The 68,698-nt window shown below is 33.3% G+C and overlaps 2 protein-coding genes and 3 long non-coding RNA genes across 9 annotated transcripts; 2 read left to right on the top strand and 3 right to left on the bottom strand.

Moving 5' to 3' along the window:
* Positions 1-4,949: 4,949 nt before the first annotated feature.
* Positions 4,950-6,129, bottom strand: LOC134244840 (uncharacterized). Its single transcript, XR_009987298.1, has 2 exons — positions 5,870-6,129; positions 4,950-5,607 (listed from the first exon to the last, which is right to left on the bottom strand). It is a non-coding gene; the product is annotated as an uncharacterized LOC134244840 (long non-coding RNA).
* A 20,749-nt stretch (positions 6,130-26,878) lies between these two features.
* LOC134244839 (uncharacterized) lies at positions 26,879-46,373 on the bottom strand. Of its 2 annotated transcripts, XR_009987297.1 has the most exons (6): positions 46,171-46,373; positions 45,282-45,536; positions 44,714-44,774; positions 44,486-44,537; positions 44,094-44,154; positions 26,879-27,510 (listed from the first exon to the last, which is right to left on the bottom strand). It is a non-coding gene; the product is annotated as an uncharacterized LOC134244839 (long non-coding RNA). The 2 variants fall into 2 exon arrangements; XR_009987296.1 differs by lacking the exon at positions 45,282-45,536.
* Positions 46,374-50,725: 4,352 nt separating this feature from the next.
* Positions 50,726-53,227, top strand: LOC134244842 (uncharacterized). Its single transcript, XM_062727092.1, has 2 exons — positions 50,726-50,963; positions 52,154-53,227. Exon 2 carries the CDS (start codon positions 52,256-52,258, stop codon positions 52,874-52,876), a length of 621 nt encoding a protein of 206 aa, XP_062583076.1. The 5' UTR covers positions 50,726-50,963; positions 52,154-52,255; the 3' UTR covers positions 52,877-53,227.
* Positions 53,228-53,331: 104 nt separating this feature from the next.
* LOC134244841 (putative nuclease HARBI1) lies at positions 53,332-57,369 on the bottom strand. Of its 3 annotated transcripts, none has more exons than XM_062727091.1 (2): positions 57,106-57,369; positions 53,332-54,678 (listed from the first exon to the last, which is right to left on the bottom strand). In XM_062727091.1, the coding sequence occupies exon 2, from the start codon at positions 54,329-54,331 to the stop codon at positions 53,666-53,668; it is 666 nt and encodes a 221-aa protein (XP_062583075.1). In that variant the 5' UTR covers positions 54,332-54,678; positions 57,106-57,369; the 3' UTR covers positions 53,332-53,665. The 3 variants fall into 3 exon arrangements, with proteins under 3 accessions (XP_062583075.1, XP_062583074.1, XP_062583073.1); XM_062727090.1 differs by having other exon boundaries at positions 57,114-57,369; XM_062727089.1 differs by having other exon boundaries at positions 57,162-57,369.
* Positions 57,370-59,205: 1,836 nt separating this feature from the next.
* On the top strand, positions 59,206-61,925 carry LOC134244838 (uncharacterized). Of its 2 annotated transcripts, XR_009987295.1 has the most exons (6): positions 59,206-59,276; positions 59,460-59,565; positions 59,794-59,921; positions 60,603-60,708; positions 60,938-60,957; positions 61,788-61,925. It is a non-coding gene; the product is annotated as an uncharacterized LOC134244838 (long non-coding RNA). The 2 variants fall into 2 exon arrangements; XR_009987294.1 differs by lacking the exon at positions 59,206-59,276 and having other exon boundaries at positions 59,318-59,565.
* The last annotated feature ends 6,773 nt before the right edge of the window (positions 61,926-68,698 follow it).

Genomic DNA, 68,698 nt, shown 5'->3' with positions numbered 1-68,698 from the left:
TATTGATGTGAAAAATTCAGGAGTTATTATGTCGCCCCGAACGAAGTCGGGGACGACATATTGATATTGTACGCATGTTTTTTTTTTATCCAGGCTGTTTCTCGGAGATGGCTGGGGCAATCTTCCTGAAGAAATGCTCGAACTGAAGGTGGCATGTCAGATTCGTTTTCCGGCAGAACCTCTAAAAAAGAAATTGAAATTTCAGAGTTCTCACTGGCGTTATAATACACATAATAATTCGGCTGATCTTCTTTAAAAAATACATTTGCCAAGCTTTATTGGTAGGAAAGATACTGCCAATTAACAGGTAAGAGGCTCAGTTCAGTACCTCTGCCCAATTTCTTTTATGCAAGTCTGCAAATTTAGGAACTTGTAATTTTTTCATGCACTACTTTCTTCTCCTACCGATTCTAAAAATAAAATGGGATGTACCCAATTGAGGTCTTCCGTTTCCAACGGAAAGGACTGATACAACTCGATGGTTGTCCAAGCTTAGTTAATGGACCATTGTTTTAGTGATGATAAAAATGAAAGTCTTGTCCAGTATGGGGCGACATATGCTATTGCTTGCAATAGCAGACTTTCTAGTTCTTATTATTTTTCTTCTTCCTGGGAAAATTTTATCCACGAGTGATGTTGTAAACTACACATCCGACTTAGGTGAAACTTTTTTAGGGTAAGTAGGCATGTTATGTAGAGTTGCCAAACAAAGGTCATTTTGCGCGCACGTGCTTGCAAGAGCGCGCACGTGCAATAGGTGAAATTAACAATATAATGGATATTGCCGTAACTTTTCTATTTTTTGATGAAATTTTTTGAAACTCATAATGTAAGGATACATTAGTAGTATAGACAAGATAGCATGGTCAAAATAGCAAAATCTCACGTGCATGCACGTGCGCTTCGCTCTGATTGGCTGATACTAAAGTCTCAATATCTTTCTTGTTTCTTGTCATAATCCTTTGAAATTTTGAACATAGTCCTACATTATGAAGATCTACCGCATGATATATAAGAATTTTCATTAAAGCATGCGCATGTGCGCGTGCTGCAAGCTGATTGGCTGAAACTTTAAATGGCTATTTCTCCTTCAGTTTTTGACGAAATTGTTTGAAATTTAAAATATAGTAATGCATTAGGATATCCTACAAAATGATATAGAAAAAAAATCATGAAATCACGCGCATGCACGTGCGCTGCAATCTGATTGGCTGAAACTTTTAATGGCTATTTCTCCTTTGTTTTTTGACGAAATTCTTTGATATTTAAAATACAGTCATGCATTAGGATATCCTACGAAATGATATAGAAAAAAAATCATGAAATCACGCACATGCACGTGTGCTGCAATCTGATTGGCTGAAACTTTAAATGGCTATAACTCCCTTGTTTTTCAACCAAACAGGATGGGATTTAGAACGTAGATAGATGTAAGGGACTCCTACAAGAAGGTATGATCATCATGCACGTGCACGCACGTGCGTGCATTTGAAACTAGTATATTTAAAAATACTCTTGAATGAGTGATTTTTATTACTTTTGGACTGAATGCTTTAATATATAGTATATTAAAATATATAAATAGTGTAGACAAGATGATATGGTCATAACGCACATGCATTTACATGCGCTTGGGTGCAATGCTAAAAATTGAATATAATTGATATCCTTTTGGGAAAACGTTGTTAAAGTCAAAAATGGACAGAGTTTGTCTTATCTAAGGAGGCTTCCAGGGAACATTGCACCGAAAGGGAGTTGGAGAGCGTTTGGGGAACATCTGTAACGGTTCCCGTTACAATTAGCACTAGTTGTAATAATGTTATGATATGAGCTAACATGAAAAAAGAAGCAGCCAGGTAATTGGACATGAACAACATAATAATACAGTTTGTCTTAAACCTTTGTGATACAAAACGGAGTGACCTAGCTTGGTGCAACACAGAATTTTCTTTAAGCAATACGAAGTCATTAACATGCAATAAATGTTTGTGCCAGAACACAATTTTTTGAATGGAATAAAATATACTTTCTTACTTAAAGTGAACAGAACAATAAAGTTCATAATACTTGCTATTTCACAAGTTTAAATTGTTTTTAGAGAACTGGGGTATTGCTTACAATAACAAAGATATATCTTAACAAATTTGACAACCAATATTTCTGGAATTATTAAATGTAGTATTTTATCATATGACAAATTTAACCCTAAAATGTCTTTATTTACTCTTATACCAGTGGAAATGGTTGTCTTTTTCAGTTTATCTGTTTAAAACAATCATTAACAATGAGACCTGATTACAAAGTACGTAGAAAAAGTAATAAATATATAACTATGGTTTCTGCTTTTCAGTAACTCTGTTCAAACAATCAGTTCTCCAATGATGTAGGTTAAAAAAAGTTGACATGAATACCAATGAAATACATGTAATCTTGTATATAAAAAATAATTAAAGTTTAAGATGTGAAAGAGGTTAAACACAAGTATCATTGCAAATAAGGATCAACGATATGACAATAAGACAACTGATTTCAGAAGATATAATTTTCAATTATTAATTAGGATAAATCATATAATGTGATATATCATGTAAATCCTATGAACCAAGATTTGGGTTGTACCCAAGGGTCAAAAGTTACAAATGCATTTTGATCTCAATATCAGAGTTGCCGTTTATTTCTCTCTTATCTAATTGAGGGTACCCATAAACACTCAAGCCGCTTGTAGAAAGTGTAAATCTATTTTCATGTGTTTCCTAAAATTATACATAATTACAAATAAAGAATTCAAACCTAGACTTTTAATATTCCCAGAGCTAAAAATACAATACATTTGTTTATTCATCGATCCTTGTCAGATTAAAAAAAACTCCATGAAACCTATTGAGTGAAAATGAGAATACAAACAGCAATCAAGCACAAAAAATTCCATTAAAACTGAAATGTCTGATCTATTATTAAAACATATTTATATCTGCGACATAAAACATTTGCATGCGGCATTGCAGGATTTTCTTCAATACATAATACAGGTACATCTGTGTCTCCACACTTAGTTTGATACAGCCGAATTCTGGTGGAAGTTTTTACAATTAAATATAAAACTAAAGTTTAAACTTATCTAAATCTAGAGATAGTTTTTACTTTAATAAAAGAAGCAAGTGATAAGTGGGGTTCCTCGATCACTTTCTGCGGATGTTCCCCCGCAAACTCCCTAGATCCGCCACTTCATTTCTTCTCGTTCTTGTTTTAGTGTGAGAGTCGGTCGAAAAAGGCTCGGCATATTGGAAAACGCGCTTTATCATCGACTGTTGGAACAAAATCTTCTTATATTCTGTCTGATAAAAAAGTTACAGTAAATCACATTTTTTTTTACGTAGGAAATGTATTTATATACACGTCATTTTAAAAATATTAGACAAATCCCGTTTATTTAGAAAAAGTAGAACTGTTTGTTTATACTTGTATGTGACGCGATCTTTGTTTTAGACTATGCCTATCCTTGCAGTCGGTCGGTGTTACTCAGAGTCGCTCTAAAAATAGAATTCTCAAGGTAATGAAAACAATTCCACCGATAGATGGTGGTTGAAAAAACTTTCCTGTTTACATTCCATGGGCAAGACAATCCCAATAACCGGAGGCTGTCATACAGCCTCCGTTTAAAAAGGGCTGCACAGGAATCACAGAGGGTCAGAAACACAGGTGGGATCGCCTGCTGGTTGTTTGCATCGTGTTCAAAATATAAGTACTTATTTAATCATCTACATGCCTAATGCGTTAATAATCGATGGTATACTCCAGAGGGAATATTCTAACTATATAGGTCAACACGCTGAATCAAAAATCGCTAATGATCTGCCGAGGCGTGGATTCAATAATTCACAGAAAAACAACATCCAAGTTAATACATTTACATTAAGTATAAGTTATGTCTTTTTATGGTAGCTTTATATAGTCATTCTATAATTTTATACATTTACATTAAGTTCTATAAAATGTTATGTCTTTTTTATGGTAGTCATTCTATAATTTATTGCCATTATTCCACAAAAAATAATTCATTTTTGTATTAGAATAAGTGGAGACTAGAAAATATTTGAAGAACTTCGAACATTGGAAGAAAGCTCAAAAAGATTATGATCGATCATTTTCTTGAATGTCTACAGTTTTCTTTTAAATGATATTATAAAGAACTTGCAATCATTTTAACTATGCAATTTTCAATTGTATTAATGGCAAAAAAGTAATCAAATCACTTTTTCTATGTTATTTAGATGAAGCCAAAATTAAAATATATTCCTAAAATAATCGTAATTGGGATTTTTAAAATGGGATTTTTTTCTGATAATTCGTGACTGCTTAATTTTAGCGGATATCATTTAAATTTTACTATCGTATTAACACTTTTTAAAAGCGCTAAGTAGAACTTGGTCAGCTCTTCCCAGATAGCATGACTATGTTGGGCCAACGTTGGCGCACAGTTGTTGACTGCGTTGGTCCAACGTTGGCTACCTAACGTTGGCCCAATGCAAGTTTGCTCATCGGCCCTACGTTGGCCCAAAATGTTGGCCCAATGTTGGCACAACGTTAGCTTATTTTTATCTCAGCATTTGGTCAACGTTGGCCCAACATAGGCCCAGCGTCAATTACCAGCAGTGATTGTATCAACAAAGGCCCAACATTGGCCCAACGTACTTTTTGTGTTGGCCCAACAATGGCCCAACGTCCGTTCACCAACATACCATCGGTGGCTCAATGGGGGTCCAGTGTCCGGTACCTGTGTTGGTCAAACAATGGTCCATTATTATGTTACGGATCGTTATTTTTCCAACGTAGGGACAACAGAGGCCCAAACTATCCTATATAAATAATGATTTCCATTCAAAATTATGCCATCTTGACAAAAATTATTAACTAGCTAATATTGACAATGAGGCAAAAGAAAAAAGTGATAAACTGTACAATTTATTTGTTAGTTTCTAACAAATTTGTTAAGCTTGCTTCAATATTATAACAATAATTAAACAAAAACATTTGCCAAAGCTTACAGAGTTTAAGAATAAATAATAATACGTCTTGCTTTCACGTTTCTGCCTTAAAATGTATTCAAGATGTCGATTTAAACTCCACACTTCCTCTGCATCACTTGCTTCTACGATTGACTGGATTCGGCACACAGTCAAATCTAAAACGTTTAATATAATGAGGGAGTTGAAATTTCAATTTCAAACACAATCTTCTTTCAAACATCATCTAACATCAATTCCAGAACCATCCCTTTGTTCACAAAAACTTGTAAAATCCCATAACTATAGAATATAAAGGAGCTTAAAGTTCACAACACAACTTGGCAATATTTGAATTTCAATTTTTATCAATCCTACTTTTCAGTAAAATGTTGTTTAAAGACCCAAATGTTATAATCCAAGAGCATTTGAAACATCCTTCTTTAGTCTTGTTCGGATTGCAATTGTGTTTCACATATTCACCTTTTTTCCCATTTTCTTCCTCCTTCTTCATTGTCATCAATGAACCAGTATGAAGTTCTATATCTGCTGAAATTAATGCACACTGACACAGAACATTTCCTCGTCTAAGAACAATATAAAGCTGTTAAGAAAAAAGAATATATTAATATCTTTGAAAATTGATGAAATATTTATGAGTTTTGATTAACTCATGATGCATTTAACCCTGTTTAAATATAAAAGAATTTACCATTAAACACACCTTACCATATATACTGAAATTTTCTTATCTATTTCATTTCTCGTCATGATACAGAATGTATGATATTATGTCTTTCATATAAACTGAATCATTTTATAAAAGAAGTAGCTATAGTTTTCAAATATAATCATACTTAACTTACATTTCTTTTAGGACTTCGCCGTTAGCCGTTGTGTGCACCATTTTTTTAAAATCCCAACCTTACTGTAACTTCCTCTGCATTTTGAGTTTATCAGCCAGTTGTGAGTAATTAAACTTGACAGCTCTCCACATATTTTTGTGTTTCAGTTTTAGCGACTCGCCTAACTTTTGTTTGAATGCAATTATAAAGCTGGCTGGGTTATCTTGATTTATGCGTCATTCACATCCTGTCCCTGGGAACTTTTAGTTTCCATATTATGCTAACTTTTATTCGGTCGTTTATATATTACCGGGTAAACTAACATAAGAAAAACTTTTATTTAATCTCCTTTTATAAAGACTTTTCGTTAATTGTATACGAGAGAAACAAATCTTAAAATTACACTCAAAGTTTAAGGGTAATTAAGATTTCAAAATTTATAAACAGACACTATATAGAGAAGATTTTTTGAGAAGTGGATACTAATAACAGGGAAGTATAATTGTCATCTATAAACCATAGTGAGTTTAGTCTCATTGCTATGGAAGAAATTACTGTAAACCAACTTTTATTCGCGACGACTTTATTTCGCGATTTGCCTTGGGTAAACCAGATCGCGACGATAAATTTTCGCGATAAAGCCTATTTAGGTTTCTTTTTTTATAGACAAATAGACTTTAAGAGCCGGTTCGCGGCGAGAAATATTCGCGATGACGAGGCTCTCGCGAACTTCGCGAAAATTTCTCGCACGCGAATAAAAGTTGGTTTACAGTAATGATCTTTTCATAAAAGCCTAGTGTATAACAAACACTGGGCCAACAAAAAAAACACTTAAAACAAACACTCAAGCTTACATTGGGCCAACGTTGGGCCAACATACTGCTACCAGATTAAGTTGACAGTTTGGTTAAGGTTGCATTATAAACGTTGGGCCAACAGTGGGCCAACATTGAACCCCAACTTCATTAGAAAATATAACGAAACGAAATTAGTTGATGTTGGACCAACGTTGGGCCAACGTAAGAAACCCAACATGGTTGGGTACTAAAGAGGTTATTCACATGGTAACGAAGATATGAAATGAATTCATTCATTTATGTTTAGCATATTTAAAATTGATATTCAAATTTACTTGTAAAAATGTAATTATTCGATACATGCATATATGAAGAAGATTATAACCCGTTCACATACTTAAGTATGAGAATACGTGTCAATCAAACGTGTCCCAAAATTAGTATAGTTTTAGAATTTTCCAGTTAAAAGAGGTTTCTAAACACGATTCATATATAGTTCAGAGTGACATGTTCAAGCATAAATCGTGATATTATTAAAAAAAATTCAGAAAAATATATTTTCTTCAAATCTGAGTCCCAGCCCGGCCCTTTAAACTTTTACTGTTGTAAATGCATGTTGACTGCAAGTCCTCTCCCTTATTCATACTTTATTCTTTTAGAATAGTCATGTCTTCTCCAAATAAATGGGTTTTCAGTCATAATCAAAAAGTCTAAACATTTCCTTCCCATTTACAACATAAGATTTTGGAGTTTGAAAACCACCCTTTTTCCTGTTCAATATCTAATTACCATTCTCCTAAAAATAAAAAAAAAAATATTCTGTCTTTTATAGAAAAATGTTACATTCCACTGTTTATTCTTTGACACAAATGGAGCCAAAGAGATGACATTTCAGGCTTTCTGGAAAGCCAAACTTGTCATTTTTTAAGATTGGAAATCTTGCAAAATTGTTAAGTCGTACGAAAAATAGATCATCATAAAGTTATCTCTCTTGCCTTGAACAGAATTTCAACGAATGAAATAATTGAAAATTTTCTCATCATGCAATTTCTATCAATCACAAAAGAGAGGGAGTGCATAGTCCAAAGACTGTAAAAATCTTCAACTATACAATATATACCGTCTTCCAAGGTAACAAGTTTATCTTTTAAAAAGATAGGCGAGCTAGCGCCGTAGCATTTTTAAACACAGAAAGAAAGATCCGTGATCGAGTGATTTATTTTGCTGAATTCTTTAATTTTTTTATCGAGGCTGGAGAGTGATCAAGTTATTATTGTTTGTAAAGCATATTTTATAGACACATATTAAGTAAAGAAACAAGGGGGTGACCTATTGGAGTTTTGGCGCAACAGAATATATATGATCTTTACTGGAAAGGGGGGCTCTATATAATATGAAGAAGATGTCGATTAAGACATTGCATGTATGAGCTGATTTAAAGAAGAGAATTTTTTGGCAATTTAGGAAAGAAAATACATGGGAGTTGAAAGGAAAACAGTAAATAACTCAAAGTGTATGTTGTGTAAAGAGTCCAGAGAGTTTGGAACGCATGTGAAGTAACTTGGTCCTCTTATCATCTTTGTCAAGATATGTTAGGTTAAAAGCCATACACATCAGAATTTTTTAAACACAAATAGTGGATTTATTCGTTATTAGGTCTTTCCACCTTTCTGTGGAAAGACCTATTGATTTTCTTCTGTTTCTTATTATTATTCTTCTTCCGCTGATTTTTTATTTCGACATTTATCGAAAAGACTTTTTGTTCATCGTAAAGGTCATTAAAAGTTATGAACAAATTTGACCCAACGCGTATGAACTATGACCGCTTTTGAAGTTATTGCCCCTTTTGCAAGAAATGCTTGTTATCGCTACTCCTTCGAAACTGTTATTCGTAGAAATATGAAACCTTCACTAAAGTCTTCGACTGATTAAGTAGACTCTGGAATCTATTCATTGCGAAAGTATTCGTAGACCCCTTCAATGAGTTATTGCCCCTGAAACTTTTTTAATTTTAGAAATAATTAAAGATTTTCAAAACGAGAAGTGATAAAGACATGGGACCAACTGCATAAGATTCATTGACCTTTGATCATGAAATTAATGTAAAGGTCAAAGGTCAAGGTCATTCCAAATTTGAGAAATTAAGCTCTTTTTACATCTTTTTTGTCTTTTAACATATAGAAACTGTCTTAGCATCATAGATATGTACTCTTTAAACTATTTTAAATATTTAATTTGTATTCCTTAAGATTGACCATATTAAAAGTTATCGCCCTTTGTGCGTAAAAACCTTGTTATCGCTTCTCCTTCGAAACCGTAAACCGCAGAAATATGAAACCTTCACTAAAGCCTTTGACTAATTGAAAGGATTCTGGAATCTATTCATTGTGAAAGTCTTCGGTGACTTCTTCAATGAGTTATTGCCCCTGAAAGTCTTTGAATTTTACAAATAATTAAAAATTTTCAAAACGAGAAAGTGTAGAGACATGAGACCAACTGCATAAGATTCATTGACCTTTGAGCTTAAAATTCATGTAAAGGTTAAAGGTCAAGGTCATTCCAAAACTGAGAAATTTAGTTCTTTTTATATCTCTTTTGTCCTTCAACATATGCTTAATGTCTCTGCATCATTAATATGTACTCTTAAAACTGTGTCAAAGATTTCATTCTTGTCCCTTAAGATTGACCCTATTAAAAGTTATTGCCCCTTGTGCGAAAAACATTTTTATTGCTATTGCTCCAAAACTGTAAACCGCAAAGACATGAAACCTTCTCTAATGTCTTATGGGACTTTAGGCAAAACTTTTATGTTCAAGTGCAAAAGGATCTGGTGATTCCTTCAATGAGTTACTGCCCTTAAATGCTTTTATGCTTACTATTAAACCTTATAACTTTAAAACTATAAGTCATAGAGACATGGGGTTAATTACAATGTGACCCTTGACCTGTGACCTTGAATATGACTTGAAGGTCAAAGGTCAAGGTCACCTAAAAAATTTTCATTTTCATTTTTTTCTTCTTTTAAGCCATTCCTTGTTTCTTTTTTATGAAATTTAATTTTAAATAGATAAATATTAAATGAAATTGAAATTCAAAAGGTGGAAAGACCTCTTATTGTTCTGTGAACAATAAGTCTCCTAGTTCTTAGTGTATATTCTTGCCTCTGTTTCTAGAATTTGTAAAATTGGCTGAATTGACCATTCCAATTAGAAATTTGAATCTATCTTTGGTTGTGCTTAGATGTAAGAAAAAAAACTCCCTTGTAATTGTTTAGAACAATCAGAAAATGACTCGGGCTTTTCAGTCAGCAAAAAACCTTCAGAATTTGAAACATTATAAATATGAAGTTATCTTTAAAGTGTAAGTTACACAATTAATGAACAGATATTTCATGCTACAACATGATACAAAGAAATGTTATCGTACGGTCTATCTGTAGTACCGTATATCAGGTTTTTTCCGCGTCATGTTTTTTCCGCGAATCAGAACCTAAATCAGTATATTATATTTATGCGAATCAAATTTTCACTATTTCAAAGTCCCAGTTATTTTAATATTAACAAATGTTTAAGCCTATGAAGGAATTCGATGTAAAATGTAAAGTCATTAAGCTGGACATACCAGTGAGAAATAGATCTATCGACCTTCCTTCTTCAATTCCAGAAGACCCGCTTGGCTGATTACACACCTGTTTTGCATATTAACTCTCAAATCCGCTGTGCACAGATATTATTTTTTAAGATTTAAACAATTATAGCTCATTTACTGTTCCAAACTGACCAACAACTCAGGTATACTTAGTTTTGAAAGCTTCTCGCAAGAAACGTGACACATATAATTAGCTGGCTTGTCAATTAGTAAACAAACAATACGGGCTTATACCTATTACCGGTATCCTGCGCTCGTCCTCTGACCCCTCTATTTCTACCCTCTACGATAAGCATCAAGAAATAATCCTACTACAAGAAGAAAATTTTGTATTAAATTTACGCTGTTTTATTTTCCGCGATTCAGAACTCGTCGCGAACAAAGCGGAAATTGGATACACGCGGAAAAATCCTGATATACGGTATATAGTTTTCACAGTTTACTCAGATAGTCTCGCTCAACCAAACGCTCGGCTGTCTCCGTGAACTCCGACCAGCTGAGTGGTCGGAGATTAACGGAGACAGCCGAGGGTCTGGTTGAACGAGACTATTTACTTAGAATGCACCGCCACCATGGCGGTCAAGCATGCGCATTCAAGGAATTTGGACTAACGAAGTTGCTAGCGCTTGAGAGCGCTAGCAATAAGCCAATCCTCGGTTAGAGTGCGAAGTTATTAAAGGTACTTGCTTGGACACAGATTTGAAGTTATTATTTTCTCTATAATATTACCACTTATATATGTAATGGTTCGGGCCGTGGACATCGGCCTGGATAGCTCAGTAGGTAGAGTACCTGACTAGAGATACAGGGGTCCCGTGTTTGATTCCCGGTCCAGCCATACATTTTCTCCTTTCCTGTTACAGCTTTGGTGCTGTGCCATGCCCTGGAATTGACAGGTGAAAGACCTGCCAGGGATGAGCCTGGGTTGGGGTCTTTGGAGGGCCAAAGACCTTTAAGGAGGGAGGAATGTAATAGTTCGGGCCATGGATATCGGCCCGGATAGCTCAGTAGGTAGAGCACCTGACTGGAGATACAGGGGTCCCGGGTTCGATTTCCGGTCCTGCCATGCATTTTCTCCTTTCCTGTTACATAATTTTTGGTGGCGTGACCAGGATTTCTGTATAGAAACCATGGCTTCGCTAAATTCAGATTCTGATAGAGTAGGATAGAGTACATCAACCCCTAGAGTTGATAGGTTAAGTTCTAGTCAAGGTGCTAGAAGTAAGCTTATGTCAAGAGTCAAACAGCCCTCTTTGTCCTCTCCTGTGAGTGAGACTAATATGCATGAGAGTGAGCTAGATGCTAGCATGAGTTTACAGGTTTCAGATTTAGAACAACTGTTGCAGGACCTCACCACAGACTTTGAGAAATGTAAGCATGACCTTGAGGAAACTCTTCGACGCAAACGTCGTGTGTCATTTGCTGAGGGTAATGATGGGGACAGACAAGCAAGTCAAATTATGAAGCTGTAAGAGAGACAGTGACACCCTTACATAGAGTGAGAGAAACAGAGAGTTTGAGTACCTCACCTGCACAAATAAACTTTAGACAGAGGGACAGAAGTGAGAATCTCAGTAGGTCACAGACAAATATGTCTACACTGCCCAGTACCCCTGTAAATATTGGTAGACCTAAACGTAGAGAAAAAGAACCAGACAAATTTGATGGTAGAAATGTAGCATGGCAGGATTACTTAGTTCATTTTGAGCAAGTGTCTAATTGGAACAATTGGTCTCATGAAGAAAAGTCCCAGCAATTAGTCATGTCATTAAGGGGGGAGGCACAGAAAATTCTAGGTGACCTATCCCAAGAACAAAGAAAAGATTATGACAATTTAACATCTATCTTATCAAGAAGGTTTTGTCAGAAAGAACTTGTCGTTGCACATAGAGTAGATTTTAGATCGCGTCTTAGAAAACAGAATGAAAGCCCTTCAGATTATGGTTTTGCACTAAGGAGGTTAGGAAACTTAGCTTTTCCAGATATGCATGGCTTATTCTGATAGGGAGATAGTTGTTTTAGAGCAGTTTATGAGTGGAATAGGCAATTCTGAAATTAGATCTCATGTCATATTACATCATCCTAAGACTTTAGAGACTGCTATTTCACTAGAAACAGAATTTGAGGCAGTTAAGGGGCCACAACTCTCCATCACTAAGCCAAGTGTTAATAGTGTTAGGACAGATAATGAAACTACACCTGTTAAAACCCCTGATGAGTTAACAAGTTTAGTTCAAACTTTAGAAAAATGTGTTAATAAAATGGCAAATAGTTATAGGGGTGGTAAAAAACAAACAGGAAAAGTCATAGAGTGTTATAAATGCTATCAGTTAGGACACACAGCCAGATACTGTCATACACAAAACACTAGTGATAGGGTAGAGAAAGATAAGACACCCCCTTCTCACACACCATCAGTTAGGGATAAGGAAAACTTCCCAGGGTTACATTCGAAGCCTACAGTGTGACCCAAGATTCTGTTGATAGTATGGCTACTCAGAAGTTAAGAGTTAGTTTGCTTCAGAAGTCATGTTTAAGTGTAGGTTGTACATTAGAGAACGTGTAAATAAGTTTTTAGTTGACACTGGTTCTCAGGCTTGTTTGATAGACAATGATGTTTTTATGACTTTTGAGAATAGACCATCTTTGAAACCTTGTGTTTTGTCATTAACCACAGCAGATGGTAGTGCTATGAAAGTTTTAGGGAAAGTTGACTTAGAGTTTAGGATAGGAGATAATTTGTTTTGTCATGAGTTTATTGTTACTGAGTTAGGGGACTTGTGTGGAATCCTTGGGATGGATTTCTTGGAGAACAATGATGTGACAATTCATGTTTCTAGGTGTCTCATGTTGATAGGTGGTCAGCATATTCAGTTAGAAAGGGAGACAACTCCTATTTGTGCTAGAGTCAAGGTAGCAAAAAACATAGTTATTCCCCCTGATTGTGAAATTTTTGTACCAGGGTATGCTCTAGGTGATTTGGACGATTCTGTAAATAATTTGTTTGAGCCGTTCAAGTTTTTAAACCAAAAGGGTCTGTTAGCTGCTAGAACTTTAGGGAATCCTTACAAGATTTTATTTTCTGTTGTAAATATTTCAGACAAGGCTGTTAGGATTAATAAACACACAACAGTGGCTTCTGTACAGCAAGTTGACATTGTAGAGTCTGATAAGTCTATGAGTGAACAAGTTTCTGTAGAACTGCCTGAACATTTGCAATCATTGTTCAATAGGTCTTGTGAGAGGTTATCTGAAAAAGTGAAATCTCAGTTATTAGAACTACTGATACAGTATCAGGATATTTTTGTAGGACCTGATGGTAGATTTGGGAGAACAAATCTTGTGAAACATAGTATAGATACTGGTGATTCTAAGCCTATCAAAATCCCACCTCGTAGGCTACCTTATGCTCAGAGAGAAATTGTAGAGAAGGAGATTTCAAAGATGCTTGATAATGATGTTATAGAACCTAGTGATAGTCCTTGGTCAGCTCCCTTGTTGTTAGTTGCTAAGAAAGATGGTTCTTGGAGATTTTGCGTAGACTATAGGCAACTTAACTCAGTTACTTAGAAAGATGCTTATCCATTGCCCCGCATAGATGAGTCACTTGATTCTTTGGCTGGCGCTTCCTGGTTCAGTACATTAAATTTAGTTTCTGGGTATTGGCAGATGGAAATGTCAGATAAGGATAAACCTAAAACAGCTTTCTCAACTCATATGGGCTTATTCCAGTTTAAAGTAATGCCCTTTGGCATGTGCAATGCCCCTAGTTGTTATGAGAGGTTAATTGAGTTAGTTCTTAGAGGTGTCAGATGGGAGAAATGTTTATGTTATTTAGATGACATCATTGTGTTTGGATGTAGTTTTTACCAAGCTTTGAAAAATCTTAAGCTAGTGTTCGATAGACTTAGGTCAGCAAATTTGACCTTGAAACCCTCAAAGTGTGTGTTATTTCAGAGAGAAGTGTCATTTTTAGGTCATGTGGTGTCTGATAAAGGTAAGCAGTGTGATCCTTGTAAAATTGACAAAGTTAAGAAATGGCCTGTACCTAGTAATGTCACAGAGGTTAGAAGCTTCTTAGGGTTAGCAAAATATTATAGGCGGTTTATTCCTGAGTTTTCCACTTTTGCAGCCCCTTTAACATATTTGACAAGAAAAGGGAAGAAATTTTGTTGGACTTCAGATTGTCAGAAATCATATGAGAAACTTAAGGAACTCCTTTGTTCAGCTCCTGTGTTAGCTTACCCTGATAGTACCTCAGAGTTCATCTTAGATACAGATGCTAGTTTGACAGGTTTAGGTGCTGTTCTATCTCAAGTGCAAAATGGCGAGGAGAAGGTCATTGCTTATGCTAGTAGGACTTTCAATAAATCCCAAGTCAGATATTGTACCACATATAAAGAGTTGTTGGCAGTAATTACTTTCATTCGCCTGTATAGACATTTTCTTTGGGGTAGACATTTCACGGTTAGAACAAATCATGCTTCCCTTGTGTGGTTGAAGAACTATAAGAATCTAGAAGGAATTTTGGCTAGATGGCTTTCAGTTTTGGAGACTTATGATTTTTCCATTCAACATAGGCCAGGGAAATTTCATTGCAATGCTGATAGTTTGTCAAGAAGGCCTTCCAGTTATTGTAAGCGTGGGGATTGTCCTGATTGTCATTTGGGGGATTGTGTGGATTCTGGTGGTCGAACAATCAGGTTATTTCTTACTGTAATACTGATGAATCTATCAATCAGATTATTTCAATACCGTAATACATGTACTGATGAATCTAAATGAGATTAGTCCTATATGTGCTACATATACACCTACTAGATAACTCTATGAGTTATGACATTTTTGGGTATTTAACTAAATAAGACAATTTCAGTTGTATATGTATTTGTTATAACTTCTTCATTGAAAATTAAGTTTTTAAGCATCTTAAAATTTGCTTATAAAGTAATTATATAATTACTAGTAACTTAACAATATATATATTTTTTTTTATATTATTTTTTTTTCTTTTATTAAAATTATAACAGTTTACAAATATATCACAATATTAATATTAACACAAAAAATCAGCTAAATCATAATAAATATTACTTCTTAAGATGACCAGTTTTTCTAAGGACATCATTTTGAATATGAAGCATAGATTTCAGTCTACATAAGAGATTTTTCTCTGAGAATATTTCATTTTGAAGTCTACATTTCATTTTATATTTATACATAGTAAAGCTAATAAATGCTATCAAATTATTAAAAAGCAGAGTATTTCCACTAGTTTCACTATAGAATCCAAGTACAATTAATTTCCAAGTAATGTCATATTTTAGAAAAATACCTATTTTTTCCCATATAGGTTTAACAATTTTACAATCAAACAGTAAATGTTTTATATCATCTTCAGTTTCACAATTTTCACATAAAGGAGAAATATCTTTGTTCCATTTACTTACAGAGACATTGTTATTCAAAATACCATGTAATAATTTATAATTAAATTCTGATATTCTCTTCTCATATACATTTAAGATCTTGTTTCTATAAATAAGTTTCCATATACAAACACCCTGAATATTGAATGTGTTTGTCCATTTCTTTTCCAACAAAGGTTTTTGAAATTTCATATCAATAAGAATTGAGTAGTAAAAATTGCTTCTTATCTCTTGTACTGATTTTACAATATTATTTTTAAATAAAAAATGTACAGTTGGTTTCACATTCACATATTTCGCATAAGAACAGTCATACTTTTGTTTATACTCTCTAACAGCTTTTTTAAGCATATAGTATTCACATAATATATTATTCTTTCTTTTCAATTTGTTATAAAAGTATCTAATATCATATATTTCACCTGATTCATCAAATGTATCTTTAATGTACAAAATTTTGCTTTGTATCCACTCTTTAAAACACAGGGGTTTTGAATTATATTGAAAACAAGTATTGTTCCATAAAAATTCACTTAAGAACGCGTCTCTATTCAAATTATTAACATTTCTTTGCATTTTACATTTGTTAAATGCTGTGAATACATTGCCGTAAAATTTCGGCAGATTTAATATTTTGAAAAACTCGGACTCGAGAAAGTTGCACTCGCTAGTTTTGATAATATCGAATACTGTAAGGTTGTGTTGTTGCAAAATACTATTGAGAACTCGATGTCTAACACTTTCAATATTAACTATTCTGCTAATCCACGACGCCTTTGCGGCATAAAATTTGCTTTCAATATCAATTATTCCGATTCCACCGTTCTCAACATTACCAATAAGAGTATTTCTTTTAATCCTATCTCTTTTCTTCCAAATGAAATTATATATGACCTTTGAAACATTTTTAATAAAGTCGACATTTGGATTTTGAAATATGAAGGCATTATATAATATCTTAGAAATAGCTAATGTGTTTATTATGGTACATTTTCCGAAAATTGTTAAATTTCGTCTTCTCCATACACTAAGTATCTTTTCAAGTTTTTCGAGTTTACTTGTCCAATTTTTTTCATAACATTCAACCTTATCATGTCCTAAATAAATACCCAGATATTTCACACACGCTTTTGCGATTTTAACTCCCTGAATATTTGTTTCATCGATGAACTCGTTTATTAGGGAACCAGTTAATAGACATTCCGATTTTTCTAAATTAAGTTTCGGCCCAGCAACTTTCGAAAACTCTGAAATTATTTTCAATACTTTTTTGAAAGACTCTGTATCTTTTAATATATTTGTGCAATCATCGGCATGTTGCACAATTTTCAGATCATCGGTAGTAGTCACATTTTTCTGAAATGAAAGTCCTTTTATATCGCTGTCGTTTCTTATTTGTATAGCTAATATTTCTAAAACAAAAATAAACAATAGAGCAGATACTGGACATCCTTGACGGATTCCTCTTTGCATTGTACATGGTTTTGAAATCCATCCATTATTTTTTATTTTAAATATAGGTTTATTATAAAGCGTTTTTATCATTGCAATGAAATTTGGTCCGAAATTAAACTTTTCTAAGGTTTGGGTCATGAAATTATATTCTATAGAATCAAAAGCCTTTTCAAAATCTAGGAAAAGCAATATTCCATCTAAATTATTTTGTGAATAAAATTCAAAAACATCCAAAATCAGTCGAGCATTTTCGCCAATATATCGTCCTTTAATATATGCACTTTGTTCACGGCTAATAATTTTACTGGCTATCTTTTGTAATCGGTTAGCTAATACATGTGCATATATTTTATAATCAACATTAGTTAGACTTAAAGGTCTGTAGTTCTTTAAGTTGTCGTTCTCGCCTTTTTTATAGATTAATGAGATTACCGCATTTCTTTGTGAAAACGGCAGCATTTCTACTTCAATGCTTTTGAGAAGAGAAGCATAATACATATCTTTTAAATCATCCCAAAAAACTTTATAGAATTCAGCTGATAATCCATCTTGTCCTGGAGATTTATTATTTTTCATACAATTAACAGCCATTTCACATTCATGCATCGAAATCAGTTCATCACACGCTTTCCTTTCATTTTCGGAGATTTTTGAGCATATAATATTTTCAAGATAGGTTTGAATATCTCCATTAGATATATTTTTACTTGTATATAATTTTTCATAGAACTTTATAAGACAATCCATAATTCCTTCATTATCAGTATGTTCAGATTGATTTTCATCTTTTACCTTATTTATCGTATTACTTGATTGTTGCTTCTTTTCAAGATTTAAGAAGTAAGAGGAGCTTTTTTCACCTTTTTTTATCCATATAGATCTAGACCGGATATAAGCCCCGCTACATTTCTCGGCATAGTAGTCATCGATCTCCTTCTCAAGCAATCGTTTATAATGCATATTTATTTCAGAAAAGTGTTTAGATTCTAATTGTTTTATTTGTAGTTCAATAAAATTTATACGCATCTTCTTATATTTCGCATTTTTTTTCGAGTAATTCATACAGAAGTTTTTGATATTTATTTTAAGAAGCTCCCATTTACTTATTGGGTCTTTAATCTCTAACTTTTTAATTTCTTCATTTATGAAGATTTTAAGTTTTTTACAAAATACTTCATTCTCTAAAAGCGAAGTATTAAGTTTCCAGTAACCAGCACCTTTTAAATTTTCACATGTATATAATTCAAGTAATATACCCAAATGGTCTGAAAATCTATTTGCATCGACATTTGGAGCTTTTCTTCAATATAAATCACTTATTGGGAAACATAGGTGTTCCGACATAAATACATAATCTATTCTACTTTGTGGAACATTATCAGCATTACATCAAGTTAGACCTTGCTTATAAGTTTTTCCAATTGACATCCAAGAATCATTTAAATAAAGCGTTTTCAAAGTTTTCTTTAAGATATTAACACTTTTGTCGTTAACAATATTAATTATATATATTTCACTTTTGAACAGATGACCCATTAAGGGACTCTCTAAATATGCATGACTACCACAAGGACTGGACATGTACAGGTGAAGTTCCAAATAATAAGGAAACCCAAACTACAATTTTTTTTCTCAAGATGCATCAACACAGACTGATGGATCGCATTTGAACATTGCAGCCATGACTAACTCTACCTCAGCAGAAACACAGAAAGAGGAAAAAAGGGGCATTGACAAAGGAACACAAGTTTGTAGACCTGTGTTCACATTCGAGGACATAGAACATGATAATTCTAAAATTTTATTCTATACGGGCATTCCTAATAAGGAGACATTTAATGCCGTATTCGATGAGATAAAGGACGATGCATTTAAAAATACAAGACGTACAAGTTCTTCATTATCAAACAAGGGAAGACCAAGGAGACTCAGAATGATCGATGAATTTTTTCTTGTGCTTTTGAGACTAAGACTTGGATTACTTCTTGAGGATTTGGCAAACAGATTTAATGTTAGTGTTTCAACATGCAGCAAGATTTTCAATTTATGGATAGATTTTTTATTTGTTCAATTACAGCCGTTGATAATGTGGCCTTCTAGAGATCCAATAAATGCTACAGTACAATGCCAATTTCATTCAAAAGAAAATTTAGTAACTGTAGGGTTATTGTAGACTGTACTGAAGTTTTTGGACAAACCCCGAGTTCTCTTGCTTATAACTCACTACTGTACAGTGACTATAAATCCCACATGACTTTTAAAGGACTCATTGGCATTAGTCCTGCAGGTGTGACTACATTTGTTTCTGACTTATGGGAGGAAGTGTCAGTGATAAACAATTGACCAAAAAATGTGGAATATTACATTTATATGAAGTAGGTGATGCCATTATGGCCGATAAAGGTTTTGTTATTTCAGACTTGACTACCCCGAAAGGAATTCATCTAATTATTCCCCCTTTCAAGAAAAAAAAAAAACATCAAATGTCTCGAAATGATGTCTTGTTGACTCGTGACATAGCACGTCTCAGAATTCACGTAGAAAGACAAATGGAAAGAATAAAGAACTTTCATATTTTTGAAGGTGTGATGCATATAAGTATGGCTTCTTAATGTTCTAAAATTTGGAAAATCTGTGTGGCTTTAACAAATCTCCTTCCGCCCCTGTGTAATGTTCCAGATTATGATATTGTGTCATAGTTGTTGTGAAGGATATGGCATTCACTTTGTTGATCACCAACCGAACTTTCATAATATGATATATTGGGTAAAAACTAAACAAGTTGTTTGCTGAATATTTTAATGTTTTATATTGGTACTTCAATATTTTCAAGTTGAAAAATTCAAATACACATACAATTTGTAAATGTGTTCTTAAATTATTTTTATCTTTATCAATGTTACTGATAATGCATCATTACACCAAATAATTTGTGACTGACATTTAGATTTACTCACAGCATTCATTTTATATGAAAAGAAAAAAGAATGTAAAAAAGAAAAATGTACTTTCATAATTAACCATGGAAATATATTTACAAATTTATGAATTAATTTTTTTAAAAATATGTCATTCATTAGATTACAAGCAATTCATAAGAATTCTATTCAATTTGTAATTTAAATGAACAGCATGAAAATATTTTAAGACCCAGCTGAGAACAATGTGACTGTTAAATTTTTTGTCCAAAAAAAATACATTTTGTATAAATTTCCTATATACCCTCTTAGCAATGATTTATGCATTTATTTTTATTCATTCATGCATGTCTCTTAACTGAAACTTGAAACATCGATGTCTTACATTTCACCATCTGTCAATCAACATAAATTTGTTTCATGATTTCTATAATTGATGCATACAGTCTTTAATATTGCAATAAATGAATAAAAATGAACTGAATTTCATTCTTTAAAAAAACATTTCAAAAAGATGACTCAGATTGTTTATTTACTTGGGTGATCTTAACAATCTTTGTGTGAAAAGTTCTGGGAGCATATTTTTAATATAAAAATCATTCAATTTACCTAAACATTTCAACCAGAATGATTGGTCAAAATATATTCTTTCAGCAGAGAAAGGTCGTTTCAGAGTCCAAATAACAAAATCGCACCATGGTTTGTTACATATTGCCATTTGGCCTTGTACCTGAAAGTAATAATTATGATTTGTTTTCACTTTTAAATTTTGATTTTCATCAAGTGTACAACAAAACTCATGATCAAATGCACACTCAACAGGAGAATAGGTTCGCCATTTGTCTGATGCTGGACATTTAATTTCTAAGAGTCCACTCTCACCGCTTGGTAAAGTAACAATACCATCAGGACTAGAGCCTAGATGAGGATATTTCGGACTGATAATAAGACCTGACTGAGACACCATATAAGACGGATATCGTCTGCAATAAAATCTCCTTGCAGCAGGCTCATGTTCAATTCCCCACTTAGTAAATTTGTTTGAGGGAAAAGAAACGTCATACAACGAGCATTTTAAAAGATTTTTTGGATCTGTTCCCAGTTTCATCTTACAGATTGTTCCAAAGTTGGAACTTGTCAGCCTCCCTTTCCTGCAATCAAAACAGTTCTGACTTTTATTTTGACCTCTTGTAAGTTCCTATATTTTTACACAATCAGCATATGAGACAGACAGAGATTTGAAATATTGGCGCAATTCATTTTGTACTTTGGTATCATTAACATCAACATTGTCATGGTACATATATAAAATATTGTGTAATGACGGTATATTGTCCTCCTTAGGACTAGTAGCAAAGTATGTAAGCCAACCAGCTTTTGAATTGTTATCAACGAGAGCTTTTCAAAATCTCTGTACGTTGAAAGTTGGCGATGGTACTTGGATTGTTGTCTCAGTACTGGTAGATGTATTAGTTTCAATCCTTGGAGTGCAACCAAATGAACTTTTTTTGAACTTTATTTCACAGCATTTTTTTTTTACTTAATTTTCTTTTTCTTGGATTGTTCCAGAGACATTTATTTGACGTGCATGAGAGAAGACCGCTTTTCTTCTTTTCATCTATGCCTGCAATGGCATAAAGCAGTGCCGAAATGTGATTGCATGCCTCCCCAAAACCATAATTAGAAACATAAAAACAATCAATGGTGTTCATTAATAATCTTGAAAAATTAAACACTAACTTAGTAACTACATAATATTTAAGACCACAGAACATTCACTGGCAAAATAGGAAATATACAGCCTTCGTCATTTCTATAAGTTACAATCAAAACATTCAGTGATGGCTCTAAATTCGCTCTTGTGTACAATTTGACCTATGACATTTACAAGAGAAATATTTCATAAATTATTGAAAAATCTGAAATAAAAATTATTTTATATTGAAAACTATATTGCAAATATATAGAAAAGATAATATGAGCAGATTTATTCATCAACTTACTTATTTTTCTTGAAATGAATTTGAAAATTCCACTAGAATCACACATGTGCAGGGGGACATTTTCAACCATGTCAAAATAAAAGACCAATCTACGGCAATGATACCTTGTACACAGAATATTTTTATTTACTGCTGTTTAGGAAGGATAGAATTTACATACAAAAGTATTTTAATGCACATTATGACTCAAATAAAAGAAAAAAATGAATTTTATTTCTCCTCATATTTTGAACGTAACGTCTGTCCATCTCAATACACATGGTAAATTATTATCAAATGAGACATTGCTTATGCAAACACTCTTAGTTTTCTTGTCTACTGTTAGAAAGTTTACTTTTTTATCAATTAAGTGGTCACAGATTCAACAGAAAAGCGAGTGTGCTGAGAAATTAACAAATCTGTGAGATGCTTCCTGTGTCTGTCATGACAAGTGGGCGTTATGTGCAAAGAACTATATGCGGTATATTGCATATGTTTGCCCCCATAAAAGTTAAATTTTTAAAACTTCCTGAAATATGCTGAATTCAGTAAGTTGTACGGGAAATATAAGTTAACAGAAAATATTATAGTTCCAGGGCGGTGTATTCACAATTTCTGTCTTTATGACGTCACAAACTAGTCCAATTTTATATCCTTTTTCCATCAACAATTCATCAACTTACTTATTTTTCTTGAAATGAATTTGAAAATTCCACTAGAATCACACATGTGCAGGGGGACATTTTCAACCATGTCAAAATAAAAGAAAAATATACGGCGATGATACCTTGTACACAGAATATCTTCATTCACCACTGATTAGGAAGGATAAAATTAACATACAAAAGTATTTTAATGCACATTATGTCTCAAATAAAAGAACAAATGCAATTTATTTTTCCTCATATTTTGAACTTAACGTCTGTCCGTCTCAGTACACTGGATACATTGCTCTAAAATGGGCCATTGCTTATGCAAACTCTCTTATTTTTCTTGTCTACTGAAAGAAAATTTACGTTTTCTTACTATCAATTAAGTGATCACAGATTCAACAAAAAAGCGCATGTTCTGAGAAATTAACAAATCTGTGAGATGCTTCCTGTGTCTGTCATGACAAGTGGGCGTTATGTGCAAAGAACTATATGCGGTATATTGCATATGTTTGCCCCCATAAAAGTTAAATTTTTAAAACTTCCTGAAATATGCTGAATTCAGTAAGTTGTACGGGAAATATAAGTTAACAGAAAATATTATAGTTCCAGGGCGGTGTATTCACAATTTCTGTCTTTATGACGTCACAAACTAGTCCAATTTTATATCCTTTTTCAGAAAGAGGACAAAATGGACAAAATTTCAACAATTCAAGCTTTAAAATTTATAGAGCGCATGTTTGTTCAGGAACAATATTGACATATTTCATTGATATTATCATTCTACACATTATTTCAAAATATTTATCCTGAACACACATGCGCTTGGTGAATTTTATTTAAAATATCGACGAAATATGTATATTTTTCTGCAAAATCCATAAAAAACTGAAATTTACGTCATATTTGTGACGTCATTTCGTACATATGACGACATTACTTATGAAATTATTCAGTGCTTTGAAGTCAGCATATACTCCCCTGTTTGAGGACGGGGCAAATGTTGGTTAATACCGCATATAGTTTTTTTTAAGAATTGAGCTCGGAGACGCTTCTTCTCATGCATTTGACTTAAGGTCATGAATATTTAAAATTTCTCCAGTATTCTATGCAAATGTGTTTACATTTCTATCGGAAGAGCTACCGAGAGATTCCGAGAAGCCACGAAAGTTTGTCTGTCCAAGTGTTACGTTACAAAAAGTATGTTACATTCACAAAACTATAAGTCGTCTTTATCTTAGATTTTATAGACATATCACCAAATATTGTCAACTAGTAGGTGTATTTTGTACGTTTTGTTTAAATTATGAACTTGCACGCTCTTTATGTAATAGATAAACACTTCAAATTTGGAATTTCTTACATAACTTACCGAATGACAGACATTGTCCGAATTTGATCGTAACGATGACGGACAAACCGAATGTCTGTCCATGTTACGTTAATCAAACAGATGCATTCAGATTTAAACATTCAGTGAATTAAACCAAAAAGATATTTTATTCAAACATATTATTGTATTATAAGGCAGAATTTGTCTTTTTAACTCAAACATTACAATTTTGTAGTCATTTTCTTGCAGTTTTTAAAAAGTGTCTGTCAGGGTTACGTGTGTCTGTCCATGTTTTGTTTTAGGTTTTATCAATATAAAATAATATTTTCAAAAATTCATAAGAATTTTCATAAATAATATTATTTCATGTATTCTTATTCCTAAGAATTAAAGATTAGCTTTGAATAATAAATTTTATTGGCTCATTTCAAACGGGTATTGCTCAAGAAATAACGTAACATGACAGACATGGTTGAAATTTTGTATGTTACAAAGCGTATGGCAGAGATTTATCTTAGAAAAATTCAAATTTAAAATTGATAAGGAATCAAAATTTGAATAATGTCATTTTCATAAGATAACATTACCTTTTTGCTAAAATAATGAAGTTTAAAGGTGACCTGGCTGGCTTAAGTAAAGAAGTCTGTCAGTGTTACGTTCGTCAGTTTTTGCATCAAAAGTAGCCTAAAAATCGTTTTTTTTTTCAATCTTTGTCAGAATGATTTTTTAAAACATTTTTTAAAGAATTGTTTGAATTTATTTTTTATTAATTATTTGTATTGTTAAACATCAAAAATGTTACTTAATCATGTCATAATATGTTACACATCTGTCATGTTACGTTATTTAAGGAATGAAGCTTATTTCAACTTATGTTATCCGATATAACATAACTTGGGGCAGTTTACGCTTTATAAACCGCGAAGCGGTTTATAAGAAAGCGTAAACTGTCCCAAGTTTTGTTATATCGGATAACATAAGTTGAAATAAGCTTCATTTCTTATAATTTAATTTCAGTGTAGACAATGAGACAATATTTCCTCAGGAAAAAGGCTTCAAATTGAGCATTATTTTAAAATTAACGTCAAGCGCAGTAATACGTTTTTGACGTAACTCATTGTGACGTAGGCAAGTTATGTTATCCAAAATATTATATGTTCCTCAGAATGATTCAGCCTATGAAATTGCTTGATACAGGTAAAATTAAATTATATGTCTGTCATATGTTACGTTACACACATTTCAAACATTAATAGAATATTAATTTTTAATTTGATTATCTATTCAAACATTATTTCACCCTTATTTAAGTGTAAACTTCAAATATACATAAAGAAATTGAAGAAAAAAGAGTGTCTACAAATTTCTCTATTTGTCCCCCCATATGTACGCAAGAGCGAATTTATATAATTAGAGCCTGATAGACAAGAAATGGGCGGGTACAATTTGACGCGGACGTGGGGAAAACATCGGATTAAAGTTGCAGATTGAAATTCATTTTCAATCCACCCGAGCTGTTTTCAAAGCAAAGAGTGAATGTATGATCTAAAATCAACTAAATTCAACTCCCAAATACATATTGTTTGAAGTTCACATTTTTTTATTACTTATTGTTAACCCCCCCCCCCCCCCCCCCCCCCCCCCCCCCCCCCCCCCCCCCCCCCCCCCCCCATCGCACACTTACATAAATAATACCAAACATTAATCAAATATTAGTCCCTTTATATATTTCTTTGAAACACTGGACAGAAAATTCTGATTTATATAACATGTATAAAATTATCTTCAAACTATACCAAAATTGAAATTATATGTCTTTAGGATCAATCATAAATAATATGCCTTCTAAGGTAGCTGAGGTGGATTGAAAATGAATTTCAGCAATTTCAATCCCATGTTTTCCCCACGTCCGCATCGATATTGTACCCGTCCATTTCATTGTGTCTATTGATGATTTTTTTTATTTATAATAATATTCAGATTAGTCAAAATAAAAAAAAGAACTGACCAAGTCCTTCTGGGGACCGGCATACTAGAAACTTCCCCAGGGCGCTTGTTTGCGTCAGCTGATGGAAATGATGGGATCACTTTACATCGAATGCAGCAATGGCTACAATCATCAGTGACCGGACTGTATTCCACCGAATGGACATGTTTGTCCTCAAGGAATACACTGGATTTCAGATGTCTATTAGTGTTTAGTTTGATAACTAAATAGTTATAAATGTCCTTTTCTGAAAAATCGGGAATGCATGATAAATTTGAGGTCCAGTTAGACAGATTGTTTAAATTTAGTACAGATTGTCCATCGGGAAAATTTGAAATTGCCGGTCGAACAACATCGTTTTGCCTATCAACATCTGTTAATTTCAGAACAAGGACACCTCTCGCTCTTTCTACAAGTTCTTTTTTACAACCTGATACAATTTGGTTATTATCTTTCAAAAATTCTCTTAATTTTGTAATATTCCAATCGTTGAATATCGTTAGGCCTACGTCTTCCATAATGTAACAGCAATGTAGTCCAAGGAAGTTGTGTTAGTTTAGAAGAGTTCCGATTTCTAGGGGAGATAACTCACTTTTGAAAATGGGGAATACTAACCGTAGATGATCTTTAAATTATCTCCCTTGTACTGTGCTGAAATCAACACTTAAGTTTTTCTTATAGTTTATCTATGGGACTGGTGATGCATGGTCATCCCTTGTTAGGTTATGTTATAAGTATGTGCACTACTTGATAACATTTTGGTTTAAATTCAGTGGATTCTGAATTTGGTAGATAACTATATTGATTAACTTTCCATATATTCAGAAAATATTTAAAGTCTTAGAATTTGAGATTTTAATCTTAAAAGTTATTTTCATGGAGATAAATTGACATCAAAACTTGATTTGATGGTAATTAATTTGCTTTAATACTGTTCTAATCCTTGTTTTACAATGTTTTCATGTTTCTCAGATGTCAGAAGTTCTTGATTTAAGTGTTCCAGACGAGGAGATGGAGGCCCTCTGTGGGGAGGATATGATTCAGAAGGAGTGGCCGTCCGAGGGAGACACGTGCCATATACAGAACTGTCCCTTGACGAATCATACCTTCCAAAAGATTGGATCGTACAGGGCACATTTCATCAAATATCATAAGGCTCGAGTTCCTGTGTACTATTGTTACTCTTCATCATGTTCCTTTTCCTCATTTAAGATGAACATGCTTCGGCGTCACATGCGAGCCAAGCACTCAAATTTACAAGGATGTTGGAATTCGTCCATTATCGACAACCCTAGATTTGTAAACCCCGGCAGAATTGGGATGCCACTACCCACTATCCACCGGGAGGCACGCGACGTAGCGGCAAGGGCTTGGCATTGTATGGTGAAGCCACTCTTTAACCTCCAAGAATGGAATGCTCGGGACCAGAAACCACATTTCTTCTGACATTTCTTTAATTTATTCTGAAACGAAAATTTATTGTGTAAATTTTGTTTTTTTTAAGGGGGAGGAATGTAGTGGTTTAGATTTTTATTTCATAGCCTTCGTTTCGTAATTCTTATTTTATAAGTATTTGCTGGTATTTCAGTCTGATAATTCTATTTACCTTTTGTTTTCAGTTGTTACGTAGTAAAAGTCCTTTATTATTAGTCTTTATAAGTTAGGACATGAGTTGACATTCCACATGTTTTGCTTTTTAAACAGGAAATGTCATCCATGTTGGCAGTCTTTCCGTATACGCAATCGCATCATCTCGGGTCTTTCCGTCAGAGATCGGAAAAACAACCTCGAATGTATTCACATCGCCGGATGTTAAAAATTTATACATTTCCTGTTTAGTCAAATGTAGGAGAGAAGGGGGAGTTAGAAGTCTCTTCTATGGTATATTTTAGGTAATATCATTACATCGAATAAAGTTGAACTTCATATTCCACAGATAAAAGGTCTCCATGCATTTATTTCAAAGATCATGAAAAAGGAAGGTTGTCATGGCGTCTACCATATACATTCGAGGTCGTTTTTCCGCTAGTCGGAAAGGCCCGAGAAGTTGCGATTGTCCGTATACGTAGTACTTTTGATAGCTGCGTTCTGATTGGTTAACTTAGCTTTAGGATCTTTGATAGTCATTGGCTTTTATTTTGGGCCTAGCTAGGGTATTTAAACCCATGTTCTAACAGTTTTCTTCACTTGGGTTGGGGAACACAGCCTCATGGTTTGTTCCTCTTTTCTGAGCTAAGAAAACCTTATGGTTTAGGAGCACTGTTTGATTAGATACTTAGTGGGCTAAGAAAACCTTATGGTTTAACAGTTCTCTAGGTTTTGGCTTAGATTTAGTTTCACGTTTTTCACATGTTAGGAAACAGTTAAGATCGATGTAGGGTATTTAAAGTAAATTTAGTTTCCCTTTCCAAGTCCAGCCTGGTCTAGGGATATGTAGATAACAGGTTTATTTTCTAGAACCACTATTTATTATTTATTTTTGGGTGTTGTTTATTTTCTGGGTCAGTTATTTTTTAGAGCCTAGAATTAGTATAATATTTTCAGATTAACTCTAGAGTGTTGATAGTGTCATATTGGGTGATGTAGGTCATTCCCTTTTCATTTTTCCATCTCATTGATTTTTATAGGATTTTTGATCATTTTCATAAGTATGGAAGCCCAGTAGGGACATGGATTATTTTTCATAAGTTTGCCACATTCTTCCCATTTTTCATTACATTTTTCAATTATTTATTCTTTGAGATTATTATCACTGAGATTATAGAGATTAACTTAACAGATTAAATCAATTTTTGATAAATTTTTATTTATCCTGTGCCATTTTCAAAGACTTTTCTGATTGTTAAATTTTAATCATTATTTATTATTTGTTATCATTTACAACGGTTAATTCTCACTTTATTAAACTGATAAAACTTACATCTGTGTTTTCATTTAGCGTTGACCATAGTTCAGAAATCCCCTGGGTTACCTGGGTTGATAATTGATAACTGGAGATAGTTTACTCCTTTAAGCCGAGTTGGCCGAGGGTAAAATATTAATGAAAAAAATTATTTCGTTTAAAAGATACTAAAATTTCAAATTTTTCGGCGGGTTTGATTGACATATCCTTGCACTCTCACAAATTTGATTTTATTCTTAAATCTTAAGAAAAGTGGCAATCTCGTTTTGTTTAAATGAAAAATATTAATACTATAATCCAGAAAATTCAGAGTAGACACGTTCGAAAGCAAAACAAACACACAATATATTGTCAATCCGTGCAGTTGTGGTAAGCAGACTGTGACGATTGAAGCATGTGCCCAGTGAATTCTAAATATAAACAATAACAGAACTCGAGCCGTGTTTACAAAAACTGTGTACATAACAAGAATGTGCTGGATTTGCTAAACTCTAGATCTGTACGCATCTCTTAGTTCGGAATGACGATACTCATATGAAGGTGTTTTGCTTTCTAATATTTCTACTCTGAATAAAATTATTTTTCTTGATAAAAGTTTTTATATTTCTCATTAAAACACATCAAAATTGCCACTTTTCTTAAGGATTATGAATAAAGTTAAAATTTGTGAAAGTGCAAGGATGTGTCAATCAAGCCCGCCAAAAAATTAAAAGTTTTAATAACTTTTAAATGAAATAAGATTTTTAATTATTTTTGTGTGAAATGCTATTAAAATATATAATTCGTGATATTGTACAGAAAAAATGAGAAAATATTAACTTCAAATCTGTGTCCAAGTACATTTAAGCGAACGTCTTTAAAAAGTCGGGATCGTTATTCACAAAATTGCGTACATGTAACTGTCATTCAGCAAAATATTTCGTCACTCACCCACTCACTGTTAGTGTTATGTGTTCATTGTGGATAATATTACGGAAATAACTTGAAATGTAAAGGTATTGTGAAGCTTTTATATAGAGTACACCGGCCAGGTCCCAAGACAGATCAAGTTAAAAAAATATTACATCTCTCATTTCCTACATCAAAATTATCAAATTATTATATTAAGTCCAGCACAATACCCCGGTAAAGGTATATAGCTTGATAAAGCTATATAGCTTTATCAAGGTATTTAAAATACCTTGATCAAGGTATTTTCTGCAATGAAAATCTGTAATTATAATGAATAATATACAAGATATATGTTGTAACTGTTAAAAATTGATCACATTTTATCACCATCATAAGCTCAAGTGAGCTTTTCTGATCACATTTTGTCCGGCGTCCGTCTGTCCGTCTGTCTGTCCGTCTGTCTGTTTGTCTGTCTGTAAACTTTTCACATTTTCGACTTCTTCTCAAGAACCACTGGGCCAATTTCAACCAAACTTGCCACAAAGTATCCTTGAGTGAAGGGGATTCAAGTTTGTTCAAATGAAGGGCCATGCCCTTATTCAAGGGGAGAAAATTGGGAATTAATGAAAATTTAGAGGTATATTTTAAAAATCTTCTTCTCAAGAACTACTGTGCCAGGAAAGATGAAACTTATGGGGAAACATCCTCAGGTAGTGTAGATTCAAGTTTGTTCAAATCATGACCCCCGGGGGTAGGGCGGGGCCAAAATGGCCGACCAAAGTTTTACATAGAAATGTATAGGAAAATTCTTTAAAAATCTTCTTCTCAAGAATGACAAAGCCATTATTCATTATATTTATATGGAAACATGCTCAGGTAGTGTAGATTCAAGTTTGTTCAAGTCATGACCCCCGGGGGTAGGGCGGGGCCAAAATGGCCGACCAAAGTTTAACATAGAAATATATAGGAAAATTCTTTAAAAATCTTCTTCTCAAGAATGACAAAGCCATAAGTCATCATATTTATATGGAAACATGCTCAGGTAGTGTAGATTTAAGTTTGTTCAAATCATGACCCCCGGGGGTAGGGCGGGGCCAAAATGGCCGACCAAAGTTTTACATAGAAATGTATAGGAAAATTCTTTAAAATCTTCTTCTCAAGAATGACAAAGCCATTATTTATCATATTTATAGGGAAACATGCTAAAGTAGTGTAGATTCAATTTTTTTCAAATCATGACCCTCGGGGGTAGGGCGGGGCCAAAATGGCCGACAAAAGTTTTACATAGAAATATATAGGAAAATCATTAAAAATCTTCTTCTCAAGAATGACACTGGGCCATAATTCATCATATTTATATGGGAGCATGGTCATGTAGTGTAGATTCAAGTTTGTTCAAATCATGACCCCCGGGGGTAGGGCAGGGCCAAAATGGCTGACCAACGTTTTGCATAGAAATATATAGGAAAATTCTTTAAAAATCTTCTTCTCAAGAATGACAAGGCCATTATTCATCATATTTATTTGGAAACATGTTCAGGTAGTGTAGATTCAAATTTGTTCAAATCATGACCCCCAGGAGTAGGGCGGGGCCAAAATGGCTGACCAAAGTTTTGCATAGAAATGTATAGGAAAATTCTTTAAAAATCTTCTTCTCAAGAATGACAAAGCCATTATTCATCATATTTATTTGGAAACATGTTCAGGTAGTGTAGATTCAAATTTGTTCAAATCATGACCCCCGGAGGTAGGGCGGGGCCAAAATTGCTGACCAAAGTTTTACATAGAAATATATAGGAAAATTCTTTAAAAATCTTCTTCTCAAGAATGACAAAGCCATAATTCATCATATTTATATGGAAACATGCTCAGGTAGTGTAGATTCAAGTTTGTTCAAATCATGACCCCTGGGGGTAGGGCAGGGCCAAAATGGCCGACCAAAGTTTTACATAGAAATATATAGGAAAATTCTTTAAAAATCTTCCTTCTCAAGAATGACAAAGTCATAAGTCATCATATTTATATGGAAACATGCTCAGGTAGTGTAGATTCAAGTTTGTTCAAATCATGACCCCCGGGGGTAGGGCGGGGCCAAAATGGCCGACCAAATTTTTACATAGAAATGTTTAGGAAAATTCTTTAAAAATCTTCTTCTCAAGAATGACAAAGCCATAATTCATCATATTTATATGGAAACATGCTCAGGTAGTGTAGATTCAATTTTTTTTCAAATCATGACCCCCGGGGGTAGGGCGGGGCCAAAATGGCCGACCAAAGTTTTGCATAGAAATATATAGGAAAATTCTTTAAAAATTTTCTTCTCAAGAATGACAAAGCCATTATTCATAATATTTATATGGGAGCATGCTCATGTAGTGTACATTCAAGTTTGTTCAAATCATGACCCCTGGGGGTAGGGCAGGGCCAAAATGGCCGACCAAAGTTTTACCTAGAAATATATAGGAAAATTCTTTAAAAATCTTCTTCTCAAGAATGACAAAGCCATAATTCATCATATTTATATGGAAACATGCTCAGGTAGTGTAGATTCAAGTTTGTTCAAATCATGACCCCCGGGGGTAGGGCGGGGCCAAAATGGCCGACCAAATTTTTACATAGAAATGTTTAGGAAAATTCTTTAAAAATCTTCTTCTCAAGAATGACAAAGCCATAATTCATCATATTTATATGGAATCATGCTCAGGTAGTGTAGATTCAATTTTTTTTCAAATCATGACCCCCGGGTGTAGGGCGGGGCTAAAATGGCCGACCAAAGTTTTACATAGAAATATATAGAAAAATTCTTTAAAAATCTTCTTCTCAAGAATGACACGGCCATTATTCATCATATTTATATGGAAGCATGCTCAGGTAGTGTAGATTCAATTTTGTTCAAATCATGACCCCCGGGGGTAGGGCAGGGCCAAAATGGCCGACCAAAGTTTTACATAGAAAAATATAGGAAAATTCTTTTAAAAACTTCTTCTCAAGAATGACAAAGCCATAATTCATCATATTTATATGGAAGCATGCTCAGGTAGTGTACATTCAAGTTTGTTCAAATCATGACCCCCGGGGGTAGGGCAGGCCAAAATGACCGACCAAAGTTTAACATAGAAATATATAGGAAAATTCTTTAAAAATCTTCTTCTCAATCATTTTCTAAAAAATAGCAAATCCATGATTGGTCATGGAACTACTTTTGAATTTAAATTTTACAATAAAAAGCCATTTATTCTTGTCCTACCATTGGTGCTCAGGTGAGCGATGTGGCCCATGGGCCTTTTGTTATTTATGTAATAGTTATCACATATGAACATTGTGAACAGATATCATCATGAAAACATTTTTAGAACTTTAATCTATTTGCTAGCTTGTGCATTTGAACAGCCAACTTGTGTCAATCAGGGGTGAATACAGGATTTGCGGTTAGGGGGGGGCATGGATAACTTTGTTGAGGCAAGGGGTAGGGGGGAGGGGGCAGCCTGAAGGCCCTCAGTGGGTCCAGGGCGAAGCCCTGGTGGGGGCCCAGGGGGCAAAGCCCCTGGAAGCTCCTGGGTTTTCGTGTATTTTAGAGTAAAACCAGGCACAATAATAGTGCTTATTTTTCATTTATTTTTGTTGTAAAAGTGGCGTATAGTTTCGGATGTTTGAATTATAATTGTATTTAATGTTTCTCAATTCTCATTGTATTGTAACCATGCCATCATAATAAACGATTTACTTACTTATTACTTACTAATAGTGGTATTGGTTAGCAATGTACCAAAGTACGCCGAGTTTAATACTAGTTATATCATACTTTGTAGGGGGGCCCAGCCCCTGGAAGCTCCTGGGTTTTTGTGTATTTTCAGAGTAAAACCATGCAAATAACATGGGTTTGGTTGGTTTTCTACCAAAATGTGGCATTATAAATATAAGTCACACCATACTTTGAAAATTTTAGGGGGGGGGGGGGGCGTGGCCCCTTATGCCCCCCCTTAAATCCGCCAGTGCCAATATTCACCAATATAAGACAGTTCAATACATTTAACCCTTTATCATATAAATTAACATTGATTAACAAGGTCGCCAAGGCTAGGAGATAAAAATCACACAGCTTGTTGGATAAAAATCAACTGCAAACCACATGTAAGATTTCCCTGTATTTTTACTACACATGGTTTTCTTTCACGTTAAGAAATGTTTTAGACATTATCAACAGCTATTCAAAGATTTTTTTTAAATCTGATCATTTTAAATATGTACTAATAACATAAACAAAATTTTAAATGCATTTCCCTTTACAGAGCCTTAACTTTATTAATGTTACCATGGATCAATGTAAACACAGGCCGAGTCCGATCTACATTTATTTTTTTTTTTCAAACAGCAGAAGATGCGAGGTTCTATCTAACACTAGAAGAAGATTAAATTATTAGACATATAGCAAAGCAAAATTGGCATGGTGCATTACTGAGGAAGTACAGAATATATCTTTCATTGTAGCTTAGAGTATACAATTTAGCCAAAGGAGACGTTTCTGGCTCAGAAAATCGCAATTGTATTGACGCAGTACTATAGCATGTGAACTTCATTTATTTTCAGCGTGTGTATTCATTTATTCAAGATTAATATATTCACAATTTTATATTAGATATAATATAATGTCTTCGAAAGAATTAACGTGTAATTTCTTCAATCAGTAATTCTCAAACGGAAACACGTAGACTTATCGGAGAGTGTGTATTGTCCGAAGCGACTGAATTCGATAAATTGCGCAAGTTGCTTCCCTTTGACGCAAAAAGAGGCTCAACACCGGGAAATCATTTCCTTAAAAAGTCTTCTTTTTTCTCTGTCTATTTTTTTTGTCTCTCTTCCATTACTTACAGTTTATCAGTTTTTTTTTCTTAAATAGTTCACTCCTAATTTGCAAGTTTGTAAAATATTACGACGAGAGATTATATATGATTTTTTTTATTTTCTTTAACTTGGTTGGGGAAACTGTAAAAAGAGGGGCGACCATTTCATACCTACATGTATATATTGTGTGTATCATCTTGACCTTGAGGGAGACAGCTAAAAGAGGCTTTACATGATGCCCGATACTCATTCACTTTGTGTGAATAATATTTTGTATATTAATATAAAAAAAGGATGGGCCCGGTTTGTAAAACTACTTTAAAGTCGAATGTAAAAAACAATAACTTTGTGTAATGTGTTCCTAAATATTCATCATAACGTTAAGTAACTTTTCTGCAAAAAGCATCCTGACATGAGCAGGATTTCACGTGTTAAATTCGTGATCCTTGAATAAACACGGATATGGTTTCGCTTTGTACCACATTTTATTAAAACATCAAAAAGTTCTCTACATAATAAAATTCTTATACAATACTCTTTTTTTAAGAGAGAGAAATACCTACAGTGATAAATGTTACTTCTAAATCTCAAATATTTTTTAGTTGTTTTTTTTATTAAAAAAGATAGAAAACAAATAATTATGAAATATATCTATTTTACATACATTGTGTCGGACTGGGTTAGGAACGGGATAACAGAATGCATATACTGCGTGCTAGGGGTGGGACGATATACCGATACACCGATACATATCGATATTTTCCTCCAAGATACGGTTTACGATACAAGCATTCAAATATCGGTATGAAACGATACACGAACGACCTATCCAAAAATTGAAAATGAAAGTACCTGTCCCTGGAAAATGGCGGCTTGTATTAGTGAAGGGACGATGTTGATATTGAAAACACACTTTAGAACTAATAAGTCGTTGGTTAGGGGTAAAATGTTTTCACTTTTAAGCAGCCTCGGAAGATTGGTTGGAAGATTTGACAAGAAAAGTTCAGTATGTAATGCGTGCTATACACAGGAAATATCGTTTCCAGAACATTTGACGTTATTAATTGTTAGTCCAACTTGTACTTTCTTTTGTAATCTCAACTTGGCTACAGACTTTCAGCAATGAATTAATAATAATGTAAAAAAAATATGATCGATGTTTTTTAAATGAATTTTAGTCAGTGTTCTCTGATAAACTACACAACTATTTGTAAACAACTTTTGAATAGTAATTTGTTAATAATAGTATGTACATGTATTATTATTTTTGTGAAGTTTTAGTAAATGAAATTGATGAACTTCAAGTATAAATTTCAAAGCAAACATGATTTGATATAGAATAATTTGTTGATTTAATGTCAAGACAAAAATAAAGAAATAAAATACTAATTATTTTGAATAGTTTTATAATTTCTCATAATATCGAGATACGTATCGTATCGTACCAATATATCGAGATACGTATCGTATCGCAAGATGTGTGTATCGTCCCACCCCTACTGCGTGCCTTCATAAATATTATTAAATATTATTTTTTCTTTTTTTGGGGGGTGGGGGTGGGGGGGGGGGGGGGGGGGGGATGGGGGGCTTCCAAAGTCAACACATAGATAAGGCAACCTCGCCGGCTAAATATGATACAATTTATTTTAGATTCCAACGCACTCCAGCTGAATTCGACTATCTGATTCATAGCATTAATTATCCTTTTTAATTGGTTTAAATGTATTTCCTTATCAAATAATTAGTAAGAAATTCTCAATACAGTCTGCGTAATCTATTCTTTTTCAATCATTCAGTTCGTTTGCTGTACTTAAATTATAAAAGGAAGAAAATGTGCCATGTGATATTATATTGTAATTCAACATAGCCTGTCTTTTTTGTTTTTTTTCCCAATATATTTCTAATACTCCAGTTAAAAACCAAAAAAAATATATATAATTTTTTGCATTTCTGAGATTCATATCGATCCCTTCCTTTTTGTTTTTTTTTTTTGTTTTTTGTTTTTTTTGGTTGATCTACGATGTTATGTAAACTTAATGTAAATTTTTCTTTTTCAAATGGATTGGAATGTTGCGTTACAAATAAACTACCATCGTCGAAAACCAACAAGCGATCTTGTTTTTACTTATCACCCGGTTATGAGAAAAGATGAGATCATCCTTGGGTATCCGATGATGATAAACTATATGCTAAAAAAATATCATCTGACTTCCGCCTTAAACGTCAGAATGAAATGATTATTTAAAAAATACGCACAAATCGTCCAAAAGTAATGCATGCATATTTATTGAATCGAGAATTTTGGCCAAATTGATGTGTATGTATAAATGTGTTCCTTGACTTTTCACTACATTTAACTATAAATATTAATATTCATTAAAAAATTAGCTGGCTTTTCTGATATACGAAGTAAATAATTGAACGAACGATGCATAATTTTTTTATTTTACAATATTAGTTTTAAGAGAATTTTAGATTATTTACATCAAATTGATTTTTATAAGGTAAAGTTTAGTACATTATTACAATGTAGATAATTTTGCTGATGAACACAGAAAGAAATCTTTTTTAATGGTTTACATATTTTATAATAAGAGTCTGGCAGATGGAACGTTAAATAGTTTCCTATGTTAAGGCTTACAACTACATGTACATGCATTTTACATACAACAGATATAGATTACCCGCCGATTATGGCTTAAATCTTACCGACTCGACAGTAAGCAACAATCAATCAATCAATCAATGATCTGTATATTGTTTAAAAAGATATTCAATTAATTTTACTTATTTATTTTTGTACATTATGGATAGTAGAAATCTGCTGCCCAATCCTATTCACGACAACATCTGTGAATAAAATATTGTTTAAATTAAATTTAAATTAAATTAAAAGGACGATCGGGTTTTTAATTGGGAGGAAGGGGGGGGGGGGGGTAATGCAGGGCACAGTAGAATGTGGCTGCATTAGAAACAGTTTTAGGAAAAAATCCTAATAAAATTAGCCAACTTTGAGACAAAAGACTAGTGTCACATCATGATCGATATATACACCATATGGCGTTCGATTATTTGTTGATTTATTCTTTGATTTAGATTTATTAGTTGCTTGATATTTTATTAATTTAAGTTTAATTGATGTTAATCATATGTACACAGCTTAGACCGGTCATTTAGTAGTCTGGCTCGATGACTACCCCTTCAAGACGGCTAAACAATAGAAACCCTATGAGGCCATATTCAGTTTTTCACACCTCTGACTTCTCATGGGTAGAATATTTTTCCTACCTTTTTCATACCTCCGGCCGTTGATTATTACCCCCCCCCCCCCGGCCAATGACAGTTTAATCAAAAAGTGGCCGGTATGATGAAGGGAAATTTCCCATGTTTGTTAACTTTTGTTCTTGGAAATGTGGCCGGTGTCCGGTTTTCAGGGGTGGCCGGTTTTATGAGAGTTTTTGTGTAAAGAAATGTTAAGAATTTTTCCGGGACTTATAAATTTGACCGATGTTCAGGGAGAACCGGTTTCCATGGGGGGGGGGGGGGGGGGGGGGGGCGGTTTGGAGAAATTTCACTGTACTTTATACAAAATTGTGTAATTTATTTTATAAATTTAACCTGATAATAATTATCTTAGCATAATTTTAGTTGTGATTTTATTTTCTGCATGGTTCATGTAATTTTTGCAAGAAACAAGGCATTTCTGAGATCGACCCCCTGTAAATTTGGACTCGAACGCATTGGTTTCTTTTTCCTTTACAGAGGAATTACGTAAAATCAAACAAAGTGTGGTAATTCACTCTCATGCTTTGAGGATACAGGCTTTATCAAACGTAAAATCAGCATACATGTAGATCTATAATTTGTTAATTGAAAGTTCAGTTGTTCATAGAAACAAATTTGTCGGGACAAAGGCAGAAAAGTAGAAATCAAAGATTTTTTTTTTCTTAGGGGGGGGGGTATTCGGTTTTTAAAGGATTTAAAAGTCAGTTAACACAGTTTTTGGGAATGTAGATCATTATCAACTATTTTTTGTCATTAATTAAGCATTTTGTTGAACTTAGACATGATGACCACTTGGATAGCTAAGCGATGACAGGTGCCTCAAATGAACAACTGAGAATAAATCATGACGTCACAATTGAATCGTGAAAAAACTTCGATATGCTCAGAAATTAATTTTGCAAACATACCAATTTCCAATGGAATAACTTTGTTATAAATGAAGATATTTTTATTCTGTTTTAAGTTTTTGTCGTGATTTTATATAGACCACTTAAATACACAGAAATCTCAAACTCGATAAATTTTGCCATAAGGTCGATTTCTATCCGACGAGGCTCATATATTACAAGATAACCATTGGTGAAATGCAAAAAAAGTCATATTTGCTTTGGATACCAATGTCAACATATCTGTTTTAGTTGCTATGGAGACTGACATTTGCCTATTTTGTTATAGTTACTATGGATACTAATGTCTGTATATTTTGTTACAGTTGCCATGGATATTGATGTTGGCATATATTGTTACAGTTGCTATGGATATTGACGTCTGTTTTTTTAATTTTTAAGTTGCTACATGGATACTGACGTCTGTGTATTTATGTTATAGTTGCTATAGATACTGATGTCTGTTTTTTTTTTTATTTTACAGTTGCTATGGATACTGACATCTGTTTGTTTATGTTACAGTTGCTATGGATACTGATGTCTGTTTATTTATGTTACAGTTGCTATGGATACTGATGTCAGCCACGTTTCTGGGTCTCTTGATGCAGAGGCTGTCGGCCGGCCTGGGGGTGGTGACAGGAATGCACCTGGCTGAGGTCTGCTACGGAAGCTATCCCAGGATTCCACGCTTTGTGCTGTGGTTCATGGTGGAAATAGCCATTATTGGTAAGGTGCTGTTAAGACTTTTATGGTGGCGGGGCGTGGTTTGTCAGAGACAACCAATCAAATTCATCATTATTGAGATACATTATCATACAGGATTCAAGGACAGATCAAAGGACAGTTTCTTCAAGGTCGTTTTGGTAATGCCTGAAATACTTGTCATATATTACGTTATCAAAAAAGTGTCTAGTAAGTGAGTTGCAGTCAACTGAGGTTTTTCCAACAGACTTGAAATTGGAAGGAAATGGGAGTCTTTATTGTTCCTAGACAGTAGTTGTTAAGTCAGGCCAAGCTTAAAAAATTCTTTGTTTGCAGTTGGGTAGGTAGGTAGGCAATTTTTTTTTTGAAAAAAAATTGTTTCCAGATTTTTGTTAGGTAACATAAAATACAGTTTTTCATAGGCTTACTATATATGAATAAGCTGCACACTGGTATAAACTAATGATTGATGAAGACAAAAATTGAAAATGAAACAGTTTTAATATCCTGAAAAATTGGGAGAATAAAATATTACAAAATGGCTAAAAAAAAGTTTGGGTCGGATGCATTTTCAGTGAGTCTGTCAGCAACTGCAAACAAACAAAGACTTAGCATAAAGCCCCATGCCCACTAGCTGACATTTATTGTGGTGTATACCTTTAGTTTGTGTGTCCGTCATTACATAAGCCCATTTGTCATTCATTGCTTGTGAGTTTGATGTTATTCATCTTCAGAAGTGAAAAGTACATGATGAATGCACATGAAGATTGGAAATCTTTAGAGTGATTTAAATATAAGAAATGTCATAAGAAATTATTTAGTTTATTTAATACGCAGAAGCAGAGAAGATGATTTTCAAAGAATAAATGCATATTAACTATATAATCTATAGAGCCACGCCCTAACACCAGAACCCCTGACCCTGGGGCCATAAAATTCACAAATCTGGAAGAGTCACTCTTGCTTATCATTACTATATGTTTAATTAGTTTATTTAATACCCAGAAGCAGAGAAGATTTTCAAGGAATAAATGCATTTTCACTATATAATCTATAGAGCCCCGCCCTAACACCAGAACCCCTGACCCTGGGGCCATAAAATACACAAATCTGGAAGAAGCACTCTTGCTCATCATAACTATGTGCTTAGTTAGTTAATTTAATACCAGGAGCAGAGAAGAAGATTTTCAAAGATATAATGCATTTCCATTATATAATCTATAGAGCCCAGCCCTAACACCAGAACCCCTGACCCTGGGGCCATAAAATTCACAAATCTGGAAGAGGCACTCTTGCTCATCATAACTATGTGCTTAGTTAGTTTTTTTAATAGCCAGGAGCAGAGAAGAAGATTTTCAAGGAATAAATGCCTTTTCACAATATAATCTATAGAGCCCCGCTCTAACACTAGAACCCCTGACCCTGGGGCCATAAAATTCACAAATCTGGAAGAGGCATTCTTGCGCATCATAACTATGTGCTTAGTTAGTTAATTTAATACCCAGGAGCAGAGAAAAAGATTTTCAAATAAATAATGCATTTTCACTATATAATCTATAGAGCCCCACCCTAGCACTAGAACCCCTGACCCTGGGGCCATGAATTTCACAATTTTGGTAGAGGACTCAATGCTCATTACATTCATGCCATCATGCCAACAGTTTGCCTGCTTGATGTCCAGGAGTAAAGAAGAAGATTTTTAAAGATTGCAATAATTTTAGTGGTTTTGGCCCCACCCCTAAGGCCCCGGGGGGGGGGGGGGGGGGTGGGGACCATGAAATTCACAATTTTTGTTCCCCCCACCCATAGATGCTGTATACCAAATTTGGTTGAAATTGGTTCAGTGGTTTCAGAGAAGAAGCTGAAAATGTTCAAATGTTAACATACGGCGCACGACGCACGACGGACGACGACGGACGAAAACGGATAGCAATAGGTCACCTGAGTTACTCAGGTGACCTAATAATGGACTAACAATTTGTATGAAAAACATCGTTCAGCATATGACTCAATGATAAATTGTATTTGCTGACAAGGTCATTGTATCGACCATAGATTTTATGAAATGATGACTTTAAACGAGACTGTTGATATTCTTGTTTCATCAACTTGCTTGTCAATAATTTACCTCGTTTAAGAAATTGTTCATACGTAGAGCACGCTCTTGCGTATCGAATCAACTGAGATATATATACTCCGTATGCAGGTGAGGAAGGTATGTTGCTGCATAAGTAAGGGAAGTTGACGATAGAGGTGAGGTGTGTTGTATTTGTATTGTTTCATCATGTATATTATTAGTAACATTAAGTTTCTTGAACATTCCAGAGTGGTCAACATGTTCGGTCATTTTTTTTCTAGAACACTCTTGAACTTCTTGAACATTCTTAACTCTTGTGTATATCCAAAACTTTCAAGTAATATCATGTACTTACAACTTCTAGAATTTTCTAGATTTATAGTACTGTATAAATACCCTGTCAATTAGCTGCATAAACAATAACTTGTCGTATAAGTAACATTGAATTGCAGGTGTATAAAGAGACTAGGATATAATTACACTGGACATTGTGTGCAGCAACGGACACTCTGATGTATGTATTTTTAGATTCTTGCTAAGTTTGTACTTTATGATTTGTATATATTAATGTTAATAAATTATTGTTAAGTTTAAATTGTGTGATTGATTTAGGGTTATTCCGACCCATAACACGAGTAAAGGTCAAAATGTGAAGCCCTTCGCCGGCATACGGTGACGTCTCCATATGAGTGAAAAAATCTAGAGAGGGACGTTAAGCAACATACAATCAATCAATCAAGCATTAAGTCACGGAGCAGCAAATTTTTCGACCTCACAGGCATTATAAAAAAAATGTGTGATTGAGCTTTCATTTTCTCAACATTTTTTCAAGAGTACCTGTACAGTTTTAGTTACCTTATTTACTCAACATCCAAACACGATTTCTTGTCAAGCTTAAAATCTATTAAACAAGGAAAAAATATTCTTTCTTTTGTTTTAAAACCAAAAATGCAGGTATTTACGAGATATAGTATGATATCAGTGACTCTCAATCAAGTTCTTTACAGTCCGGATAAAGTTTTCGTTGATAATCGTCTTCCCGTCCTCCAGTATAGCCTTTTTACAGAGGTCTTACCGTCTAAAATTTCATTTTGCTATTTGTGGACGAATGTCACGAATACTCTAGTTAACTAAATGTTTAATTATGCATATTTTGGATCAATGTTGGCGATATTTCGAGCATCACACGCAATTTTACAAAAGTGTGGTGCGCCATCAATTCAGAGAACGTCAATTTTACAGTCGTTTTCAAGGGAATCGCACCGGAGAAAATTCACCATGTATCTGTTGGTACTTCAAATATCATGTCAGTAATCTAAATACATATTAATAGAACAATTTAAAGAAATATATGAGGAAATTGTCGAAAAATATCGCGAATTATCGAAAAATAATGAGTTAAATATTTGGATTCCGCATGTTTTGGCTTCAAATTTTTTGTCGTGCTCCGTACCTCTTCATCAGTGATATTTACTTACAGATTATTTTCGAAGAATTTTTTTTTAATGCATAGATTTTGCCCAAAAAATTATTGGAATCTTTAAGATACATATTTCTGTGAAATTTCATAACTATATGACGTCTGTAAGAGTAAATAATAACAGAGTCTGCGTAATTTTTGAACGGCCCACGTAGAGCTCTAGATATTAGAAGATTCCAAAAGTAATAATTGTGCTTCATATACACATAGTTTTTCAAAATATTTGTTGGATTATTTTCTAGTTATTGTTTAATAGATTTCTCCAATAATTATAAAAGAGATATTAATAAATGATGGACATATCATAAAAAGTCTTCACATCTTATGCACAGCGGAAGTTGTCATATTTGATTTAAACACACATTCTGATATTTGTAAATTAAATTCTTAGAATTTTTACTTCTGCGCTTATCGTTATGTAGAAATATGTTGATACATTGTGGCTACAACCAAACATGGGGGCATGATTGGAACAATTCTGAATCCGAACTATCTGAGGATGCTTCTATTCATGTATTAATATGATCATTCATGGCTCTGCTGTTTCAGAAAAAATTCAAGAATCTCCTATACATTTCTATGTCAAGCTTTGTGGCTTTGTGGCCCCATCATTCCCATTTTATGATTTGACCAAATTTGAATCTTTATAACCTAAAGATAATTCAACCCAAGTTTTATGATTGCTGGCCCAAGACTTCTTCAGATTTTTTTTTAAATGCCATTAATTTTCACTAATTTTTTCACTTATCCTAAACTATCTCCCAATTAAAGAGGGAGTGACCCTTCAATTGAACTTGACTCTCCTTCACCCAAGGATACTTTGTGCCATGTTTGATCGTACTTGGTTGCGTGGTTTCAGAAAAGAAGATAAAAATGAGAAAACCTGACAACGACCCTTACAACGACGAAAGACATCGGACAAATTTCGATCAAAAACCTCAATTAGCCTTTGCCTTAGGTAAGCTTAAACCTAAATTCACCTGTAAAATTGGGATGTCCTCTTCTTTCCGAAACTACACTTTAAAATACAACATCTGGAAACTGACAAAAAAGAGTAAATGGCATAAATTCTTCATTATACTTTTAAACATGGTATACAGAACAAAAAAAGAAAAGCTGTTATTGAGCTAAAAAAATAAACATGAGTGTTTAACATTGGAGCCCTTTTGTGGCTCCAGCCTATCTTTATAGTCCATGATTGATCTAATATTAATCATAAAAAACTTTCAAGTGATTACATGTAGTATAACTCAATTATTTGATTCTTTGTACTTATATCTATATATATTCATATCTTGATGGACCAATTTTAATAATTATTTGATTATATTGATAATATATCCCCTGTATATTCGGAAAGATATTCAGAAACCTGTGGACAAGCAATTTCTTCATTTACAGTTATACAGCACATCTTTGGAAATCTGTCAAAATAAGATCAGTGCATTTAGTGTATATTTCTGTAAAACAAACTTAGAATTATACTTTCTGTGTTAGATTTAGGTATATGAATGTAATTGTTATAATAATCCTTTAAAAACGATATTTTAGATTCTAAATATATGGCTTTATCTTCACAAATATAAAGAAAAATGTTAACCTGTTTACGATCGTTATTAGCTTCACAATTCTAAAAAAGTTGACATCTCATTCTGTGATAACTGTCAAAATTAACAAAACAAATAAAGAAAAAATAAATGAACACAGTACAGAGTTATGGTTATTAGTATAGTTATTCTTTGTAAAAACATAAAGTTTTCTAGGGTTTTGACTTAAGTAAGGGTCTAAGTATTTTATGACGCATTCGTATGTGTATCCTTGAAATGTTTTAGGTACACATTTCGACTTTGGATTTATCAACGGTAGTCTAATGATATATTTAGAATAGGCACAGAGCGCGTCAAGGACTTTATTTAAATCCGCTGTGGAATAATCACTGATTTATTGATAAACATGTTGGGATTATTCACCAGAATGGAAAATAATTCCCCAACCTTTAATAAATGGATGGAATAAAATTTGCATTGCAAACAAGAACAATAATTTTTATTTTGTTCACCAATATAATAAATCCGCGTTCAGATACTTTAAAGAGATGAGATCATTTTAAGAGTTTCCTTGAGATATGACATGAAGATAAGAACATTATGAAGTATGTTATTACGTACCCACCCCATGTCATCTTAACTTTTGTCGCCCCATCCTACTCCACGGGTCATTATTTGAACAATTTAAAATCTAGTAGACTACTCAAGGATTGATCCATATATAAGTGTAAGGTTTTTCCCTATATATTTCAATGCAAAAATTTGATCCACAATTTTGGCTTTGGCTTATTCCTGGTGTTCAAGGGTTCAAAATTTAAAATCTGCACTTCCGAGCATGCTTCCAAATAACTTTCAGCTTTCCTGATCCAGTGGTTTCTTAAAAGATTTACAAAATATTCCTACATGTATATATTTTAAAGCAAAATTTGATTCATTTAAAAAAAAAATTAATCTTAAAAACCATGGGGTCGTTGATGTTTTCAATGACTTTTTACAGTACTTAAATTGTGTGTTCCGAGACGACCCCTAAATATTTCAAGATGTTAAGTTAGCCTCAGCCAGAAATGGAGAAAATTATTCGTAATTTAGAAACCATGCATGTAGGCATTTTGAAATATGTTAGTCAATGTTGTTTCAAAGAACCATTTTTAAAATCAAAAACAATATTACTGTTGAATTGAATGCTTTCAATACACAGATTCATGAAATATAAAATAAAATGACGTGACCTCTAATTGGGGACTTCCTTGTTTGTTAATTTCCTTGTTCATGTTACTCAGTCTAATCTTTATATGTGAGCAAATTAAAACAACTTCTTTTATTGAATCAAAATGATTTGATTTAAAATACTTACTTACAAAAAGGGTTAAAGTAATTTTAAATCAACAAATTTATATGTACATTGGTATGGTCAATTGTACTAGAATCAAGTTAAATTATCTCCCTTGTTCATTCTACTCTTGTCTACTGTAAACAAGTGAAACACAAATAATGTCGAAGTAATACTTACTTTGTTTGCAGACCTCTCAATACATGTAGCTCTCACTATAATATTGGTTTTCTATATTTTCTATATTGAATCAATAGTATTGTTTTTCTTCTTTCCTTGATCTATTCAACGTCTGACAGTTAGTCCAATTGCATCATCTCGGGCATTTCCGTCAGACCTCGGAAAAAGAACTTCGAATGTACAAGCATCATCGGAATGTATGCATCTTCCTGTTGATTTAGACACATGATACACGAATCTAAAAGTTTTTTTTTTGCTCCAAGTTGATAATATGTTTTAGGTAATAACATTACATTTGATAAAGTTTAACTCTAGTCAGGAAAGGCCTTATAAGTTGCTATTGCGTGTTGGTCTTGACCTTTGAAACAATGAATTTTATTTCGTATTTCGATTCAAATTTTATATAATTGTTTGATTGTGTGCTGTTTGATTTTCCATTGAAAATTTCTTAAATCATATAAAGATGTCGCGGTGGCCGGAAGAGGATTTCAATTTTAGAGTTATACCTGAAATTACGTGAAATAGTAATACTATATAATTAATTTTTTTTATTCAGAATAATTTTTATTATAAGCACGGAATAATAGATGAAACAAGAGACCAACTCTGCCCATTCAGCATGTCTCGTAGAAAGAATCATTGTGTTTGGTGAAGGATATGGATATAACGAACAGTATTCGATTTCAAAGTCCATAAAACAATACAAATAAGAGCAGAGCAAACACGGAACTTTCGTTCATGATCGATGTGGGTTTTTTATTGTGCCAACCCTATTCATGACACGTGACTTTATCGATAACTGTGACTGCTCAATATAACACATAAATTAACTTGGTTAGGTGTGGCATTTAGACATGTTGTATGTAAATCACAACATTGTGCATATGATGCCACATGGCTTCGAAGATGACATAGCAAGATTTTTGCCCCAAGTTGACAGGAAAGCCCTGGACTGTTAAAAATTGCTTAGATAGTCACATACCAGGATATTTGCCCCGTAGTGACAGGAAATCTCTGCAGTATTATGTCAACCGGTGCAGAGGACAGAGGGTGATATAACGTTCAAATAAAGTTTTCTGTCACCGAGGGGCAAATAGTCTGGTATAGTCACCCGAGAAGTCATCTGGTAAATCTAAATGTTACATAACAACATTTAAAATCAAAAAATCTCCTTAATCATTCAAGTTTAGAGACATACCTGTTAAAGGGCGTTAATTTTGCTCCGTTGTTTACCGTTGCTTGAAAACCGACGTGTTTCCCCAACTGGCGAGTCTCAGCCACGCAGGTAGAGTAAGCTGTTTCAATAACCCTAACAAAAACATATTATAATTAACTCTAGTTTACTATAGTTATACAATGTATACTATAGTTTTACACAATGAAAACTTTGGTTAACTACAGTGATCAATTTGAAACTTTGAAAATATTTGACGAAAATTTGGACACTTTGAAAAACTTTATCGAACACTTTGATACTTTGAAATACTTTATTAAACCAGAAGTCTCTGTCGAGACTGTAGCTCTACTGGTTTGTACTTATAACAAAGGATGAGAAAAGAAACCATTGCCCTCAGACCAAAACTGTAGAAGGAGTAGTGTTTAAAAGGAATTTAATTGAAAATTTTATTTTTTAATTAACCATGGCAACACCGTTCATTGAAATCAAAAACCAATGCACTATTTTATGTATCTTAGTGTAGTCTACTTGTGTGCCAAGTTATTAGCTCTTCTGGTCAGAGACCAGAAGAGCTTATGCGATAGTAAGGTGTCCGTCGTCCGTCCGTCTGTCTGTCTGCCTGTCTGTCCGTCTGTCTGTAAACAATTTTTCAAAACGCTACTCCTCCTACAGTTTTGATCTGATTTCAATATAAGTTGGCACACAAGAAGACCACACTTACATAAAAAAAATAGTGCATCGGTTTTTGATTTCGATGAACGGTGTTGCCATTGTTACTAAAAATAGAATTTTCTGTGAAATTCCTTTAAAACGCTACTCCTTCTACAGTTTTGGTCTGATTTCAATGTAACTTGGCACACAAGTAGACCACACTAAGATACATAATATAGTACATTGGTTTTTAGCTCACCTGAGCCGAAGGCTCAAGTGAGCTTTTCTGATCACATTTTGTCCGTCGTCCGTCCGTCTGTCTGTCTGTCTGTCTGTCCGTCTGTCTGTCCGTCTGTAAACTTGTCACATTTTCGACTTCTTCTCAAGAACCACTGGGCCAATTTTAAACAAACTTGGTACAAAACATCCTTATGTGAAGGGGAATTTAAATTGTTAAAATGAAGGGACATACCTCCTCGCAAGGGGAGATAATCAAGAAAAGACAAAAATATGGTTGGGTCAATTGTTCAAATCATGACCCCCGGGGGAAGGGCGGTGCCACAATGGGGAATCAAAGTTTTATATAGAAATATATAGGAAAAATCTTTGAAAATGTTTTTCTTAAGAACCACTGGGCCAAAAAAGCTGAAACTTATGTGGAAGCATCCTGGTATAATGTAGATTCTCAATTGTTCAAATAATGACCCCCGGGGGAAGGGCGGGGCCACAATGGGGAATCAAAGTTTTATATAGTAATATATAGGAAAAATCTTTGAAAATCTTCTTCTCAAGAACCACTGGGCCAGAAAAAGTGAAAATTATGTGGAAGCATCCTGGTGTAGTGTAGACTCAAAATTGTTCAAATCATGACCCCCGGGGGAAGGGCGGGGCCACAATGGGGAATCAGAGTTTTATATGGAAATATATATGAACATTCTTTGAAAATCTTCTTCTCGGGAACCACCTGGGCCAGAAGAACTGAAAATTATGTGGAAGCATCCTGGTGTAGTGTAGATTCAAAATTGTTCAAATAATGACCCCCGGTGGAAGGGCGGGGTCACAATGGGGTATCAAAGTTTTATATAGAAATATATAGGAAAAATCTTTGAAAATCTTCTTCTCAAGAACCACTGGGCCAGAAAAAGTGAAGCTTATGTGGAAACAATCTGGGGTAGGGTAAATTCTAAATTATAGGAATCATGACCCCCGGGGAAAGGGCGGGGCCATTATAGGGAATCAAAGTTTTACATAGAAATATATAGGAAAAAGCTTTGAAAATCTTCTTCTCAGGAACCACTGGGCCAAAAAAGCTGAAACTTATGTGGAAGCATCCTGGTATAATGTAAATTTTAAATTGTTCAAATAATGACCCCCGGGGGAAGGGCGGGGCCACAATGGGGAATCAAAGTTTAATATAGAATTATATAGGAAAATTCTTTGAAAATCTTCTTCTCAAGAACTACTGGGCCAGAAAAAGTGAAGCTTATGTGGAAGCATTCTGGGGTAGTGTAAATTCTAAATTGTAGGAATCATGACCCCCGGGCCTACTGCATGAAAATTCGGCTTTACAAAACAAGTAAAGATAATGTAAATCTATTATTTACAATGCCTTTAATTGACTTTTCTGAAAAAAGTCAAAGTTGGAAAAGGTAACCTTTACATTAACTTTACATGCACTTAAATATGATGTAATGTCCCACATTGTCTTGACTTTACAAAAAAGTAAAGTTAATATTTACAACCATTAAACACCATATTTAGGATATATTAAATCTGATAATTACAGATCTTAAATTTAATTAAATACCATCTTTAATTACCACAAAAGCTAATAATTTCTGTTTTCCATTCTAGTACTAGTGAATAAAGCCTTATGCAATTTATAAATAAGATTTTTCTTCCAAGTCGATACTGCGGAAGTCTGGACATCATATTAATTAATATATACAAAGTAACAAAAAGTTGACTTTAACTTTGTTTATTACTATTTTTTTACAAACATAAGATCAAAAACATCAAGATTCTTGACAGTATATGTTGCCCACATCCTATCCTGTAAATCACATACACATAAATAAGTATCGAAGACAGAGTACATTTCACGAAAATGTTTTTCGTACGTGACATGTTCTATAATAAAACCAACTGTACATTCTTGAATTTAAAGTTGTGAATCAACAGAAAACTACTATGTTCCTCTTTCTTGTGGATATTGGTTTCAGTGGAAATCAATAACTTTCAAAATGTATTTGTCACATCTCCCTTTTCAGAGTCCAAAACTTTTCTTCCCATGCAGGCATTCTTCTAATGCTTTTCCTAAAAGAAAAAAAAATCTATAATTATATTTTCAGTGCTATGCATAAGTATGAATATTTTCAAAGGCATCTGTTATCAGAATTCACAATACCATGATTAATAAAACTAAAAATAATGCACAACCTAATTGATATATAAAAAGTTCATACATGACCTTTAACCTTAAAAATAACAAGAGGCCCATGGGCCACATCGCTCACCTGAGTAACTTGGGTGATGCAGTTCTTTACCAGATTTCACCTTTTACTATACCTATCGTACCCCACTACCCTCTTCCTTTTTATGATTTTAATACTTAAGATTCTAAACTACCCGAAGATGCTTCAACACAAGTTTCAGCTTTTCTGGCCCAGTGGTTTTTGAGAAGAAGATTCTAAAAAGATTTGTTCTATATATTTCTATGTAAAACTTGGGTCGTGTTTTTTTCTTCTGCTGGATTGAGTCGGAAGACCCCTGACGCACTTTTTTCGACTTCGGAAGACCTTCCGATTACCTCTCGTCTCTTCTCGTGTTGACGGTAGGTTTAGTGGGCAGAGACACGTGACAAACATGGCGAGTGGGATAACATACTATGAGTGCGAGACGTGCAAAAAGATATATGCAACCGCTCAACTGTTTTTACAACACCCTTGTGCTACAGGCAGTGAAGGTAAATGAATATTAGCTTCAGAAATTAAAGTAATTACCCCCGAAAATGGAGGCACGATATGTGAGAACAATATGTGACTTATATGTTACCTCTAGTAGTCTAGTAGTACACATGGTACATGCGTATGCAGGGACATATTTGTCTATGGTGTATGTAACCACAGGGGGCTTGCTCCTGGCGTGTAAAAGTTATTTATATACGCCTATAATAAAACAACACATTATTACCGTATATGATTTTTTAAAAATAAATAATTATTACATGCCGGTAGCAAGCCCTTGTAATGTGAGAACAATATGTGAAAAAGAAGACCATTAGGCCCTATATGTACATGTGTATTTAACCACAGGGGCTTGTTCCTGGCGTGTAATAGTTATTTAGTTACAAATCATATACGCTAATAAAACAACACATAATTACCATATATGATTTTTTAAAAATAATTATTACATGCCGGTAGGAAGCCCTTATAATGTGAGAACAATATGTGACGTGCTATATGACGAGATTGTACTAGACCTGATCACAGGTGCTTGAGGACAGGACCCCCCACCCTCGATGTAAACCCACAGGCCTTTTAGACTTTTTTTCATGTAAGTTACATATGGATGACACATTTGTGATATATTAATTTATCCTATCTGTTCAGAAAATTTGCTTAAACTAACATTTTCTCTCTCTATAATATATATATATATGTATAATTATATATATACCGGGTATAAAGTAATGTTTTATATATAGAATGTATATATTATGAATCACTTGTTTTAAGTAATTTTTCGAATTGTTGGTATAGATCTTATCACATTGAAAGATAATTTGTGAGAAAAGGCCCAGGGGTCTATAATGAAGTGGGAGGGGGCTTGTCCTCGAGCACCTGTAGACCTGATTAACATTTTGTGTTTTTTGACAATGCATGAAGAACTTAAGTGAGTGTATTTATAAACTCAAAACCTACAGCTATTGCATGAAATTCCTATCACAATAATAGATTTACAAAGCTGTAAATAAGAGCCCATCACTCTTAAATTTATTCAAACAGTATAACCTATTACGGAATTTAATATCTGCAGACAGAATACATGTATTAAGACTATTTTTTTAACTTAACATATGAAACATTTTATTTAGATAGTTTTTTGGACAAGAAATTGAAGATATATATATCAATATTTCTTTTGTGGCAGGAAAACCACACACTGCATCTAGTTCTACCTGTCCTTCATTGAGTCCAGAATCATGGCCCTGTGTTTTGGCCTGCACAGGCAACAAAGTTATTATTATGTGAAATGAAAAATAGGATGGACGACATTCAGATCGGAAAAATTACTAAAAAGAAGATGTGGACAGAAATATCTGAGTCCTTAATATCAAAAGGTTTCAAGTTTACTGGGGACCAGGTGATGGGAAAATGGAAAACTTTGATCTCGGCATTGAAAAGGACTAAAGACAACAACCGCAAGAGTGGATCGGGCAAGAAGACCTGCCCATTCCAAGAAGAGTTAGAAGAAATTCTTGATGGTAATCCGTCCATTAATCCTATTGCTACTACGAGTACAACTATAGAAAAAAATATTTGTTCAGGAATACTGTCATCAAGTTCAGGAACACCGTCATCAAGTTCAGGAACGGCGTCATCAAGTTTAGGAACACCGTCATCAAGTTCAGGAACATTGTCTGCGCCGTCATCAAGTTCAGGCACACTGTCATCAAGTTCAGGCACACTGTCATCAAGTTCAGGAACACCGTCATCAAGTTCAGGAACACCATCATCAAGCTCAGGAACGCCATCATCAAGAACAAGCAGCAAGAGAAAAGGAGATGAACAAATTACAAAGTGTGATGAAAATAACAATGTAGATCCTACTAGAGCTGACCGAAAAAAAACGCAAAGTGGGTTCTTCAAGTGAGGTAGTAGATTTTTTGAAAGAATATATAGAAAACCAAAGAAAAGAAAAGGAAGAAGCTTAAGAGCCGAACGTGCACGAATGCACAATGAAAAGATCCATTTGTTTGGAGAGTTAATCAAGGAAATGAAAAAGAATTAACTTTAAAGTTTGTCAATGGGAAAAAGCAGTTAACCCTATGAAATAACCTTTTTTTTCCTTCAATTGCCAAGTAGGTAAATTTGAAAAATGCATTTTTTCAAGTAATTAACATATCAATTAATATTTTTGCATAATTTATTTTTGTAAAACATAAAATGTTGGGATCTTTAACACTGTACAGTACATGCACAAATAAATGAAAATAAAACAAAACATATCAATTAATATTTTTGCATAATTATATATGTACAACATAAAATGTTGTGATCTTTATACTACAGTTACTGTACATGCATAAATAAATGAAAATAAAACAAAACTATTTAAGGATTCTTTTTTCAAAGATAATTTTAGTACATAATCTTTTCTTCTGCAAATAGCTGTTATGATTAATTTGCTACAATTGAAATAGAAAATCATGTCACATGTACATACAGAGAAAGAAAGAGATCATTAAAATTTATTATGAAGCATTTTGATGTTTATCAGTCTGGCATTTTTAATCTTTCTAAATAATAATGCATAAGACTACAGATTGAGCAATTGCAACCAGTTGAGAAATATAAATGATGTACAGTTTGTTCTAAATTCAAAAAAGAAGATGCATATTAACATTATAATTGTTCAACAAGAGAGTGTTTAATATTCTGATTAATGTAGGTTTCTTGCTATCCTATCTCGCTTTGCTGAGCCTGTTTCATCAACGGCACCCATAGCAATATCATTATTGATATATTCAAACTGCTCCTCGACAAATTCATCACCATTGTCTCCGTGTTTGATGCAGAAATTGTGTAAAACACAACACGCTATTCCAATATCACACGATGTTTGGAGTTTCTTTGTTTCTAGGTAGTGCAGCCTGCGGAAACGTCCTTTCAGAAGTCCAAAGGCACGTTCAATGACAGCTCTTGTTGAGGCATGAATAAAGTTATAGCGTTTTTGTTCAGCTGTTAGGTGTCCATTGTCTCTATAGGGTGTTAGCAACCAATTCTTGAGAGGGTATGCCCCATCCCCAAGTATGTGATGATCAGCACATATATTCTGGCCTTCATTCCACAAGTCAGAATTTTTCAAGACCCGAGCATCATGTACACTTCCTGGCCACCCTATGAAGCAATTAGAAAAAGAAGTATCATGTAGGCAGACACACTGCAAAACTATACTGTGGTAACTTTTTCTGTTCACATAGGCTTGAGGATGCTCGGCAGGCGGTGTTATTTGTATGTGGGTTCCATCAATGGCTCCGATGACATTTGGGAATCCTCTATTTTCTTGAAATTTGCAAGCAATATTGAACTGAAGTCTATTGTCCATTGGCCATTTTATGTACACATCCTTTAAGCCTAACAAAGAGGCAGCTATTCGGTTTCTGCATGAAATAACTGTGGAGTCTGCAATGCCAAAAATATCTGAGATCAACCTCACACTTCCCTGGTGACCAAAGTATCTTAGAGCAACAAGTACTTTTTTCCAACCCTACTCTTTCCCGACCTCCAAAATGTTCATCATTTAGTTGCATTTCAGGTCTTGATGACAAAACTTCAACCAGTGACTCAAAGCAATTTTGGGTGAAACGAAATATTCTCTTGAAGTCGGTGGCTATGTAGTTGTCCACAACAGTAGTAGCATAGTTCTGTACTCTAACATGATGAGATCTGTACCTATAAATAAATGAAAGAAAAGTATGTAGAATATATTTGATATGAAAATGATGGCATAATTATATTGCACATGTTTGTAAAGAATCCCCAGTTCTCCTTCAATTTTTTTTTTTTGCCCCCAGGACTTGAACCTGGACCTCCTCACTGCAGAAAAATATTCATGCATGAGGCGTGCTGACCAGTTACACTAAGGCAGTATAGCACAACAGTGGAAGTCGAAAAAAAGGACTCATTTTGACATTTCAATTTTTTTTTCAATAAGTCTAACTTCTTATCATATATCTATCATTAAGTGAAAAATCTGGCCTATTTAATGGAAGCACTGCATTGCACAATTAGTTAATATTACCTACCCAACTTGAGATTTTACAGGTCTAGGAAAATCACTATATTTAGCTATGTAGCTAAATCTACCTAGTATACTATATAGATTTATTTACCTATATAATATAGCTTAATTTAGCTATTTCAGAGTAATCTTCTGTTTTATGAAAAAAACAACAACAAAAAGTCAGTTTTGGTCAACAAGAAAATTGACTTGTAATAATTCATGATCAGCACAATGCAAGGCAATCACACTTAATCATGCCTCGATCATCACACTTCCAGCGAGGGACAGCTATCCAAACAATAGAGATGCATTTCTGGGGTAAAAAGTGTTTAAAAGTGGCAATGTTTTTTTTACTATATCTATGGCCTATGTTGTTTTTATCAAACCTTTTAAAAAATATATCAGCCATTATTTACATGCGACTTTTTGTCTGCTTTTCATAAAACAGAAACTTATTCTAAAATAGCTAAATAAAGCTATATTATATAGGTAAATAAAGCTATATATGTAAATTAAGCTAAATAGCTAAATATAATGATTTTCCAGGACCTGTTTTAGGGTCGGGTGTGAAAAAACAAAGATATTTTGTAATGATGGTCTGATCAGTTGATATGAACACATCGAATATGATGATATCACATAGTCTATATCAATTGTTTGGTGGCATATTTCTGCAACTTACATGCAAGATAAATTATGTTAACATGCAAGATAATTATGTAAACATGCAACTTATTTATGTTAACATGCAAGCTATGTTAACATGCAAGATAATTATGTTGAAATGCAACTTATTATCTTGCAAGTTGACATACATATATTTGATGTAAAAATATAACTCACATGTTCACATAAACAGTCAGGGGGGTGAAGGAAATCCATCATTTTTAAAAATGATGATTTCTAGTCATTAAATTGATTTTTGATAATGATGGAAATGATGGAAATTCATCTTTTTTTTAGAAAAATGAAGAAAAACAGTCATTTCTATTTTGAAATTTATTTTAGAAATAGAGTTATACCTCTGATATTAAAAGTATTTCATCATTTTTTTTTCCAAATTATTAGGTCTGAGCGCACTTAATTATCTTGTTAGTTTTACGGGGCGTATTAAATTATTTTGGTTTCAATTACTTGTCAAGATGTTTCTCTACACAAGGGTCTATGGTGGGATAGTGTAATATATCTAATTAACTGTAGTAAATGGGTTGGAAAAATTGACTTGGGAATGGAAATATGATGAAAAGAAGTCATATTTACAAAAATCAGAAGATTGTGTACATTATATATTTAGAAGAAATGACCATTATCCATCATTTTTAAAAATGATGGATTTCAGTCACACCCCTGATTGATAAATTAGTCGCAATTTGACATAAATAAGTAGCATGTTAACATAATTATTTTGCATGTTAATATAATTATCTTGGCTTGCCACCATACAATTGTATAAAATACTAAAAGTGATAATATTATTTATCCTGCAACTACCCCTTGCATTGTCCTAATAAAGGTAACCTAATAAAGCCTCATGCATGTATTTCGACGTTCTAAAAGCATTGTGACATCAATACATTGCAATGTTTATGCCATGGGCATGGCATTTTTATTTCCACGACAGAGATGTACCTAAATCTGTCGAAAATAGCTAGTTTTGGACGTTCAAATCAACAGATGTAAAAAATATTGCAGGATAAACAAAATACATGATAACTGTCTTGAAATAACGATATAAGCACAGGCACCTGAATTTTTTATCAATAAGTCGCTAAATAAGCCAAATATCGAAAAATTCTACCCCCTCTACATATAAATACATATTTATATAGCAAAAAAACTAACGAGATATATATAAATATGTATTTATATATAGAGGGGGTAGAATTTTTCGATATTTGGATTATATTAGCGACTTATTGATAAAAATTCAGGTGCCTGTGATATAAGCGATATTTGGGCTCGGGTCGAAATCGCAAAAGGGCTCGGCAAGCCTCGCCCTCTATCTCACGTTTTCTTACCCAAATATCGCTTGTATTTTAAGACAGTAACCATGTACTTTATTACTTGGCATCTAACCACAACGGAAGCATAATTACTTTTCTACTTTACTCCAATGTTTCTATCATTTCGAGGCCTTAACAACATTACGTACATCAATGCCGCAAGTGAACAAATAGTTACAAATGGGTCATCCTTATTTAACTCGTCAGAATCTTCCAATATATCATCTAACATCAACAATTCTCCTATCTTCATAATCTTGTTCGCCATGATTTCTCTCCGGAAGTGACAATTTTCTGTTTTTTTCGGAATTCTCAAAAAAGATATTCCGGAGAAAAACGGAAGAGAGAAATAAAACACGACCCAAAAAAGAAGTCTTTGGCTCCGTCATGCATTGCGGCAAAATGGCTTCCGATGTAAACAAACGATGGATTATCGTTCGCTTTCTCCACAAATACGACTGAATAATGGCTGTATTTAGTAAATTGTGACTGGATTTCAATTTTTTTTAAATAAATAATTGTACCCATTAAATTATTCAGTGGTTATTGGCTTATTTATCGCTCTGTATTCTTGCATAAAAGTGATTTGGGATATACGTACGACACCGGGATTCAATAAAGTGGGTAAGAATTAATTTTCTTATTTTATTTATTGTCCCGTTGATTTAAATTTGATGCCATTCCTACTATATTTACATCCACTGAATATTTTCTCCTTTATTTCTTAAGAAACCATATTGCGTTCATCACTGCATAAACTACAGTAGGCATATTGCCTGTACAGATTTCTTAATCAGTGGCTGTTCCATCAATGAAACGTATAAAGACGTTCGCATCATTAATATAATAATTAATCTTTTTAATCCTACTTTAAATGATTATTTAAACAGATATAAATATAAACAATAAAATGTCTTTCTTTGTTTGTTGATACTGAAATGAACGGTCGCAGCTATTGCAGAAAAAATTTACATAACCCGCTTACGCGGGTTATGTATTTTTTCTGCAACAGCTGCTTCCGTTCATTCCAGTATCAACAAACAAAGAAAGCATTTTATTGTTTAAATAAAGATGCTTATAATTTAATTTCTAAGACACTTAATTATATATCGTATTTTTTTTAAATGAAAAAAACGCACAACTTTGGCGGCAGAGCAGAGATATTTACAGGTTCGATTTGAGAAGACTTTTTATTATAACCGTAATTTAAAAGAATGGTTTTTTTTAGTTCTTAAACTCATAGATTATAATTCTAAAAATGTTTTCATGATTATATCTATTCATATGTGAAAACATTTGGTATATAGCGATGGTGATAACATCACTAACGCTCTCAATATTCAGATGTCATATAGGATTATATGACGAAATAATATTACAAATAGGTAAAAATTCGGTCAATGTTTAACAGTTACAACATATATATTACATTGTTCAATTTTACACATTTTCCCCTTTTATTATATATTTAATTCCCAAACGTTAATTTTTCTTTGTATTTGATCTAACTTGAATCGAAAACTTTCTTCAAAAAAGCCTCGGAGGAAATGTGGAAACTGAATTGATTCTCATGAAACTGTCACCTGATCGACTCTTATTTATGATTAAAATCATCAATTCAGTACTCTTTTAATTATTGGTAAGATGTATTAACAATGCAGTTGCTCATTGGTGATCTAAACATGCTGAAATTCATTCGTACACGATAGACATGAAAAACAGAGGAAATTCGAACTAAAAATTCGCCAGCGTTCCTTACTTAAAAAATAAACTTATAAAATCAGTAAAAGTAGTTCTAAAATGACTAACTTAGTCACTACAAACAAATTTTCAACCACAGAGATGTTTTCATAAGATTACGACTGTTTATTTTGTATTCTACTTCTACGATGTCTGGCTGAACCTCGAAGTTGGTCAATTTTGACTTGAAATTAAAAATTATTCGCACATGAAATCAAAATTCTAACAAATACGTTCTCTAAAACCATTAATTATTAATCATTTCTGAGTACTTACACTATAGTAAGGTAATCCAATTTTTTGCAAAAGCACTTTTTGTAAGAGCCCACTTTTCACGACTTTTCACTGTGTTTTGATATAACTGCGCATGCGCGGGACTCTTTTTTCGGAGTCTTTTCTAGACTGATATTCTCACTTCCGTTAACGCCGTTTTTGGAGTTCGTCTAGACTGAGTAAACAACAAAGAAAGGGATTTGGGATGTTGTCAGTTGTATGTATACATTATGTGCGACGGTGACTGCGAGGTAATACATGTGTCTTATTTGTCGCGAATAATTCATTTCATTTTATTATGGAAATTTATCCGTCCCGACACTGGCAGAAATATAGTTAATCTGACTTCAAAATTCCTTCCTCTGTTCCCCCAAGTACATGTAACACTCTTCGCTCTCATTATTTTTTTAATTTTCATTGTATATTTTTTGTAGAAAAAAGGAATGTGGAGCTAATGCATGCTGCTAAGGATGGAAATGTCTTGTGTTTATTGGTTGTGCCTGAGACACCAGTCACAGTTGTACCTTATTTCCATTTTAGGTAATGTCTTTTGAGTTATTTTAAGTAGAGGGAACAATGCATTTTTCATTCAATATAAATGTAAAATTTTAGCGATAATTTTTTTTCACCATTGCTGGATACTCACTACATGATTTTATCCAAAGAAAAGTATTTAAATTATTTTCTCACATTTTTTAAAGAGGCCGGGTATGGTAAAGAGATAATTCATTTTTTATTCAAAATTTTATTTTCCATGCATTTGTACAGGGAGTCTATATACATATGAGGTGAGCAGCAGATTTAATTTTGAAGATGGGTGACTTTCAGATGTTGTGATGAAGATTGTTGAAAGGGATTATCAGCATAGAACCAATCCATATAAATGTGCAAGTCAGGTGAGGATTGGACTTCAACGTGTAATCAAGAAATGTTTATGCATAATGATTATGTGCAATGGTGACTGCAAGGTAATACATGTGTCTTATTTGTTGCGAATAATTCGTTTCATTTTATTATGGAAATTTATCCGTCCCAACACTGGCAGAAATAATATGTTGACGGTGCGACCGTTAGAGCGAGCGCAAACTCTTCTACTGTTTTAATTTAGATCGGGCTCGTCAAACCGCACGTGACATTTGGTGCGTCTAGAACTCTGACGTCAGATGACGTCGTATGTAAGTTACAAATACCAAGAAAAACTGAACAGTGCTGAAAGTTAATGAAAAAAGTTACGTTTACAATTTATCTTCAATATGTATCAATTTAATCAAGGCGAGTAAACTTTTTGTTGAACATATGCCGTCATTCTCGTGAGAACGCAACTTTGCTAAGTGATGCATTGTGGGTCAAAATTACTGCAGCAAAAAATTCTAAAGAATGAATGTGCAGTAGTCCGAATTTTCTCTTCACCCAGGCGTTGTCGTTAGAGCTCACAGTTACGAGCGTCGCTTCACGACGCTCGCTGCGCTCGCTATAATTAATCTGACTTCAAAATTCCTTCCTCTGTTCCCCCAAGTACATGTAACACTCTTTGCTCTCATTTTTTTTTTAAAATTTTCATTATATATTTTTTGTAGAAAAAAGGAATGTGGGGCTAATGCATGCTGCTAAGGATGGAAATGTCTTGTGTTTATTGGTTGTGCCTGAGACACCAGTCACAGTTGTACCTTATTTCCATTTTAGGTAATGTCTTTTGAGTTTTTTTAAGTAGAGGGAACAATGCATTTTTCATTCAATATAAATGTAAAATTCTAGAGATAACTTTTTTTCACCATTGCTGGATACTCACTACATGACTTTATCTTAAGAAAAGTATTTAAATTATTTTCTCATATTTTTTAAAGAGGCCGGGTTTGGTGAAAAGATAATTCATTTTTTTATTCAAAATTTTATTTTCCATGCATTTGTACAGGGAGTCTATATACATATGAGGTGAGCGGCAGATTTAATTTTGAAGATGGATGACTTTCAGATGTTGTGATGAAGATTGTTGAAAGGAATTATCAGCATAGAACCAATCCATATGAATGTGCAAGTCAGGTGAGGATTGGGCCTTAAAAAAATTATGTTTGTTTCCTGTAACCGGACCGACCCATTCAAATTATCCCTGGGTGGATTTTTTTTCCCTGACAAATGGCAAAACTTTGTTTGATAAATCAGCTGATTCCATTTATTAAATTATAACAATAGCTTGTAGTTTCATTTGAGATATAAAATATGTCAACCTAGTTTACATTTACCTTAAATATAAAGAGTAATCGTTATTGTAACAACAGTTTCCCCCTACAACTTTCTGAAGTTTGTTTTCTGCTGCTAGACAGCCATTTTGGATGCCATGTTGGGTGTCCACTGTAAATATAACACCTGGTATTTTCAGTCTGGGGATGTTTCACCATCCAAAAGCAAAAAAAAAAAAAAAAAAAAAAACTGACCTACCGACCCTTGATATTTTGGTAATGTTACAGGAAACAAACTTATTTTTTTAAAGCCTCGGACTTCAACATGTAATCAAGAAATGTTTATTTATTGCATAGCTTAGTGAAAGCATGCCACAAGTTTCAAGGATATTACAGATGTATCACTATCATATGTTTGACATTGAGTCGCAATGTCTAAATTTCCATTATGTTTAGTTATTCATATTAAGTAAGTTACTTAAGTATGTCTTCAAAAGCTTGTGCTTTAATTTCAATAGAAGTAATGAAAACCTCTTTAAAAATTGTATTGTTTTTCTTTATAATTTTTAAAATGATTATTATTAGGACTTGTACAACACCTGAGTACCTAGATGACTGTTGAACTAATTGGTGAACAAGAAAAGATGTCAGAGAGGGGAATCCAATACAGATGCCATGATCAAGAATATATACTCTTAACAATGATATGATCAAGAATATGTAAACTTGTACCGGTAATGATTTAAAATATCTTATCTGTAAATTACTCTTCTGTCTTCATTACTTAATTGTTCACACATTATCATCTACACTTATGCTGTAAATCTTATCTGTATATTAATCGCCCTTCTAATCTAACCCCCCTACTAATCGTAATGACCTGTGTATTGACTCCTGATTTTAAGGATCTTGAAATGTGCTCCTGATTGTCAGGAACAGATCTTGAGTATATATATAGTGTGACAGAATTTTAGAATAAGATAGGAAGATGGAAATATAGAAGACTTAGTAGATAGAACTGTTAGAGATAGATAAAATTACTCACTTACTTGGACTATTACCTAATATTTCTTGAATTTATATGTACATGTGATTGTTTTACTTGAATTTATTTTTTGTGAATTATTTTTCCTGAATGTTTCTATTTATGATGTGCTGTGTAAGTAAACTGTAGACTAGAATTTTGGCATCTATTTTCAAGATATGAGGAACAAGGATAAATTAATTTATTCATGCAAACTGACATTATGAAATGTGTTGTAAGACCGCTCGGTGCGGCGCTACAAACTAACTATGAAATATCTTGGAGATTTATAGATGAACATGCAAGCATTCATGATTTTGAATGTTATTCAGCCAGAGAGTTTTTGCACAAATTTAATTTTCAGTACAGTAATTTAAACTGGATGTGTAATTTTCAGTACAGTTATATAAAATGAATATGTTACTCATTATGATTGTCAATTTCTCAACAGGACATAATTGTAGTTTATTTATACGATCACTCTTGCAGAACAAAACACACAGAACTTTTTTTTCTCTGTGTGCATCATACACTTGTAAATGTTTTACAACACCATGTTTACATATTTTACATTGATGGCATGTAAATCGAGCACACACATGAAAATGTGTATATCTGGATACATGCAAACATGCATCTACCATAACCTATTACATATTTTCCAAGGTGTGTGAAGTCGAGCACATACATGAAAATGTGTGAAGCTGGACACATACACAAATACATATGCATCTGCCACAACCTATTACATATTTCCAAGGTGTGTGAAGTCGAGCACATACATGAAAATATGTGAAGCTGGACACATATACAAATACACATGCATCTGCCACAACCTATTACATATTTTCCAAGGCGTGTGAAGTCGAGAACATACATGAAAATGTGTGAAGCTGGACACATATGCAAACACACTAACATATACATACCACAGACATAAAAAGATAATCTAAACTAAGTCAAGCACAGACAGGCACACTGGGTGAAGCTGGATTCATACATGATCTCATGCATTTTGCAAACTGCATCCTCACATATATTCTAATAGATTTTTCACCATTTTTTGTGTTTGTGAATATGTAAAAAGCATCATTTTGCATTACAAGTTGAAGATGTTATTAGCCTGTATGTAAGCGCAAATTAAATAGCCTTTTATGTATTTTTTTCACATTTTAAATTCGATTTAAACTGCAAAGTTTATTTCATATATGTACATGCACCATAAAGAATAAATAATATTGTACCGGTATTTTATTCTAAAGTGAAATGGGACCTCCATTTCATCAGCAGAAATGTGAAATTTATACTTATCATCTGTATTTTTTTTTTTTATTTTGTCTCACATGTATCTGAATGTGTAAAGGAAAAGAAAAGTCAAAGATAACTCAATATAATGTTTATATTCAAGGTTATAACTGGATATTGTTTGTGCTGTATATCTGACTCATCATATGATGAGAAGCCAAAATACAGAATATTTTAGATCATTTTTGCTTGGAAAAAGAAAATTATCAATATGCCATTTTTTCCCATTGTTATATTATTAATTAATATATCATTAATATCAATGTACATATGAAAAATCTATGCCATCCAATTCAGTGAGTTGTAGGCAATCCTGGTGCAGATAATATTTTTTCCCGTGTTTAGTAGTAGACCGGAAACACATTGTATGAGAGGAACGTATATTAATGGTTTTGGCTGTATATGTGGGCGTGGCCAAAGGAAGGCCAATGAGAAATGCGTATTCAGTAAGGTGTTCAAATCATTCTAAGCCAGTGCTCTTCAATACACACACATTTCATTTTGCTTTATATATAATATATATCATATTTGTATAAATATACTGGTAATGGAAATAACAAAACTGTAATAATGTACCTGGTATCTTAATTTGGATTCTTTCATACATGCAAATATTATAGGGTGTTCGTGCATTTTTAACTATTGCACTAAATGCACGTCTGGCATTCTCTCTTGAGACATGATTATTTACATAGCGATGGACACAGGTTTTCCATAGTTAACCATCTATGGTTTTTGCCTTGGCGGTTTTTAATGTTTGTGATAGGGGTATAATTTATTACAGGTAAAATATTTTACAAATGCATTCCAGTGCTTTATTGTTTCACATTCAATGTAATGTATGTTAGATATGTATCAACATAAACACCAGCTGCTCCAACTAAGCTAACCAGGTTTACAGCATAGTTGATGTATTATTTGAGGTGTAGTCTGTCAGATAATGATGAGTCGAGTGTTTGATTCTGTAGATGACCATTTCTAATACTAATTTCAACTGGAAATGGATACAAGATAATAAAAAAAATATCTTTGACATTTGTCTTAAAATTCTTGGTCCCCACTAGATTAGATTCTTTAACTAACTGTGAAAATCCAAAGAATAAGTGTATTAAACAAAAGTCAGCATTTAAATAAGACTTTTATAAAATATGTATATTTAATGAACTTTAATATGTCATTAAGGGAAAAAAAACTACCAGATATCTGGAAGTTATCGCAAATAACACCAGTCTTTAAAAATAAAGGGAGTGCTCAAGAGGTATCTAATTATAGACCAATATCTCTAACAAGTGTCTTGTGTAAATTGATGGAAAAAATACTGTTTAAACATTTATATAACTTTATGAAGGACAATAACATACTATACAAATATCAGTCTGGCTTTCAACCTGGAGATTCAACTGTTAATCAACTGGTAGAAATATATAATACTATCATTTCGAATCTTGATAAAGGTAAAGATGTAAGATTTATTTTTTGTGATATCTCTAAGGCATTTGATAGAGTATGGAATAAAGGCCTTTTAACAAAGCTATCAAATTATGGTATAAATGGCAATGTACTAGGTTGGATTGAGAATTATTTGTCTGATAGACAACAAAAAGTTGTAATAGATGGTTTTACATCAAACTCTGAAACAGTAAATGCTGGAGTTCCTCAGGGTTCTGTCCTAGGACCATTCCTATTCCTTTTATATATTAATGATATTTGTGATGATCTAGTCAACAATATAAGACTTTTTGCTGATGACACTTCTTTATATGCTATTGTAGACAAAGAAAATATTACACAATCACTTACTGATGATCTAGAACATATTGATAAATGGTCAAAGAAATGGCTAGTTGATTTTAATCCTAACAAAACTGTAAATTTAAATTTTAGTAGAAAAAATATTGTATATTCTCCTGTTAAATTTGGTGAATATGGCCCACCTATTATTCAAAATGATTCTCATACCCATTTAGGTTTACGTTTCCAAAGAGATGCTATGTGGACATCACACATACAGATAATACACGAAAAAGCCTCAAAAAGATTAAACATTCTTAGAATGCTCAAATACCAGGTTTCACGTAAAACACTCATTAAAATATATTTTGCTTTTGTTCGACCTGTGTTAGAGTATTCTGATGTAGTGTGGGACAATTGTTCTGAAAAAGATTCTAAACTCTTAGAAGATATACAAGTTGAAGCAGGTAGAATTATAACTGGATTAAGGTGTAACTCTTCTCGTACAAAATTGTATGATGAACTTGGATGGGATCTCCTAAAAACAAGGAGAAAAATTCATAAGTTAATATTATTTTATAAAATTATTAATGGTTATTCTCCACAGTATCTGTATGATCTGATTGAACCTTATCGCCCATCAAGTCATTCGTATAATCTTAGAACTAATAATGCTCAATTCAAAATTCCTAATATTAGAACAACATCTTATATGGAAAGTTTTCTCCCCTCTACAGTCAAACAATGGAATACCTTGCCAGATTATATTAAAAATGCTCCAGGAATATGTTCATTCAAAAGTCTTTTAAAATCTCATTTCTGTAGGAAAAGTATTGAACTTTTTAATTTTGGAATAAGAAAGTATAATATAATACATTGCCAGATAAGGAATAATGCTAGTAATCTGAAAGCAGATTTACATAATCAACATTTAGCTGAAACTCCAATGTGTGAACATTGTACTGATTGTATTGAAAATGCCTATCATTACTTTATTGTCTGTCCAAAATATACAATTCCAAGAGATGTACTCTTTCAATCAACACATAATATTATAAACTGTGATAATATTCCTGAATGTGATTTATTTTTAAATGGTAGTTCTAACCATGGACTTGACATTAATATACAAATATTTGAAGCTGTACATACATTTATAGCAGCAACAAAACGTTTTATATAAACACTGTCATATCTATATATAGATATAATTTAGTACTCCCAAACCGGTACTACTTTGTATTTTGTCTCCCCCTGAAATTTGCCCTTTTTGTTATTTTGTTCATTCTATTTTTCTCTTTTGTTTAATTTCCTATATATGACTTTTTCTGTTGTTTTTTTTCTCTGTTACTTTGTTCAATTTTGTTTGTGTTTTTTTCTCTTCTTTTGTACATTCTTTTATTATCACTATTTGTTTTGTACCTTGACCTAAATGTAGGGAGAGGGCTAAAATAGGCTGCGCCTGCTGCCCAATCCTATTCACAATAACATCTGTGAATAAAATATTGTTTAAATTAAATTAACTTTAATATGGCATTAAAGGTGAAAGGTTATATTTAATTATCTTTTCCTGTAAGTAAAGGTTACCTTTTCACCTTTACTTTTTGTAAAGTTAATACAAAGATGACCTTGCTTTTTGGAGCACCTTTAATGAAATTTACTTTGCAAGTAAAGTTTTGTAAAGGTGTTTTTTCAAGCAGTGGGGGGAAGGGCGGGGCCATTATAGGGAATCAAAGTTTTACATAAAAATATATAGGAAAACTCTTTGAAAATCTTCTTCTCGGGAACCACTGGGCCAATAAAGCTGAAACATATGTGCCCATGGAAGGATCATGGGGTAGTGTAGATTTCAAAATGTCTAAATTATGATCAGTGGGGTAGGGTGGGGATGCATTATGTATAACAAGGGGGAAATCTGGTAAAGAACAGAATAGTCAAAGCTTCTGAGGTGAGCCATGTGGCCCTTGGGCCTTTTGTTGATTTAGATGGACGGTGTTGCCATGGTTACTAAAAATAGAATTTTCTGTGCAATTTCTTTAAAACGCTACTCCTTCTACAGTTTTGGTCTGATTTCAGTATAAGTTGGCACACAAGTAGACCACACTAAGATACATAGAATAGTGCATCGGTTTTTGATTTCGATGATTAGTGTTGCCATGGTTACTAAAAATAGAATTTTCTGTGAAATTCCTCTTAAACTCTTCTCCTCCTACAGTTTTAATCTCATTTCAATATAATTTGGCACACAAGTAGACCACACCAAAATACATAAAATACTGCAGAGGTTTTAGATTTCGATGAACGGTGTTACCATGGTAACTAAAAATAGAATTTTCTGTGAAATTCCTTTAAAACGCTTCTCCTCCTACAGTTTTAATCTGATTTCAATATAACTTGGTACACAAGTAGACTACACTAAGATACATGAAACAGTGCTTCGGTTTTGATTTCGATGAACGGTGTTGCCATGGTTACTAAAATTAGAATGTGACGTGGAGACCGGTCCTTCGGATGAGACAGTATAAACCGAGGCCCCGTGTCGCAGTAGGTGCTGGCACGAAAAAGACCCCTCACTGCTCAAAGAACCTGAGTGCCGAGCATAGGACAAAAATTTGTAACCATCCACTGGCAAGTGGTGACATCTCCATATGAGTGAAAAATTCTCGAGAGGGACGTTAAACAACATACAATTAAGCAATCAATTTAATTCACCCAAGAGTATCGCCATGACCACAATTATTTATAATTACTTTTTATTTCAGGTTACTAAAACAAAGACATAGGTGTGTTGCAAACTGGAATACCCGAATGTCGCCTATTCGGATACACTCGGGATTTAGCATGCCCCAACGAGATGTTCAAGACATCTCCTGGCCGAAATCGGACGCCTTTGTTCCATTAGAAACCCAGGTAGCACAAAACATTTTCAAAACATTTTATTGGTGTTGTAAAAAGATTTTTTCGAAACATTTCAGACTAAACATTTTAAAAATGTTTTTAAAACATTTCCTCTTCTCATTAAAACATTTTAAAAACATTTTTAAAATGTTTTCATGAAGCTTATGATTAAATCCTTTTGGAACATTTTTCTAAAATATTTTTGAAACGTTTTAAAAATGTTTCAAAAGGTATGTTTAGCATTCAAATATCAAAGATTTTTATATTACGTTTTAAAAACGTTCTAAAAACATGACATGAAACATTCCTTTTCCATAAATCTGAAACATTGCATAAATACGTTTCTGAAACATTTGGGAGGAACGTTGTCAAAATGTTTTTGAAACATTCTTAATTCATTTAAGGGTTTTTTATAGTTTCCAAATATAAAAGATCTTATAAAACGTTTTAAAAACGTTCTTAAAACATGAAATGAAACATTCTTATGGTGTAAATCGGAAACATTGCATATACGTTTCTAAAACATTTGTAAGGAACA

Source organism: Saccostrea cucullata, unplaced genomic scaffold, assembly GCF_032062105.1.
Source record: "Saccostrea cucullata isolate Sc308-1 unplaced genomic scaffold, CSIRO_AGI_Scuc_v1 ctg4994, whole genome shotgun sequence".
Lineage (NCBI taxonomy): Eukaryota > Metazoa > Mollusca > Bivalvia > Ostreida > Ostreidae > Saccostrea > Saccostrea cuccullata.
This window is presented reverse-complemented; position numbering and strand designations above follow the sequence as displayed.

Excerpts from the sequence above, each read along its gene's own strand:
- LOC134244842 (XM_062727092.1), top strand. The coding sequence starts at position 52,256 with ATGAAAAATAGGATGGACGACATTCAGATCGGAAAAATTACTAAAAAG.
- LOC134244841 (XM_062727091.1), bottom strand. The coding sequence starts at position 54,331 with ATGGACAATAGACTTCAGTTCAATATTGCTTGCAAATTTCAAGAAAAT.